At 35.6% G+C, this 55,202-nt stretch overlaps 6 protein-coding genes across 11 annotated transcripts; 2 read left to right on the top strand and 4 right to left on the bottom strand.

Annotated features, from left to right (window-relative positions):
* Positions 1 to 2,062: 2,062 nt before the first annotated feature.
* On the bottom strand, positions 2,063 to 4,880 carry LOC140769173 (amino acid permease 3-like). 2 transcript variants are annotated; one of them, XM_073109777.1, is made up of 7 exons: positions 4,746 to 4,880; positions 4,058 to 4,189; positions 3,720 to 3,953; positions 3,536 to 3,629; positions 3,206 to 3,420; positions 2,986 to 3,125; positions 2,063 to 2,865 (listed from the first exon to the last, which is right to left on the bottom strand). In XM_073109777.1, the coding sequence occupies exons 2-7, from the start codon at positions 4,185 to 4,187 to the stop codon at positions 2,209 to 2,211; spliced, it is 1,470 nt and encodes a 489-aa protein (XP_072965878.1). In that variant the 5' UTR covers positions 4,188 to 4,189; positions 4,746 to 4,880; the 3' UTR covers positions 2,063 to 2,208. The 2 variants fall into 2 exon arrangements, with proteins under 2 accessions (XP_072965878.1, XP_072965879.1); XM_073109778.1 differs by having other exon boundaries at positions 4,759 to 4,874.
* Positions 4,881 to 11,995: 7,115 nt separating this feature from the next.
* Positions 11,996 to 14,353, top strand: LOC140768441 (probable receptor-like protein kinase At1g11050). The gene has a single exon (XM_073108708.1). The coding sequence runs from the start codon at positions 12,191 to 12,193 to the stop codon at positions 14,093 to 14,095; it is 1,905 nt and encodes a 634-aa protein (XP_072964809.1). The 5' UTR covers positions 11,996 to 12,190; the 3' UTR covers positions 14,096 to 14,353.
* Positions 14,354 to 14,542: 189 nt separating this feature from the next.
* On the bottom strand, positions 14,543 to 16,516 carry LOC140768443 (MADS-box transcription factor 2). Its single transcript, XM_073108709.1, has 7 exons — positions 16,195 to 16,516; positions 16,013 to 16,079; positions 15,639 to 15,700; positions 15,452 to 15,551; positions 15,296 to 15,325; positions 15,162 to 15,206; positions 14,543 to 14,894 (listed from the first exon to the last, which is right to left on the bottom strand). The coding sequence occupies exons 1-7, from the start codon at positions 16,374 to 16,376 to the stop codon at positions 14,757 to 14,759; spliced, it is 624 nt and encodes a 207-aa protein (XP_072964810.1). The 5' UTR covers positions 16,377 to 16,516; the 3' UTR covers positions 14,543 to 14,756.
* Positions 16,517 to 18,343: 1,827 nt separating this feature from the next.
* LOC140768059 (uncharacterized) lies at positions 18,344 to 26,990 on the bottom strand. 2 transcript variants are annotated; one of them, XM_073108146.1, is made up of 5 exons: positions 26,833 to 26,989; positions 23,642 to 24,342; positions 23,288 to 23,519; positions 20,697 to 20,773; positions 18,344 to 18,699 (listed from the first exon to the last, which is right to left on the bottom strand). In XM_073108146.1, the coding sequence occupies exons 2-5, from the start codon at positions 24,239 to 24,241 to the stop codon at positions 18,586 to 18,588; spliced, it is 1,023 nt and encodes a 340-aa protein (XP_072964247.1). In that variant the 5' UTR covers positions 24,242 to 24,342; positions 26,833 to 26,989; the 3' UTR covers positions 18,344 to 18,585. The 2 variants fall into 2 exon arrangements, 1 of the variants encoding a protein (XP_072964247.1); XR_012105684.1 differs by having other exon boundaries at positions 18,654 to 18,699; positions 23,319 to 23,519; positions 26,833 to 26,990.
* A 5,221-nt stretch (positions 26,991 to 32,211) lies between these two features.
* LOC140768093 (ubinuclein-1) lies at positions 32,212 to 48,510 on the top strand. Of its 3 annotated transcripts, none has more exons than XM_073108193.1 (13): positions 32,212 to 32,763; positions 34,121 to 34,210; positions 34,357 to 34,449; positions 35,847 to 35,923; positions 40,315 to 40,930; positions 41,509 to 41,605; positions 41,729 to 41,835; positions 42,829 to 42,915; positions 43,054 to 43,179; positions 43,398 to 43,538; positions 43,874 to 43,921; positions 45,941 to 46,042; positions 47,722 to 48,510. In XM_073108193.1, exons 1-13 carry the CDS (start codon positions 32,449 to 32,451, stop codon positions 48,214 to 48,216), a joined length of 2,394 nt encoding a protein of 797 aa, XP_072964294.1. In that variant the 5' UTR covers positions 32,212 to 32,448; the 3' UTR covers positions 48,217 to 48,510. The 3 variants fall into 3 exon arrangements, with proteins under 3 accessions (XP_072964294.1, XP_072964291.1, XP_072964293.1); XM_073108190.1 differs by having other exon boundaries at positions 32,213 to 32,763; positions 41,506 to 41,605; XM_073108192.1 differs by having other exon boundaries at positions 32,214 to 32,763; positions 40,318 to 40,930; positions 41,506 to 41,605.
* Positions 48,511 to 50,963: 2,453 nt separating this feature from the next.
* LOC140768094 (farnesylcysteine lyase) lies at positions 50,964 to 53,873 on the bottom strand. Of its 2 annotated transcripts, XM_073108195.1 has the most exons (6): positions 53,238 to 53,873; positions 52,964 to 53,137; positions 52,125 to 52,484; positions 51,713 to 51,888; positions 51,329 to 51,623; positions 50,964 to 51,181 (listed from the first exon to the last, which is right to left on the bottom strand). In XM_073108195.1, exons 1-5 carry the CDS (start codon positions 53,829 to 53,831, stop codon positions 51,359 to 51,361), a joined length of 1,569 nt encoding a protein of 522 aa, XP_072964296.1. In that variant the 5' UTR covers positions 53,832 to 53,873; the 3' UTR covers positions 50,964 to 51,181; positions 51,329 to 51,358. The 2 variants fall into 2 exon arrangements, with proteins under 2 accessions (XP_072964296.1, XP_072964295.1); XM_073108194.1 differs by having other exon boundaries at positions 50,964 to 51,623.
* Positions 53,874 to 55,202: the final 1,329 nt, after the last annotated feature.

Below are 55,202 nucleotides of genomic sequence, written 5' to 3'. Positions count from 1 at the left end.
ATAAATAAATGAATTAAATTCGGTTTGGACTCAATCCAGTCGAAATGGAGAGCTAATAAATCTTTTTTTTTCTCCCACCTTTCCTCTTATATCTGACTTGGCAATTATTTAACAACCCCAAGTGGAATGTTTGAAGAGTTGGAATATAAACAGTAGCTCCAGTGTCAAATCACTAAGTATTAGGTGGAACGTCGACTAAGTAAATTAATTTCAAAAGCGCACACTAATGAAATATTCTAGTTGTAGTTTCTCTTTGCACGCGCGCAGTTGTGTGGTCTATCCACACGTGACTAATAAATATATGGGCCCAGACGGACCCAGACGGGAGACGGCCAGACCACAGCCGAAGTCCGAAGCCAATCATGCACAGGCATCAGTGACGACAAGCTCGTTGAAAACGGCCCAAAGTGCCGAACATTACACCTAGCCAGCACCTCATCCCCTCCCACAGTACCACCCAACAGTAACATGATAAAAGCATCTTGTACTCATTAGATAAGAAACGAACCAGCCCCAGGTTCCATTTTATCTTTGAGTATCTTCTTGACCCATTTTATATACATATATATATATATATAGATATAGAGAGAGAGAGAGAAAAAAAGAGAATATATAAACAATTCTTAGCCCCTGTCGACCACCAGTCGCTGCCAAAATCCCTTGTGTGAAAAGTTCTCCAAGAATTAACCCACCCCACCCCACCCCACCCCACCCTCTCCCATCCTCACAACCCCTCCTTTATGGCTTGAGATTTGTCTATCATTGAAAGCACCAGGAAGGGAGCAGAGTGATCGAAGCTGACATCCACTAGTTGGCTGGCTATCGGGGAGGTGTGATCTTGAAGCGAGTTTCCGACCTCTTTCGTTGGGGGCGAACAATCTTGAATTCAAAAAGGAGCCGCTCCTATTCCGTCAAAAGGTAAAGCTAGCAAAGATTGAATATTTTGAGATGCTGGTGTGCATTATATGCTTAGATTCTTTGGTGGAATTTAGTACTGGAGTAGTGACAAACAAGGATGTCATATGGTAGCAAATATATATCCGACATAAGTGCGGCGATTGAGAACGACTTTTGATTTCTTTATTGAATTAGTAATAAGGACGTTCCAATGTAAACGAAATAAGGAAAACAATTATTAAAAAAGCATACTCTATATAGGTTTTGACTTTATTATTCCCCCCTAAACTATTATTATTTTTCGAGCATATTTCCTTAACTTCCTTTTATTACTTTCCTACATCCCATATATAAGACTAAGAAAAATATTCACATATATTTTCTTGGTTACAAAAAAGAATTGGTTCAAATGTATATAAAATACTGTGGTACTTTGAAAAATCTAAGTGGAATTGTTTCTTATTTATTCACATTTTATTATATAAATATTTATCATTCAATATTATATTTTGCTTAAAATATTTGAAAAATATGCTACTATAAATGAGTTCAAATAACTACAAATATAAAAAATGATGTTAGAATTTTGAATTTGAATTTTTTTTTTTTTTTGAAGAAAAGTGATGAGTTGCCTTGAGTTAAAAATTGTTAGAATTAAAAAAAAAAAGTTAGAAGAAAAGAACCTACAATGTAGGAATATGTTAAACTTTTGCTTTTAGAAGGGAAAAAGGAGAGGACCAGCTTTTCTAGCTAATTGGAAGCTGGTCTAACTATTATTTTGACTAACTATTTTTTATTCTAGATTATAGTTGATTTAACTCTATAAACAAATTACAATAACACTCCCGAGACACTTTGTTACAATTAAAATGGAAGGGAAACAAGAGGACAGAGGAATTTTTGGTATTTTATAAGATGAACTTAGTTTTCAAACAGAATATTCTTATTTAGATACTATTTTATTAGATATTAGTTAGTTTAAGTTAACTCAAGAGAGTGTCATATCAGAAGTATAGAAAAAAAAGAAGGAAAAAGTTGGATTACAAATAGCTTAAAGCTGGAGTGTTAATCACAAAATACTAACTAAAAATGTTGTTATTGAAAATTTGCATCTGTTTGGATCTGGTGACAATGATTATGCCTTCTTTGATCACATTTCTTCCACTGGAACTTGAACTTGCACTTTTCTTTCATGCTTTAAAGTATTACAAACAACCAAAACATGCAGCAACAGTAACAGCAACAACAACTACAGAGGCAGTTATACTCCCAATTACAAGTTGTTTTTTTTTTTTTACTATAAATTATAGATCAGTAGCTAGTCTTGAACGGCTTGTAAATCTTGAGATCAGTCATCACTCCGGCGATGGACCCGGCGGCCGCCGCCACCGTGATAATGAGGCAAGCCAGGCTGAGCAGCTGCAGGCACACCCATCTTGTACTCCATTTTGGTATCTTCTTCTGAACTATGTACATCTCCACCGGAAAGTATACCGTAAGCGGCCAGAAACCGAGCGCGCCGAGGAAGCCGACTACGTCGTTGAAGAAGGGCAGGAGCATCGAGATCACCGTCGTGACGATGACGAACACTGTGCGCCACGTCAGCCGGAAGAGGTTGAGGTTGTAGGATTTGGTCGGCGAGAGGGGGAGCCTGATATCTTTTGTGATGAATTTGGACTTGGGCCAGGTTTGGATCGCCCACTTCTCGACGAACGCGAAGAGGGGCTGGCAGTAGACCTGGTAGGCGCCGACGAGGTGGACGACGATAGCGGCGTTGGCGATGTCGAGGAGCCAGTAGGGATTGTAGAAGCCGAAGCCGGTGAGGAGGTTGCCGGGGGCGGCGTCGCCGAACGCCGCGTAGCCCATGCAGCCGCAAAGCATGTAGAAGAGGGTGGTCACCGCCACGCTGACTAGCGTCGCCCGCTTCATCACCTTCGACTCCGACGGCGGCGGGGATTTTATTGTGTCCTAATAAAATCAACAATCCAATGCTACAGGTTTAGTATTCTCCTCTCCTTAGTAGTAGTAGTAGTAGCAGCAGCAGTAGTAGGCTCATTAATTGGGATGAGGAAGTGAATGTAAAAGTACCTGAATCTCTATCAGTATTAATGAGTAAGAGTAGGCGAAGGCGATGTCCCCGAAGGCTTGGAGGCTCCGCCATACCTTGTCGGCCGGGGTGACGACGCCGATGCTTATTCCGGTGAGACTTCCTTTGATACCTCCATTAGCTGAAAGCCAGAAGTTTAATATAGAGTTTCTTGGCATGGCAAACATTGTAGTGATGAGTTTTTAGTTGTTGTGGGCTCACCAATGACTTGGACTATGCCAAGACTAAGGCCAATGGTAGAGTAGGTGAAGGACATAACTGCTGCAAGGATTGAGAGCCACCAAATCTGATCAAAGTCTGGGATCTGAGAGAACAAGATCTCTGCAACGCCAAACATGATCATGTAAGGAGTGCTAGATACGAGACAGGGGTTGCTCTTGCCATTCTCATGGAAGCAATTAGACCTCTTGATTGCCCTGCACCAATACAATACAAAAAACAAAAGAATAACTTAATTCAATCTCACCAAACACCAATATTACTTTGCCAGCATAAAACACCATCTACAAATCTCTGCTGATTGATACTTACACCATGCTAATGGAAGCAGCAATGGTGTACCCAATGGCCACTCCAAAGATGTTAGCGTACTGGAGGAAGCCGCAGATCTTAACCTTGATGCCATCTGTTCGACGAAATGACAAGTGAGCAAATTGTTTGTAAAACGTGTGTACTTTGATCACTTTGGGTATACTAAGGGAGGAAAGCAACGGACCTAGGTTGGCCTGGACTGCGTCCATGTAGGTGTAGTTGCGTTTGCCGGTGGTCGGGTCGCCGGAGCGGTAGCAGTCGGCAAGAAGAGCCGAAGTATAGTACGTCACAAAGGAGAAGAGGAGCATGACCGTCGGGCCGGCGACCCATCCGAGCTGACCTATCGCCCACGCCAGTGACAGCACGCCAGAGCCGATTACCGCCGTTATGATATGCGCGCTTGCCGTCCACATAGTACCTAAAAGGGTATAAATACTCAACTCAATCGAGCTATCAACGTAGAAAAATGTTAAGAGAAACGAATGAAACCAGGAGATGACTAGCTGATGTTGGTTTCTTTACCTGATCTCTTGAGGCGGCCATCGTCGTCGTAGCACTTGGAGCCTACCTGTTGGTGTCCAAGCTCTATGGAGATATCCATGGCAGGAAACGCTGCATGTTGGTAGTACTTGGCATTCCCATTCTCCCCCATCTCTTCAGAGACACAAGGAAATCCAAGTGAGAACTTTGTTCTATATGTAACAACTCCAGAAAGTCTACTACACTCTACAAAGTATAGTAGCCTCTGCTGCTATTTAATGCAACTTTTGACAATTGTACCAAAATCCCACTAACTCTTAACACAATCCAAGAAAAATGGCACTCTAGAGCAGGAAGGTAGAGCACGGAAATATGCACGGCCTCACGCTAGACGAAGAAGGCTATATATAGATAACAAATTGTTCATCACACATTCACGCTAACGTGGACTAAGGGTCAGAGATAGTCAACTAAAGCTTTCTTTCTTTCTTTCTTTCTTTTTAATTTTTCTCTCTAGCTTTTCCTCTCCTCTTATTGAAGACCTCAACTCTTGGCGGCACGATCTCAAATGGTCAATGGTAAGAGCAAGTCCCTATCTCTCGGCCCACAAAGATCTCAGATTAGATTACAATTCAAGAACGCCCAACAGACTGGAATGCATTAACTCCATATGGGAAGTAAGTGATAAGATAAGACTTGAATAGTAGCACTGCTTATTCTCATCCCTTACCTTTGGAACTCACCTCTCTCCTCCTCCGCTTGTAATGCTAAAGAATTTGGAGTTGAAGCAGTGGGAGGGGGAGAAGGAGAGGGATGAAGTGTAAGCAGAGGGGGGAAGTATAAGCAATTACTGGGGGCTTAACTTGGTTGGATACTAAGTTAGGGGTGGGCTTTTATAGGTATCACCAACTTCTTTTCAGTAGAGAAACTTACAAATAACACCCTATATTTTTACTATATTATTAAACAAACTCTTTTTTTTTTAAAATTTACAAATAGAGCTTTCTATTTGATATTGATTGGTAGTTAACCTGATGATCGAATTAAACTATATCTATCTATCAACTAGTAAAATGTTTTATCTATCTATCAACTAGTAAAATGTGGCTTAATATTGAGAGATTTTATTTATAATCTGGCTATAAAATATAGGGTGTTATTCCCAAATTTCTATTTAAGATTTTAGGGATGTTTTTATCTATGTATTGATTTATATCTCGTCTTTGAGGATTTTGTAACCTAACGTCTTATTTTTTTTAATAATTCTTATTTATCATCTTAGATTAACCTAGACGGTACTAGAAAAAATATATTCAAATATAATATATAAAATAATTTATAAATATCTAAATTACCTCTATCTTCTTTATCCTTTTTTCTTGCCAAAGAAGAAGAAGAAGAAAATGAGGAGGAGGAGGAGAGCAATAGGTGGTGGCGGCAACGGTGGAGGAGATAGATAGAAAAGATAGTAGTGAGATATAGAAAATAAGAGGAAATAATAGGGGTATTTTAGTAACTTAATCAACTTTAGTTAGTTAAAATAATATCAAGGTGTTAAAAATGAGAATTATAAAAAAAATGAGTGGTGAGGTTACAAAATTCTCAATGACAAATGTAAATCATAAAATAGATAAAATATAGGAGGTGATTTATAAAAATCCAAAGATTTCAATGCGGAATAGAAGCCGCTTGTGTGCATCTGCAGCTCACGTGCGTGGCATTCCGACCACCCTTATTTGACGAAGGAATAGGTTCCTTCCGTACTGGGCCAGAATTTCGTTTACTGCTACTAGTGAAATTGTATATTGTTCCTTAATTCTTATTCCCCCTTCCAACTGTCACTGCCAAAAGAAAGTCATGGCATAACTATTAGTATTTATGCTCTCTTTTCTTAACATAATTTCTATATCTCTTTATTGCAATTAATTTTCTTTAAATTTTTTTTATTTAGTATACAACTTATAAAGCTTAAGAAGAGAATGTGCTGTGGATTTGTACAATTAATGCACCAAATTGTTATGCATTCTTCTTGTAATAAATGATTTGTGCCTTTTAGAACTTTAGCAGAAGAATCTGATATCATTTTCCTTGCACAACTCGTTCCTGGAAGAGATGTTGTAGTTGCCCAATTGAGTTCTCTACTTCAGATGCTTTTATAGATAAGGGTGCCAAAATGCTTCTTTAGTTAGTAGAATAGTGTCTCTCACTCAAGCAGAAGGAAACAAAAGGGAGTGATGAGAGCCTCCCAAATAGAACTTGCCCAAGTATTGGGTTCTATCTAATCCAGAAGCTTTAATCACCCAGTTTTGACATGAATTTTGTTTTTGTTGGCATAGTAATCTTATATGATAAGGATTAGATCTATCCTAATTTACTTAGGGTAATAGTTTTGTCACTTCTTATTATACCGGAGAAACTAAAATTTTAGCATCGATATTTAGGGAAATGCATCGAAAATATTTTATAATTTTTATTTGTTATCGTTCACATTCTAACATATAAATACTTATCATTCGACTTACATTTTACTTAGAAAGTTATTTGATATTAATTTTCTTAATGAATAACTACCCTAATAAGACCTACTACTATATTTTTAAAAAGATTTATGTAAAAGTATAAGAGGAATTAGATTTTAAATTAAAGGAGGGATATTTTATGTATTTATTTATTTTTTTCATTTGTAAATAAAATTAAAAAAATATATATTTTTTCGATGTGGTAAGTGAAAATTAACTCATGATATTTTTGAGGTAAATGAAGCTAAGCTTTTAATTAAAAGTAGAATAATAAATATCCATGTGGCAGAACGTGAGCGATGATAATAACTACTTTTAAGAAGAAGAAGAAGAAAAATAAAAGCTCTCCATAAGGGAAAGGGAAGTATCAATTCCTTTTCAAGCTTTCCTCATGGTATAATAGAAAATTAATCATTGCCTTAGACTTAGGTTTGTATTCTTCTTCCTTTCACTCCCCTACGACTAAGGAACTAAAGCAGTGGCAAGAACTCAAAGTGCTTAGAGACGAAGGAATACTTTGAATGTTTGGAGAGCTTTTAGTAGACAACTGTGAATTGTTTAACAGTGATTAGAGGGGGGATCTCACTAATTATGTCCCCTAATCGAATGTACACGTGGATTAACACGAAGCACCCAAAGTTGGTCATCTACTTTGTTCTCTCCTTTTAAATCATTAGACTAAGGTGAAGAAGAACAGTTTGGAGATCATCTGTCATCTCAGTAATAGTTAGCCTCTTTCTCCTGCTGGAGAAATATGACAACAAGGTACTACCAACTTGAATAAAATCCACTGCATTTGGACCACATTTTGTTACCATGATTTAGTAGTAGAAAGAGGCTTTCAGATCTCCTTCTTGGATTGGCTGAACATGGAATGAATAAACTAGGTCAGATAGATAATAGAAGAAAAGGCCCACTTGGTCCTAAGTGATGCTTATTATTTGGAACAGAAAGATATAGAGAAAGAGTAGGATATTGAGGGCTTGTGGTTGTGGGTGCTTTGTAGAGTTCTTTTAAATGCTACCATTGATTGGTGTGTCCTAGTGGTAGGTCATGGACAATGCTCATAAGAATATTTATTTTTTTTATAACACTTTGACTCATCAACTATTTAATATTGCTCGCACTCCTATCATTCCAAGCAAAATAATTTCTATATATCCATCCATAAATCAAAAGGTATAATTGAGAATTTAAGTAATTTCTTATTGCTTATCCCTATAATCTCTCCATGAACTGAAATAATATGATGTATAAAGTATGTCTCTTGTACCAACTTTTAAAAGAATATTAGACATTAAAAGTTTTAAAAAAGAAGAAGCTAAAAACCATAACCAGTTTGTTTGATTAGCTGTGTACAAGAGAAAAGAGAATGAATAAAGAGGCTACTTTACCCTTAGTGCTTTGGGTCATAGTAAAATATATTTCCTATCATATTTCTGGAGTATTATACAATCTCAACCATTAGATAGAAAGAGAGAAATTAGATCTTACTCTCTTTCTTTTCTCTAAATTAGCAGTCATGGGATATTTCTTTATAAATTAAAAAAAAAAACTAACTGATAGCTAACATAATGGGGAATTCAGAGATTTTCATAGTAAAACACTCTTTAAGTTGAGTTTACATAGTAAACAATCTTCCCTCTTTATTGCTACTTAATTTCTTTTAATCAACAATTGATCTGGTGGATTGGCCCAGGTTCATCCCAGAATCTTTTGATTTCATAATCATTTCCTCCCAAAAGACACTTTTCTGATCACTTAATTAACACGACCATAAATAAAAAGTGAGCATCCATCCAGGATTTCCAATTTAATTCATCTCTGAAGATGGCAGTTGCATAGTTTTTATCAACTTTGCAACTGTATTAATCCAAAATATTATCAATAAAGCCCACATCAATTACCCCAGCAGAAACCCAAAGCAGGTAGGATAACTCATCCATTAATTTTACCACCTCATAGAGTTAAACTATATTATTGCTCGCTCTTATCATCCTGCTTGGTTTCTTGAATGCATAAAAACAAACTAATATGCTCTTACAAAATAATATTTCTGAGATGCTTTCCTTCTTTATTCTTTATGTTTCCTCTCTTTCCTTTTTCAAACCCTCCCAGCTCTAACACCCCAAATTTTCAGCAATATTCAATAATTCTACAATTGAAATAAAAAACTAGAAAATAATTAAGACAAGTAAGAAGGTTATCTCTTGAACCAGAGGAGGATGGCTTTTTTTTTGGGGTACCTATAGAGCTACTATTGTTACAATCGGACCATATAGATTAAGTCAAGTCAAGTTAGTTATTTAGTTTTATCTTATTATTTTAAATTTTAAATAAATCGAATAATCTGCATATGAATCCAATTTGCTAGAGATTTTACTCCTATAAATAGGGGTGGACATGTGTTGATAATTATCATTAAAAGAAATTTGACTTTAGCCGGTTATTATTTTCGTTATTATCTTTTATCTAGCCGTTGGATCAATTTATCTTTCTAGGAGTAGATCCGTAGAAACATTCCAACCTTTCAAACCCTATCTCACGAATTTAACTCCATCTAAATTTTCATAATTTTTTTATATTCGAATCGATCCAAATGTAATTCTTAACAGCTATCTGATCAATGTTCAAATACTCTTTCTAGTGGGCTGAGCAGCAACCTTGTTATTTGTTCCCCCTTAGGATCAAGTGAATGGGCCTGAATATGTTTAGAAGAACATGGAAAACAAAGATTTGGTCCAAAGAACTTGACACCACCAAAGTTTTATTTATTTATTTTTTATGAATATGTAACAAAATAAAAATGAACCTTTTGATTCAAACTAGTGGGCACTCAACCAAATAACAATCCATACACTTAACATAATAAATATTTAAAGTTAAGGGAAATTTATTAAAATACCCTATACTGCATTTTACTTAAAATGCTTCGTAACATGAGAAATTAAAATACTTAAAATATTTATATGATAGTGTGTGAGCAATAATAAAAGCAAAATATAAAAGTGTTTTTGATAAATTTGCACGAAGACTATGCCACATAAGAGTATCCACAAAGAATTATGCTAATTAAATTCCAAATTAACTATGTAGGTTGTTTTACTATGCCACTTCATGAGACCATTTTCCTAGTTCTACTAATTCCAAATTAACTATTTACTCTTATGATCTATTCTTAAGAATGGTTTTGTTAATCAAGAAGTCATCAAATATTCATTGTTGTCCAAATAATATACCTTTAGGTATTACAAGCAATAGTATTAACTATCAAGATTGACCATTGTAATCCAATGGCTGACCCTAAAATCCTACAAGTTGTGAGTTTAAATTATGAAAATAATATTTGGTTAAATTTTTATAAGACTTCCTTGGAGTCTATTTCTTAAGATGATTGACATAATTATTCAACATGTATACTAACGAAAGGTAACATATCTACCAAGCTTTTTTTTAGAAGTACAACTATCAAAGTTCTTCATAAATAATGTTTAGATCATTACTTTCTATATTGCCAATAAGAAGGTTTAATAGTTATTAAGAATTTTGCATCCTTTTCCCTCTCTTCCCAATTGAATTAAATTAAGCATTAAATGCAGCTAAGAAGATGCCTGTAACCCCAATAAGGCTGTAAGTATGAAAAGAATCATTTGATATTTTATTGATCAACTTTATGACACTCTTCCAACCAAACCATTAAGAAGGAATAAATTAAAGGCAAGGAAAGCAAAACTTAGTCCAACTTGAATTAAAAAAAAGATTGTAGTCCTTGTTGCTTCATTAAGGACCTCAAACTCAATCCAGTTGACCTAGAAACCACCACCTGACACCTTCAGAAAGATGAGGAAATTTTATTAATTAAAGTATTTAAATAGTTAGGGCATGTTCTTAACCATCTAGGTAAAATTTAGAGTAAGAGTAATTTTAGAAAAAATTAGAGTTAATTATAAAATTACTCTAGTTGGATTGTCTAAAATCAAACCACCAATGAACTTCTATTTGTATCACTTCACCTTACCGTGGGTTAGACTAATGTAACAATTTAACGGCAAAAGTATATAGAAAAGAATATTAAAATATCAGCATTATTATTCTCCTTTCATTAAATTTAGTTATTATATTATATTCTTTAAATTAAAACAAAGCTATTTTTAATTTTTTTTATATCTTGTTCTATCTGAGATTACAAGTCAAACTTTTGTCATTATCTAACTATCACTGTTCACAATCTACCTCCCTTGAAACACAAGATTATGAAATAAAAAATTTCGATCATCTTAAAAATATGGGTTGAAGATTCATATTTACTCAACAATATGATCATTAATATCATATGAATCTAAAGTCTAAAAGAGTAGAGTGATACAAATAAAAGTTTAAAATATTATTTAATTTTAGACATAATCAAGGGGGGTAACCTAAAATCTACCATAAATTTTAATAAAGTTTATTGGAAAATAATATTTGATTGTTTGAAAATAATAGAATTAAAATATAATCCATCTGAATTACACCTTATTAATGTCCTTTTCTTGTTATAACATCCATAACAGGGACTCATTTCAACGTAAAGTCTAAATACACTTTATGGATGTGATACCACAGGAAATTTCCTTCTCCAAGGTGTGCATTATATTTTTCATTATGTTCCTTTTTCTATTTTACTTCTCGATATTAATAAGAATGTAACAAATTAAATAAGAATTAGCATTTACTGAAATCTATTGATATCCCATCACTGATAGTTCCAAACAATGGATATAGAAACTAACATTTTAAATCAATTTAATTCTAGAATTTTCACTATACCTCTGTTTCTTTATTGAAAAAATAATTAATTAAATGAGTGCTATCTTATGAAACGAACATGTGAATTATTTGGGCAATTTAGATGTATCAAATTGAATAATCCCAAGTTGCAATCTCAAGATGAGGCCCCCAATACTACTAATAAATGCTGTATAAACTAATCCCCCATTTCACTTTCCTTGATAACTTTCCACTTTGCAAACCTTCTAACCAACTTCCTATCAAATTTGTGGTACTTCTTATTCTATTCAATTTTTCTCTATTTGACCCATTCAAATATGTCACTATTACTTTTATGATTAAATACTAAAATGCTTACTATTCTAAGGTAATCGTACTGTCGAGTCATCAATCAAATCAAGTAAAATCATCAAATCATCAAATAATTTTTTTATAATATTATTTTGAGTTGGAATCGAATCTATTACCTCCTTAATTATAGAAAAGATAGATACCTACTCATTTTACTAAAGCTGATTAGTCCTCCTGACTATAAAGTTTTAATAACTCTCAATTAATTATATAGCTAATATTAAAAAAGATAAATTAATTACCTGATGGATAAGACGAGATGAGTTCTGCGGCTGCTATCTGATGGAAATTCTTCTTTTTTTTTTCTTCACCAAACAGGCAAATAGGAATAGGAATAGGAATAGGAATAGGAGTAGGATGACGTTGGTTAAGTTGGGGTGGGTGGTTTTTCTACTTGTTCTTCTTCTAAATCTCTCTCTCAAAATCCAACCACGCAACCTTGCCTGCAGCAGCCAGCCGCCCCAGCTGACCGCAAACCACAACACACCCTTCGTTTCTTCATCTTCTTCAATCCTCCCCTTCTTACTCCAAAACAATGGCGACTTCCCATGCAACTCTCTCTCTAGTGCTTCTCTTTCTCCTCCTACCTCTCACTTCCGCCGCCACTAACTCGACATGCCCCATGGACTTGAGCTACGTCTCCACTTTCCCTTGGGATCACTCCTCCTGCCTCCCCACTTCCGCCTCTTCTAACCTTACCGGCTGCTGCTCAACTCTCCTCTCCCTCTTCGGCATCGCCCTCGCCACCCGCCTCCGCACCACCTCCCTCTTCCGCCTCCCCGACAACGCCACATCCGTCTCCTGCCTCTCATCCTTCCAATCACGCCTCTCCTCCCCTCCCCTCTCCCTCTCAACCTCCCTCGTCTCCTCCTGCTTCCCTTACCCGAGTAACTTCGTCATCAGCCCGAAATACTGCGCCGGGATCCAGACCAAGAAGGACTGGATCGCCAAACTCGGCAACGATACCTCCCTCGACTCCGCCTGCAACGCCGAATTCTCCGACCTCACAAGATGCGGCACTTGCCTCACCGCCGGCTTCGACGTCTCCTCGCGGCTCACCGCCCTCGATGGCAACTCCTCCCACGCCACCCCTTGCTTCTACCTCACCGTCCTCTACGCCGCCGGCGTCATCAACCGATTCGGCCCCGAATACCCGCCCACCGCCGGTTGCATCCTAGGCCTTGCCCTCTCCACATCCTCGTCACCAACGCAATCCTCCTCGCATCATCCCTCCGCCGCCGTCGTCGCCTCGTCCGTCTCCGCCGCCGCTCTCTTCCTCTCCGCGGTCGCACTTCTTGCTTTATTCCTTCGGAGAAAGCAGAAGAGGAGGAAGAAAGACTCGCTGCAGCAGCAGCAGCAGAGCTCCTCCTCGCGGTCGCACCCACGGCCGAACACCGGGTCGATACTGTTCGACATCAAAGAGTTGGACAAGGCCACGGGCTATTTCTCGCAGCGGAACCTCATCGGCCGCGGTGGGTTCGGGGCGGTGTATAAGGGGGTGCTAGCCGACGGCAGCGTCGTCGCGGTCAAGAAGATGCTCGAGCTCGATTTGGACGGCGGCGACGAGGAGTTCAGGAACGAGGTGGAGATAATCAGTAGCCTCCGCCACCGGAATTTAGTGCCATTAAGGGGATGTTGCATCCCCGACGACGATGTGGAAGAAGGGAAGCAGAGGTTTCTTGTGTACGACTACATGCCTAATGGGAACTTAGAGCAGCATATATTTAGGTCGGAGAGGAATAGCAATAGGCCTCCATTGTCTTGGCCTCAGAGGAAAAACATCATACTGGATGTGGGCAAGGGATTGATGTACCTCCACTACGGCGTCAAGCCAGCGATCTACCACCGAGACATCAAAGCTACCAATATCTTGCTAGATGGGGAGATGCGGGCCAGAGTCGCCGACTTCGGGCTCGCGCGGGAGAGCAAGGAGGGGCAGTCGCACCTTACTACGCGGGTCGCCGGCACGCACGGCTACCTCGCTCCCGAGTACGCCCTCTACTGCCAGCTCACCGAGAAGAGCGACGTGTACAGCTTCGGCATTCTAGTGCTCGAGACCATGAGCGGGCGGAAGGCGCTGGACATGGCGGCGCCATCGAACATGGTGCTTATCACGGATTGGGCGTGGACGCTCATCAAGGCGGGGAGGGCGGCGGAGGTGCTCGATGAGGTGCTGATGGCCGGAGATGCGCAGAACCCCAAAGGGATCATGGAGAGGTTCGTGCTGGTCGGTATACTCTGCGCGCATGTGATGGTGGCATTGCGGCCGACCATCGCGGAGGCGGTGAGGATGCTGGAGGGGGACGTCGACCTGCCGGCGATACCTGACAGGCCGATGCCACTCGGCCATGGATTCGGGTTCGGCGATGGAGCGAACACCTTCAGCGCGTCGCCTAGGTTGAGTGGGCCATGCTTGGATACTGGAGATATGCTTAGGTGATGGATGGTTAGAACTCAGTGGCAGAGAGTAAGAATGTTTGTTTAAATCCCAACTTCATGATTTCATGGACCTGAACTCCTGAAGTGATGTGGAATCAAACAAAATATGAAGCAGGTCAGCACGTTGGCATATGCCGAAGAAGGTTGGGATAACCTCGATAAGTTTTTTTGTACTCAGTTTGATGCTAAAGAACCAGTGATTGATGTCATTATGCTACGACTATGCATAAAAATTTTAGGCAATTAATTTCGTCTCCAAGATGTCTACTGCATGAGCTTATCTTCTTTTATTCTGTGATTTGGGTTTGTTAAAACAGAAGATATATCTTTGGTTAATGGCATCAACTGTGGATGTTAAGAGTATCAAAAACTAACTCACAGAAGCAGGAATGCATATGTATTAGCTATAGAAGGGCATTCTTAAGGAATACAAAACAAAAGAATACAATGGTTCAACTTCCACTCTAGTCATATATTTTTGGAACCAGACATAACACTAGTGTCTCAGGTTAAGCCAGAGCACTATTCAGGAACACATAATGATGAGTTTCATCGCCTTGATTGAATTAAACAGTTGAACTAAAAGGAAACAACAACAAATTGCAACATATTATTAATACACAACCAGTTCAGTCTTCTGAGTGAACACCCATAAAATCACACTATTTGTTGTCCTGTAAGTGAGGCTGGACTAACTGCATCCGGAAGACCATTGGCATTTGGGAGGGAAACTCCCTGTCATTCTGATGAAAACCAAGCTCCAGCTCCCTCATATTCCTATCCATAGTCATCTGCTGGTGCTGCAAATTCACCAAAAGACAATGTAACTGGCCAAAAATAAATACGTAAGATCAAAGAGGCATATGAGGGAAGAACTCAATAAATAGCTCCAAGAGTAAAGGTTAGCAAAGAAACTAGAAGTGAAGTACTGAATTTATGATATGAATTTTGAATATAGCTGTCAATTTATAACTACACATATATCCCATCAAAGGTAGATAATCAAACCAAGTTCGTCTGTTTTCCTATAAAACATGAAACCTAGAGGTACATGTGGAGGGATTTACCAGTTTAAAAGTCAATTGCTTGTTCTCATCTTCGAGCAACTTTTCCTGCAAAGAATACATCAAGACAATATGGTAAAACTAAACACACACACACAAAAAAAACTAGAAAATTTGAGCTATTGAGGGAACCATACTTTCTTCTTAAGCATCTCCAGATACTCCAACTGCAACAAAGAAAGAAGTCGTTTAGAATGCATCCATATAGACAGAAAAAAGAAAAAGAAATAGATTCATTAATTAGACATGTACAATGAGGCAAGAGAAAAAAGTCAGGATAAATTAATTATTGCCTTCTTTTCTTGCACATTGGTCAACCCATTTTCCAGAGCTTTTTCGATGGTGATCAGTTCTATTGCCTCCAGTGACTTCACATCCTCACCCCTCAAGTGCCTAGCCATGAAGCCACAGTAAGTCCCAAACATAGAAATGAAATAAACTAGGGAGAGATGATTAAGGAGAGAGCAGTTCAGGACAAACCTCAGCTCAATCTGCATGCTATCATTCTCTTTCTTAATCCGATCAATCTCAGCACTCAAATTCTGAAAGGGTTTAACAAACTCATAAGCAAATAGACAAATCTCTCTCCTACCACTTACTTTTCCATCTAGCCATCAGAAAGTTGAAATTTTCGAACTTCTATACTTCCATTAATGAAAAGGATAAAAGAATCAACTTTTCCGACTAATACAGCTCCAGATTGCTACACAAAAAGAACCTATAAATGGTTTCCATGATTCCATCTATTCAACAAAGAGTTGCAAACTTTCGAAGTTCTAACATTTGTACCAGTGCAGAGAATCGATTTTTCCAGCCACAAAAGGACTATAATATAATTTTGAACTGAGATCTACCTCATGCTTGGCATCCCAGAGCTTCTTCCCGGAGTGCTGGTGGTACTTCTCCAACACCTGCGGCAACCTTAACACCAACAAAACCAATTCTTTCACCACTTCTAACCCAAACCCGCCCAAAAAACCCAACGAACAAAAAATTAATAAAAAAAAAGAGGGAAAAGGATTAAAGATGTTTGTACGTGCTACTGCTGTACTCGGACATCTTGCCGGAGCTGGAGAAGATGACGACGGACACGTCGGCGGCGCAGAGGACGCTGATCTCGCGCGCTTTCTTGATTATCCCATTGCGCCGCTTGTTGAAGGTGACGCTGCGGTTGCTGCAGTTCTCGATCCGCTTGATCTCGATCTTGCCGCGACCCATCTCTTTCTCTTTAGTACAAGCGAGGAGGAGAGCAAGAAGATGTCTGTGGAGGAAGAGACGAGAGCAGAGGAATAAAGCCACAAAGGAGAGGAGGAGAGGAAGTGAAGGGGAGGGGTTTCCATTGTTGGATGGGAAAGGAGGCAGCTTTCGGAGTAGTTCCGGATAGGGGGTATAGAAATGGTGATTTTGCGTACAATTTCGGGGTTTTGAAAATAAAAAAGAAAAAAAAAAAAAAAAAAAAAGGAGGGAAGGGGTTTAGTTTTTTCTAGGATGTGGGAAACGTCCTACGGAGGAAACGCGGGAAAATTTCCAAACGATTCACCTCCATAATTTCTATTGAGAAACGGCATGACGGGGGAAACGGATTCCCCCATCACGACCCCTCTCATCTCCTCACACATATCATTCGTCAAGTCACATTAAACTTCGAGGACTTTCTGGTACTGTGGACCAAGATAAAGAGTACTCCAAATAGTTCCATTATTAGATCTCTCCACAGTGGAGTAGGCCGAGGGGAACGGCCTTTGTCCGGTTGCCTATTTTGGAGAGGAGCCAGACTATTATTAGATCACTTTTCGGAACTCGGTGTCAATTATAAGAGAGTAAGGATGGAAAAAGATCGTACCTTGTCTATCGGATATTGATGTGTAACGATGATACTCTCGAGCCGGGCCATTGTTAATGCTTCTGCGGAGTTTTTGACCAAACTAGCCCTCTTTCAAAGCTTCTTTTACCGGAATGGACTACCCTCAAATTTAGTTATCAAAAGGGGTTTAATTCACTCATCAGTGTTATTTTCTTGGGCAATTTAGTATTTTTGTTATTTTATGTATGTAAATCTAAAAAAAAAAATATTATTTGACAATAAAAGTGCTGATCAGTTTAACGATTTTATTATAACTATAGTAAATTAAATCACATTTGATAAATAGGTATGAAGATAATCTATTTTATTAAAATATTTTTAAAATAAGTTTATTTTAGTTAAAAACTCTAATTCTGTATTAGTTCGGAGACGACTACTAAGTACAAAGGTTTTTTTGATAATGAGAGAATTTTTTTTTAAAATTTTGGATTAAATATTTTTTGTTCTCGTATATTTTGGGCTTAAATTATTCTTACTCTTTTAAACCTTTATTTTGTATCACTGTGTATGTATGTCTGTACTCTTTGACTAAGTTAAGATGGTTAAAATCTTTATCCAAAACTAACGTGATATATATATTAAAAATTGCTAGCTGTTTAGATAAAAAGCACTTATTTAATAGAAATAGAGTTAGGGTTAGGATAAAGTAATTTTAGTCCAAAGTGCAATGGGATAAAAATTTATTTCACCCTTTAGGTTTTCTCTTTCTATCTTCAATTTTGGAGAGAAAAATAAATTCCCTTTCTCTTCTGTATTTGATGCTGTTTTGAAATTTTTTATATACTTGGTTGATCAGTAATTTTTATATACTTCTGTATTTAACTTTTAAAATATATTAAACAGGTAAAAATAATTAGCCATACTCTTAAATAGTCAAAACTCAAAGTACAGGCATGCCACATGACTTTAATATTTTAAAAAGAAAATCTAACGCCAGACTGACGAAAGGGTTAATTTGTTGAATTAGAAGAACAATTCTTCGAGAGGGTTGAGTGATATTAATCTATAATTTAAGGAGTGGGGTTGTAATTTACCCCTTCTCTTATTTGTTAATTGAAGAACAGAGCAAACAGAGGTATTTCAGTTTTATTTCTCTTTTGTGCTCAGATCAACAACACAAGGAGAGAATTTTCTTTTCTCTTATCTTCCCATCATTTGTAATTGGTACCTGGATGAGTGCCATGATTGATCCTACCATTTTCGCAACCACTGTCATGTTTGTAGATTGTAACACTGTTAAGACACAAATTGCATTTTCGATATGGTAACACAAAAAGGATGGCTTCAAGATGATAGATTCCATATGACCATATCACAAGGCTGAAATAATTGACTCAGTTACATAATTAGAAAGCTATCTTCATCATTTCAACACATAATTTTGCACCAACAGGATAGAACAAATGACTGTGCAGCAATAGACACAGATATTTGTTTTTGTTAGCAAAGATATTGAACCAAGGCTTGAAGATATTTATTGATTAAGTACATCATGGGGACCGAGAGCAACTGCTAACAATTACCGGAGGAAAGAGAGCTTCCTAGATAAAGATTAATTCAGTTTTAACCCCTTGCCATCTTAAGCGGAACCACGATCTCGCATTCGTCAGCTGCAATAGGGTCGCAGCTTAAAGGTTTTGATAGCCATGGCATAAATGCTCCTTCATGGCACAGGTTCTGCAATCATTGCACATTAGTCAATTATAGCAACATACTTGTGCAAAAAATAATGAAGTCCAGGAAAAACGTTCAGAAGAAAAATTGTCACTGAAATTGCTCATCTCAAAAAGAGAGCTACTTGGAAGTCTGAAAGATCAAATAAGCATCACGGATGGAAAATAACACACCGAGATGTCTAGAGAAGTATACAAACATTAGTCGAAAAGTTTCTGTCTATTCAGTTCCTGATTAGTTGCAATCATAGACATTCTTGAAGGTTTAAAGGCTAAATACTTTCAAATTTTGAGCGTACAGAACAATGGTATCATTTATAATTTCGGATGGGGAATGCATATTCCTTGCAATTTTCACTTCTGAATGGTTGCAACCTTATTAAGGTAAGTTCTCTACAAGTGAGTTATTTCATTTGTCTTGAAATGGAAACAATGCTACTAATGCTTCAAGGTTAAATTGAGTACTATATATTTTGAGGGCTTTCCTTCAGGGATTTGAATAATAATCCTCAATGTGTTCAGTTACAAAAAAAAAACACATTGAGGACTAAAAATTGCATATAGATCTATACAGCTTTTTCAAAAAAGGATGCACTTGCATTATCCAAAGTGCAGAAGTCACGTACTATGCCCTCTTAAACTTTGAAAGTTACATATATATACTACGTTCCTGTGATTAGATTGAAGGAACTGCACAAATGTAACTTTCACTTTGCAAAGTGTATACAAGCAATTATACATTTAAGGGAAAACAAAAATAAAATTCTTCGATTAAATCTTACAATTCTGTGGTGCTTTTCTCTACCTTATCCAACCAAACAAGTCACTCAGGTATAATTTCTGCGAAAAAGAATGACTACAGCAGATAATTTTGTATGCCAGAAATAATTTTCATTGCTGAATTTAAAATCCTGCCTACAGTTCTTCTACCTAGATTCATCCGTATGTTGCACGGTGAGCACGATGAACGATGCCAATATTTTGTTTTTCCACTCCCTGATCTAGCATCACAACTAATCATCTTGACGTACATTTACTTCCTGTCACGATGACAGTTTTTGACTTTTGAGTAGTTCCTTGTTTGTTCTTTTGTTTTATATTACACTACATTCTTCACAACCAATAGTACATTTTGATTGTATAAGATTGGTCTTAGTATATGCAATCCTAACTAAACTGTATTGACAATGCTGTAGGCACCCCCAACAAAGTAATGCCCAGCTCTGCCTCCGTTTATAGTTATGCTACAAGTTCATGATTTGCTTTCCTGTCTTCGTAATATACTCTGGAAATATGGCATATGCATAATAGGTGTAAGTGTATTAGCCTAGATAATTTTACCATGTCATAGAATGAGAATTGATGTGATGGTTGGAAAGTCACAAGGTAGTGTTAGACCAAAGATGCCCTATGGCTTATAGTACTTCTGTGTGTTGGTTGTAAGATCATAAAGCAAAGAAATAGATATCTTAAGCCAACAAAATTTCACCCCTCCCTCAGACTCTTATTAGGCTGTTTAACAAGCACACCTCTATGTTCAGTGATGCTATTTCTTGAAAACTTTAACATGGAACTTCCTGAACAGCTGCTTCTGTTTGAACTTTTAAGTAATAAATTGCAAGACCTCCCTCCCATACAAGATCCTGACAATTGGACTATACAATAACTCTTGGCTTACTAAGCAGTCACCAGAAGAAGATGAGTACTACCAACTTAATGGATCAACTACGGGAAAGCCATAAAAGAAGTTCATAGTTATGACCATTGACTTCCTCAAAGAATTTCTATGCAGTATATGCTATATACGTAAATACCGAACTATATAAAACTCTCATATATTAGGCCATTCCACATAAAGGTAGAGAAAAGCAACATGAGATGTAGAAATCATTCTTAGACATCACAATTATTTAGTCATTTGATTCACAAATAATATTAACACTCTATTTTAAAAAGGAATTAAAATAAATTAACATCAGAAAGAAGACAGAAAATAATTACCTTCAGCCAGAAGAAGAATTTGCGTAAGAGGCTCAATCTCCCATAACAGTCGGAAGAGTTTATCTGCCTTGCAAGATCTACAAATTAAGATTAATCACTTTTACTACCAGAAGAAGACAAGGCTGGCTACAAGGTACAAGACACTACTAACCAAGGTAAATAAATTCAAACCTCGTGGTAAAGCAAACATGTAGAATTGAGACTATTTTAGCTTATGCTTATGAAGACTTTAAGAATTTAACAATTAGGTAAATCTGTTCCTATAGAAGAGATTAAAGAGTTGACCAGTATACCTTCTTTTCTTAACAAATAATTATCCAAAATTATGAAGCTCTTTCACCACTTCTTGTCCAGATGTTGTATCAATCCTATCCATATAAACCAAGGATAGCAATTTCAGCCAATCTCAAGTTGGGCCAGCAAAGAATCTGACATGATCCAATAGAGTCAGAACACAAAGTAGATTCAGATTCCACCACTTCTCAATCTCTTTCATTGTCGCAATCTTCTTTTCATTCACTAAATAATTGCAATTCACTTTTATAAAAGATATCTCCTCCCAAGCATATAATCAGCCTAGTACTTTTGAGTAAGGCACTCTCCAAGATATGAAAGCTAATAAGCTAGTATACACGTATTTGCTCGATTGCTTTAGCAAGCTCCCAAGCATCTAATCAGCCTAGTACCTCCAAGTTCCCACTTGTCATGTCCAAAATTATGGAACTCATCTGAAAAGTGGATGAGTATAGTTATTTATATCACAACGACTATAAACAGTTCCTCGTTCCCATTAACAATACATCCCCTCTTTCTATTAGTGAATGAACGAGCCAGCAACAACTAGTGATCCCACAAGATCCTCAGACGATTCTGCATTTTGATAATCTTGCATGAGTGTTTGTCTCTCTTTTTTATTACCTTTCTCTTTTATCTCTCCTTCCTTTCCACCTTTTAACTCCCTTCTTTCTCCCTCTTACTGCTACAAAACAACAAAGAGAGAGAGAGAGAGAGAGAGATCTTCATCTCACTTTTGCAGCTGTAGCTTATGAGCATATAAATTTACCAAATCAAGCTCAAAATTTATCATAGTTTTGATTTAGTGAATTTTTTTTTAATTTTTAAACTTCATATATCAGTAATTTTATTTTCTTATTTTTCTACACTTTTTTCTTAAATTTCTTAAAAAATCAGCACTTTTAAAATAATTTTTAGATTTTTTATGTAATTTAAAAATACCGAATACTGTTTGAGATAAGTGGCCAATACAGCCTATATGCCCGATAGGTATTGTTTTTCGGGTGGCCAATCCCGATCTCAATCTCAATCTCAATCCTAATATTCAAAACCTTGATACAGACTAAGCATTCTAATAAATTTAGAGTTAATCATGGATATTCTTGAAAGTTTTGTAATAGCAAATTCCTTGCAGGATAGGACATTCATGAAATCCTGATAATACTTCTTTACTTTTGCTAACTCCGAGGAAATAATAGATCAGCAAGGTAAGGATATGCCGAGTTGTGGGCCTTTCTTTTTAAACTCGGGCTTATTTTAGACTTGCAACTCAAAAAAAAGCATCGGAAATCATAGTTCATTGCTCTCTTTGGTTCAACTCTTGTTTGCAAATAGCCACATATGTTGTCAGTTTATTGCAAACAATCTCTTCAAGATGAGCTACATACGTATGGACTCCTCCCTTTTCCAGTCTGCTAAAAAAACCACTTGTTATTAGCTGTTGTTGACTTGTTTCCATTCGTTTGGTTAATTAACCTACCCTAGTTAATTCCTAGTTAACCTAAACAAAGGAAAAAAAAATATAATAATCAATAAAAAGAATTGTAAAGTATTAGAAGAGAATTTCAGACTAGGGCATATCGCAGCAAATATTACCTCTAAGCTAACAAAACCTACATCTTTCGCAACCATATCTAAATTCTGAAAGAGGATGTAATTTGCAAATAAGTCAACTAACAGTTGTTCCTATAACAAGTGGCATTTGCACAAGAAACAGTTAAACAATGATCCATTTTTATGTATTACTCTATAAGAGCTAGGCCAACTAATTTAGTGGCCTTAGTTCGATCCACATTGGGATCACATTAATGACCAAAAAATCAAATTTGATTTATTCACATTTTGTTTTATTAACTTCTTAGAACTTGCTAAATTTTGCTCTTAAATAATACACTTTCCTTTCATTGTCAAATACCAAACAGTAACTTTGATGTAAGAGAATTCCTATAATATATAAACCTTTCGAATAGGCAGGGAAAGAAGCATCTATGTTGTTCACATAATTTGATCATGCATTCAGGTAATGAAACAAGAAGAAAATGGCCAGGTAAGATATTTGTGTAGCTTAATACACAAAAAGAAATAGTTAATCATATTAAATTCCTGCCTTAGCAGTTCTGTCGTATAATGTCATACTCTTTATGTTGAGGAAGTTAGGCTGCACGCTAGCAGGAAAATGGTCATAGTCTGAGATAAACAAAGTTTAGAGCTCATGGAAGCTTTGCCACACCCTCAAAGAGCACTCCATGAAACAGAGATAAACAACTGACTGAAAAGAAATCTATCAGATAGTTTACCTGGGTAGCGATCAAGATATGATAGCCCCACCTCTTTTGTCATATAGCTTTTGGACCCACTACGCAAGTGTATATCTTTGTTTAAAGGTTTCCGATCAGTTGCCTCCTCCATAAGCGCTTCATATTCATTCTGATCATATGGCTCACTTAGAATGGCCATAAGTTTGTTCTCAAACTCAGCTGAGCCACAATAACTAAGAGGTAGCATGGTCTCATGAACATCTTCACATGCCTGGCCCATATTTGTAAAACATTATGGAAGTCAATCTTCCCAGAAAATCTTAAGAACAGATAAGCAAATGAGTAGCACATCAATATAAAAGTGTCAAGTTAATGGAATCCTAATAGACTTACTATTAAATCAGATGACTGGCTATAAGGCACGAGTCCTTGTTCATCAGGGTATATAACATTTTCAGTTGCCAAATTTTCTGAAGTATTTGCCTCTTTTTGTTCTTCATATATTACAGAGATACCAGATTCATATTCCAGAATCATTGAACCATTTTTTAGCTTTAAGAGACTTAAAAATGCCAGGTAAGATTCTTCAACCAGTGAACATCTCATCTTAAGCTGTTTGCTGAGAACTGAGCATCTCTCGCCAGACAGTTTGTTAGGGACAGAAGGAAAATAAACATTTTCATGTGAACTTGGATATGATCTTTCACCTGCCAGACTATCAGCTAGGCAATAGCTAGCTCTGTCGAACAAAATGTTACCTGATTTCACCAAAGTTTCCGAGTTGTTCTCTCTGGAAGATAGATCCTCTCCTTCATATTTCACAAAAACAGGCCTGCCATTATCCCCATTCATCATTTCAAGAATATATGACTTCCCATCTTCCCTTAAATGTTCCAAGAAGACTTTATAGACAGGATCTATAGATGAATTATCATATACATTTCGATTATCCAAGAATTTCTTATAGTCATTGTCTTCCAACTTGGCCACCATTTTGCCCCAGCCAAATTTCTCACAAGAGGCCAGGACTGCTAGCAGATAGGTCTGGAAACAATTCAACAAAGAAGCACTTTGTTTGCCATTACAGTCCCATCCTGAGAACAGAGCAAACTAATTAACCATGACAGCTGATAGGAACAAAACATTTTCCCTGAACTTTCAAATACACAGTAGGAGCAACTAGAACAACATAGCTATCTTGCTGTCTCCGCTAAAAATCTTTCATCAACTGTATATAAAACACATTTTTTGGTTCATTTCTCATGTTCAGGTATATGCATCTACTGTTGTTTAGTAAGCTGTATAGATCAGGAGAAAGATATTGAGACCTGAACACGACAAATAAAGCCTGCTTTAAAATTAAAGGAATTTACTCCTCTAGAAATAACTGAAAACACAAAAAAGACAAGATATCTTCAATGCTTAAGTAGTAACATGAAAGACTTATGGAATCCAAAGCTCCATGTGGATGATAAGATTAATCATATACTATATATACATATAAGAACCCAAAGGAAGAGACATATCTTTAACCAAAACATGCATTAGGGAAGCAACATCAAAACATAAGATATCCAGAAGTTCCACATATCTGATAAGCTTCAGAGAATTTCAAGCAAACACAATCTAGGAAAAGATCGGAGTGCAAACAAATGCAAACAAGAGAAAAATGTAGTTCGTGGTCCCAAACTAACACCTTGCCTATGGCACTTTCAATTATTAGATGATCAAACACTAGAAAAAAAAAATTTCCACCCGAGTTGATTAGTTCCTCATTATACCATGACTTTTAATAAAAAATATCTAATATCTGCACACAAAAAAATAATAATTTAACAGTAGTATCTTCAATCTGGAGGATAAAGTTTCTAAAAGTTAAGAGGTCATGGTTGAGGTGGGACCACATACATTCGTATGTTCCACATAATCAATTAAATATCCTAAATCCCAATATTTCAGTTAAATATTTTCTTTCTATGCTATGAATTCATATAAAAAGGAAACATTAATATAGGAGAATAGTCTCTCTAAATCAAGAAAATCAATCTTTTCAGTATATTTTTGTGATGGATTCTAAATGAAATAATTTTTAGGGAAATTTATAAAACAACACACTACTTTTGCCATTTATTATCATTTACACCTTGCTATATGGAACTTCATAGTCCAGCCCAACCTTCTGCATTTCCATCAGGAAACCTTCACATTAGTCAGTCTGATTCAGAGTTACCACATGCATTTTTTAAGGTAACTGCATGTGTCAAAGTTGCTACAGTTAGATTAAATTCAACTCAGGGTGTTTGTATCCAATAAAGCCAAAAGACCAGGATATATAGGTCCAAAGGTATTGTCCAAATGATAATAAACATAAAGTGTAGGATGTTGTTTAAGATTTCCCTTTCTCCATATTGTCTTGTGCATCTGACTAAGAATTTAGAGTCAGATTCTAGACTAGAGAATTGAAATATTGAAACACAGAGAGGGCCGATGCTTATGCTTGATGTAAACTGATTGGAGTGTACAAAGAAAAAAAAAACAAATAGAACATAGCAGTTCTGATTTCAGAGAGAGAGAGGTCTTAGTCAATTCTTTAAGTGCAGAAACTTTTATTAGCATTAACTACTGGCTGCATCCATTACACATTTTACTTCCACAAAGTCAGTAGGTACAAGCTAAATTTCAAGTAATCTTTCTACTGATTTTAGAACCGCCCCTATCCTGAAATGTAGCACATATACCCACATATTCAACAGCATTTCTGCATGCCTTTTCATAGAACTATGATATACTTACACTGGTTCATGTACCCCTACTCATTTATGAACCTATGCTACTCTAAAATGTGGTCCATGTGCCCACATACTAAGCAGCATTTCTTCATGAGGTTCTTTTGCACACCATGTAGGAGCAAACTCCTTATCTGTATGAGTCCTCTTAGATATCACATAGGACCAAAATTTGCTGGACCACAAAGCACTTATTTAGGCCTTCGTCTCACCAAACTTTCACCTACAAATCTACAAGTAGCATACTTCAGTGATAACTCCTTTCCATGGATAGAAATGTCCAAGTTCCATATTGCTTTATAGTTTTTGATATCGTTCTTAATTTCTACTAATTTTATTTACATGTATAAACTAAAAGGATCTTTAAGTAGAGAATGCTTACGTGACTCAGCTATATAGTGTATGCACTATATCATCTCTCAATCACCCGCATACTTTAACATATCAGACATCCAAATATTTTAAAGCTTCCTTTCATTTTTCTCTAACCCTTTCAAGAATCTTCTCCTACCCAAACTTTTTAAAAATACCCAAATTCCCAAAAACCCAATATTTGTCCGATAAATTGGACCATGATTTGTTCCCTTCTATAAGACAGCCGTATACACATTTACTTGCAAGAACTAAAAAGGCGTTCACCTAAAAAAGATCAAACAGAATCTAGGCAAGAGGGCACCCACGCAGGAATGCCGCAGGAAATAAAAGCTTAATTGTCTCAATTTCGGAACTTTGGAGCAAAAAGAAAAATGTTTGGACCCAAAAATGTACGAAGTGTGAATCGAAGACCCATTCTTCTACCTCAAAGACGGAATCGCCAATGCCTTCTTTGGCTCGGAGCTCGCCTTCGACGATGTTTATAGAAACGAGTTCAGAGAGAGAGAGAGAAAGTGAGTGTCCGGAGACTGGTGGCTTAACAGGGTTTTAACGTTTTGCGAAGAAGTCCGCACCGTGTTGGAGAAAAGAATGTTTCAGGGTTTTTGCTTCTCCTAGTCGTCGCTCAATTATTTCACAATATACCAAAGCTGCCGACTTCCATATAGCCTTGTGCATTCATTTCCAATAATAGTTCTCTTTTATGTAAAATTTACAACACTGTAGTGAGGGCAATTCTAGTTATTTCTTTCTTCTCCTAGGAGTGGTTTTTGACTCAACTAAATAATCTGATAACTGAAGGCTTTAATTTAGCTGGGGGTCATAAATTGGTTGACCCACCTAATTTGATTATTGATAAACAAGATAACCATATGACACCAACATTTATCTTTAACATATCGAAATCATATTTATTATCTCAACTCATTTATCATCTATATAATCTATTTATAATAAATATAAATTTGTTAATATTCTGAATGACTTATATATTGAATAATTTGTGTTATCCGATAACTTGTTTATGACCTATACAACTTATTTAATGAATGGTTTTGTTCGTGCTTAGAAATTTAACTCATTAGAAACATATTGTATTCGTGTTTGCATTAACTTAACCCGACCTAACATGAACCCGCCTAACCCAACCCGATTGTTATCCCCATAATTTCTCCTATCTCTTTTTCTTCTCTTCTTTTCCCCTACATTTGAGAAAAGAAATGAAAATATATCACTTTAAGAACATTTCATTTTTTTTTTCCAAGGAAAACAACAACATAATTGACTTCTCAATTTTAGAATTTATGAGTTAGATTAACAATTTCATCAGTAAGTGAGTCCACCACCCAAGATGCTTGATTGGTTCTATTTATAACATTAAGAAGCAAAAGGGCATCTGATTCAATCTATTTGAGATGGTTTGTTTTATAGGTATAAAACAGTTTCATGCATTGTCACGGCTTCAACACTCAATTGTCGAGTTGAAGATGCCATATCTCACCCCTACTAGAAAAGGAGCGTGATTATCAGACTACTAAATCCACTCCCATGCTCCACTAATCATAGTTCAATTTAAAAAAAAAAAGTCGTTTATGTTCACCTTAAAACAGTTCCCAACAGACTAAATAGTTTGAAGAGTTGGATTTCATGCGCTCAACAAATATTAGGGCTATTAAAAAAGTATGTTGACTCGTAAGGTTTGTCAGCTAGACGCATTTATAGCTCAGCTACAACTCTAAATGAGTTGAGCCGAGCTGAGCCAAATTATGCTCAACTTGATTAGGACTTGATATCATAGCTTCATTATATATATAAAAAAATAATTTAATAACTTCAGTTATTATATATATATATATATATATATATATATATATATATATATATATATATATATATATATATATATATATATCCATCTCTAAAAACCCTAAACCAAGCTCGTCCATTCTGAAGTTGCCCTCTTTCTTCTCTATCTTCATCTCCATCTCACGTTTAATCGCTACCATCACCAACACCACCATTAGCTCCCAGATGCGAGATCTCATCACTATGCTTAAGCTCATCCCTTTCTCCTTCCTCCTCTCCCTCCTTCTCCTCTCCCCCTTCTCCGCCGAGATCAAAATCCTAACCATCTCCTCTGACTCCCACAACCTCACCCTCTTTGAGAAGTTCAACTTTACTCCTATTATCTCCATATCCCTCTTCTCCATCTCCATCACGTCCTCTATCTCTATCGACCCCTCCCACCTCGACTTCTTCCTCTTTTTCAATGTGTCCCTCCTCTAAGCTATCTACACCTCTAAGCAGTAGTAGAGTGCACTTGGATGCATCCTTGAACTAATCTCTGCCATTCTCCTATCTTCCAAAATTCGAAAGCACTAAACTCACCTTGCCCAATCTCCATCTTCCAAAATCCATATCTTCGACGGTCGATCTCCATCTATAATTATTTGTTCTAAAATTACCTTTCGTTATTACTCTGCAGTCTGCCCATGTAACGATGTCAAGCTACCGAGTCAAGCTCGAGCTAAGAAAAAAAAAATTATCTAGTCGAGCAAAGCTAGGCTAGCTTGCTCAAGTTTGGCTCAATTACACCCATAATGAAGATGTTCTCAATATGGTCGTTAGTTAGGGTGAGTGATCAAGTCTTTTTTTCAAGCTCTTCCCCCTCGCATTAAAACAAATATATTTTTATAGTTAAGGATCTACAATTGATACTAGTTAACAAAGCATGCAACCAAGATCTCAATTTATTAGAGAGATTCTCCCTCATTAAACTAGAGTCCATATCTCTAGTTGTCCCAAACATTGAGATTCAATGATAAACAAGTCCTTATGAGATTTCACAAAGTGGAGGCAACCTTCAACGAAAGATTTAAGAGTACTTCAATAGAAAAATATATTGAGAATATCTATTAATTAGAAAGGGTAGAGATGTTAAAAGTTAAAATATAGGTTGGATATAAAAAAAATATCACCAACTATAATATTTCCTATAAATAAAAGCAATTACATTATTTCAAAAGAAGTATAAAAATACATCAAGTCGCTTGATAGATACTAAAATATTGAAAGTCCTACTTCCTAGATTGGCTAGCCAGTCGGCACACGGGTATGTCTTTCTAAAATAGTGAGAACTAAAATAAACATGTAAGAGAAGACGAATATTACAATCAAACACCATTTTATCTCATACTCTTATTTCAGTACTAAGTCCTCTTTTTCCAACCAAACACCTAATGATAGATTAGGATAAACAATTCTTTTATCCCATAATAAGTTCTTATATTATCTCAATGTCAATTTTTTCTTATCCGCAACAAAATAAACTCGGTAATTTTAAGACTAAGGTCATTTCTTTTTTGAGATATGCAATCTAACGATTAGATTTAGATGACAATTATAATGAAAAAGAAATCTTTGCAGAGTTTCTATTAAAAAATTTTCAAATATATAATTGCCACTATTAAAATCATTAAGAACTTTCAAAAATATTATTTCTCTAGTTAAATCTAACTACTCAAGAATAAAATTGAACTTAATCACTTTGCCATTGTATAAATTGATTAGGATGCTTTCAAAATTATATATCACTACCCAATATTATAGTACAAGAAAAATATGTTTATACAAAACAAAACTATTGATCAATATTTACAATATAGGGAAAGAAGATATTTTAGTTATTTAATCAACGGACCTTTGGATTGAGTAATCAAATTTAAATAATTGTTCTTACTACTAATCAAAATAATAGATTTGCAATTGAAGGCATTCTTTCATAAATTAATGCTAAGAGACTTACAATCTGCTATAAATTTCTACCCATATTTTAGATTTGTATCTTCCTCTCATATTTGAGTTTTATTATTTATGAATTCAAAAATAGATATAACATTTTGGAGATAATTAAGTCATTTCTCTGTTTAAATGTGGCATTTCTTATCACCTCGGGGATGACAATCCTATCATATTCTAAAGAGTTATCAACTATTTTAAATCTATCAATTTTTTTTTTATCACAAGTCTAATTCACTTTGAAATTTAAGATCACTAATCAAATAGTGACTTTCATGTATAAGTTCTTTTCTTACTTTTAAGTATAAGTTACTTTTTGGTTTAAATATTTATGGAAAATTGAATGCCGCTAAGTGAACTGCTAAGTGTTAGGGGGAGAAAATTTTCATATAAGTTGCTAAATTAGACAACGATTTATATGTTAAAAGTCATTGTCTGGTTCAACTATTTATATGAAAAGTTTTCTGCTAAAACTTAACAATTTACTTAGAGATTTGTAAGATAATTGAAGAGATTGATGAGTAATCTATAAGTTTCTTATTAACTGCTAGAAGTTTTAGTGATTAGTTTTGATCTGAATTTGGATCTATCATTTCTTGTCCAGTTTAAGATTTTTCTACGTAAATTTTTTTATATTTACGATTGTCTTTTTAATGCTTTATTTTCATATATTATTATCGATAATATATTGATAGATTCTATCTCATAGCATGTTAATTACGTTTTTTTCAATTAGTATCATAACATACCTAAGGACTCACATAATTTTTTTTTCATTATATCACTACTAAAACATACGTTATATTAAGTTGGACATATAAAAGTATTACAAAATATACATCCCAATGATATCATAGGCGCAAAGGGTCAAACATCTAGTAAATGTTTTGTGAGCATTGCAAACCTATACATGCATAGCTCTACATAAACACCAAAGGAAGCCCTAACGAGGCGTAGATAAAAATAACCATTTATAGCAAACTATCGAAAAGAAAGTTGAACAAACTAAAATAAGTGGCGAGCATAGAGATAAACTGAGAAAGTAAAGCAACAATAAATCTTGATCTATAGTATTGAAATAATAAAGATACAACATATTGAGACTTTATTTGCTTTGAGAATATAGTTCAATCTAGAATAGCCATTCCTATTTCTTACTCCCAAAATGCCATCTTTATCTTAGGAATAGCTATTCCTATATTTACTTGATGTAACGATTACTTTTGATATAACATAAAATAAATATAAAGTACAAATAAGATTTTTTTTGACCAAAATGCCCTTAATTTGGCAGGAATTTAATTTAAAGTCTTCTTTATTGTAGGTATGCATTGTTTTATTATAAGTATGTAATGCTACTTGTAAGTATACAATAAAATATGGATGTGATAGAAAAGAAGAGATAGGTGGGAATATTAAGTGGGAAAATTGGGTGAGAAAATTCTAATTATATATTTTTTTATTTATGGAATGAGATAAATAGGTAGTACAAGAGAGAAATTTTACAATGAGCCGCATCAAGATTAAGATAGATAAACTTTTTATTAGCCTCAAATCCCAACCAAAAATCCCTAATAAGACTACGAAGCTCCAAAGTAAGCTTCTTAGGAAAAATAATCGAGGACATGAGGTAGATAGGTATTGAATTTAATACAATTTGATCAGCATTAGCTTATCAGCATGTAAGGTGTTTGACTTTCCATCTTTCTAGCTTCTGCTTGAACTCGTTGACTACAGAATGGAAGTCCTCCACCTTGAATCTTAGGACAATTAGTGGGTTATCTAGGTGTTTGTCGTTCTACTTAGAACGAAGGGAGAGAGAACACATTTGCTTGGCCTTTCTACTTAGAACGAAAGCTAAGTTATAGATTAGATAAATATGCTAGGTTTCCATGATATATATGTTATATATATATATATATATATATTATTTTAGCATAGAAAATCTAATAAATATGGATTACTTATTTATAAGACCCAACTATTAGTGGTTTAATATTTGAAGAATATTCAATAATTATCATTGCGTGAAAAATCTGATGTACTGCAGTTAAGGCTCCGGCATCTGCGCAATCCCGCGCAACCTTCTTCTCTGTTGCACGAGTTGAGACTTCCCCTAATCCTTCTGTTCCCCTCGACCCTTCCCTCCGATCCCCAAAAACCTAGCCCTCCTCCTCCCCAAACATCTCTCCTTTCTCGATCTCGGATGCCCTAGTTCCCCAATTCGCAATTCCCCCAGCAACAATGGAAGAGGATATCAGCAAGGCACCTTCCGCCGCCGCTAGGGTTTCGCCGGCCGTCTCCCAATCAACTTCCCGTCCTCCTCCTCCGCCGTCTTCTTCTTCCAATCCTCCGATGGACGAGCATCCCGCGGCGGCGCCGCCGGTTCCGGCGGCCGGCAGCCGGAGGCAGCGGTTTAGTGTGGAGCTGAGGGCAGGGGAGACAACGATCGTGTCATGGAAGAAGCTCCTCAAGGAATCCAGCCATGGGGGTGGGTCGCCCTCTCAACCCAGGGGAGCTGAGGCAGACATCGGGCCTGCAGTTGGTCCATCGGGTTCGGTAGGGTTCCATCACCTTTTCTCGATACTAGTTTTGTATCTTTTTTGCGTTTTTGTTAGATTGGTGATTGAATGTAATGGAGGTTTTTAGGGATTGCTTCTTTTCTGGATTTGCTTTTATGTTCAATTGTGTTTCTTGTAATGATTTAGATTTATTCCTTTAGTTGCATGATCTTATTTGTTTCTCAACTTTGGTTCATGGCCCAGGAAGAATTATGTTATACAATTGTTGATTTTTTTTTGGGTAGCATTCACTTGCGCGGAACAGAACTGGAATGTGTCTTTTTCTAGTGAAAGAGGGGGATGTAATAGTTGGTAACATGATTTACATGAGGAATGTGGATCCGTGTTAATGTAGAATGCAGAGGAGTTTGGGTCATAGTTTGGTCCATCTGGTTCAACAGGGTTACATCACCTTGATATTCTATTGTTCCGATGTTTCTTAGTTTCTGTCGAATGCACATAGTAACTTTGACTAGGTTATCTTTTGACTCTACAGGTGGCTTCTTTCATATTTGCCCATATTAAAAAATTAGTGGCAGTTTAGTGCTTTCCATAACCGGGTTGGATGAGGTTGAGTTGCTGCTTTAGCTGTCAGTGTGATGTCATCTAGCTTTGGTTTGTGATTATGGATTAAATTGTCGTCTTGGTACTTCCTGAGAAGAATTAGGTCAGATAAAGAGATTTAAACTTCATTTGGTCGGATTTGTGGTTTAATTGGAACTATTTCCTCTAGCATGTATTCTATGTAAGAGGATATGGTAACTACGTCGGATTTTGCTTGTGGGAAAAAATGCGAAGTTTAAGAAGCATGGATGGAATTTTAGTGCCCTAATGATAGTGAAAGATGGAAAGTTAACTATAAGTAAAACATGGGGTTCACGAGGAATGTTGAACCATTCTAGGTCATAAATCCTACTATCTGCTTAGTAGAAGAAGATTACCTGAAATGTGGTCCAGACCCCCTTAGTAATAACAAGTCTTTGTTAAGATGATAAATCTGGATAACTTTTACAGGGGATTAAAGTGCTGACGGGATCAAGGATTACCCTGAATTTCAAATTCATAAAGTTGAACCTTAAAACAAGCATGCTATAAAGTTTTACAAACTTGGGATACCTGAACTTATGTGCAATTATTGAATTGCCTTTTTTCTTTGACTTCTGATCTACTAACATAGTAACACCTTTTCAGTTTGTTTTTATTATTTTCCAAATACATGGTTAACATCTTTGTTGGCATAATGATGTTTTATTGAGCTTGAATAATAATATGTTGTATTTGGAATACTAGAAATTCTTTCATGATTTATCTACTTAAAACAACATTCCATGGCTATCTTGTTTCTGACTTAACAGGTTAAACCTGAGGAAGATGACTTAAATGAAGAAGTACCACCTTCAAATCGGTTTAGTGCAGTTATTGAAAAGATCGAACGCCTTTACATGGTAGGAAATGCATCACTCGACTATCTTTCTATTGCACTTAAAATAGACAAAAATGATGAACTGAAGCACTAGAGTTCCCTTTTATGTCAATCTAGTTGAAATGTAATGAATGGATTTGAGCTATTTTAACTCTATGTTGAATTTAGGGCAAACAAAGTAGTGATGAGGAAGAACTTGATGATGTCCCTGATGATGATCAATATGATACCGAGGATTCTTTCATCGATGATGCTGAATTGGTTGGTTTTAAATCTTCTCGTTCATCTTGAGTTTTCTATTCTGCGTCATTCTTCAAATATAGAATCTCATTGGTCAGTGGTAAAAGTCTGAAATACTAAAGTAAATTGACTTCCAGTGTTAGTCACTCAAATTTTTTGTCAGAGTAATCCTTTTAGTAAGTGATTTGCATGTGTGTTTTCACTTAAAGTTTACCATCTCTAGTTATTACGATGGAGCATAAAATTAGGCCTAGCACGCTCCTCTTGATTTTGGATGATATGCGATCTTTTGTAGTTCTAGGACAGTCTTACATGCAATTTGCCTACTGGTTAGTTTACTATTACATATTCTCAGTAAATTATAGCTCAAGTTTCTTGTATATACTTTGAAAATTTGGTTGCCTAATAAACTGAGTTCCTATAAGTTATTATTTATGTGAGCATTTTATTGTTCAGTAGGTTCACGAAGTATATGTTGCATTGTATTAACCAAATCATGCTGGATGGATGGAGTAGGCAATAAGTAGCTTAAATCCATTATTTGTAATGCCAAGCCACTTTTGCAGTGTATCCATTTCTTTTTTTTTTGGTCTAGCAATTTTTACCATACATTTTATATCTTGAGAGGTAGAAATTGACCCAGCTATGGTAAGCAACATTAAGACAAAATATTATTACAGTTCCACCCTGTTAATAGTGATTAGCTTTAGCTGATCCTGCATGCCATCAATTTTTATCAATATCAGATTTCCTTGAATGGAGATTATATTCAAATACTTTATTGAACTTTGATGGAGATATTTCCACTTCTGAAGTGGGTTGGATCACCTAGAGCTTATAGATGGAGTTTCTGGCCTATGATGCACATTGGGAAAACATTGAAGACATTATTAACATGCATCATACACTATCTGTTTTGCTTTTTGAGTTCAATATTTCAACATCTTTGTTATTTTCTTCCTGGTTTCATCACACAATTTTGAATCATCTCCTGTACACGATATTTATATAAAAAGGGAGGTATTATTGTCACAAACTGCTGTAGCATAACCTTTATCTCTGTACTTTTTATAGTTTAAGAAATTAAAAGTTTATTTTCCTCAGAGTAGTTTAACTTTTACGTTTTGTTTCAATAGCTGGTGCTATTTTATTATGTCTGTAAATGTTAGATGCTATTTTATTGTTTAACAGTCAGACAATTAGTATCATGGAACTTCTATATTTTTGTACTATGAACTTCTATATTTTTTGTACTATCTATTGACATAAATGTGACGAATCGGCTAACATAAAAGTTCTGACTAGACAATACTGTTATCAAATTAGATAGGTGAGTCCACCTTTTTTCAACTGTTGACGTGTTTTCTTGTTAAATAATTGTCATTTCTTTATGGTCACTGTACATTTCTTATTTGCAGGATGAATATTTTCAAGTCGACAAATTGGCAACTAAGCACAATGGTTATTTTGTCAATAAAGGGAAGTTGGAACAGATGTAAGGCTCCTCTGAATTGTTAGAGTTGCTCTTATGCTGGCATAATTGCATTATTTCTTTTTTCTGAAATTATTAGTGATCTTTAGAGTAACCTTGTTTGGAAGAACTTTTTTATCCGTATCAATTGAAAAGTCTTTGAACTAGGTTGGTTGCCGTTTAAGTGGCAATATTTGCTTAATCCTTTGCACTAGGTTATATAGTTCAACTTTGTTATTCTCTATTTAGATGGTTTTTTTGTTACAAACTATATTTGGATCGATCCGAACGTAAGAAAATTATAAAAATTTAGGTGGTGGTAGCCTCGTAAGTTAGGGTCCTAATAGCTTTAGTTTTACGTAAATTGAAGATCAAGATGAAAAAATATAAATAAAATAGTAGAGGAAGATCAAAATGAGACAGATTGATAAATATCCGACATTCCGACGGTCATCAGAAGATAGCAGATGGCCAAGGATGATGGTGAGCGACCGTATAGTAGGGTGGTTGCTGAAGGAAGGTTAGCTAAGGTTTGTAAATTTTGGAGGTTCTACGACTATTCACTTCTACAACGATAAAAACGATCTAACAACTACGATAAAACGTTTATTGTTATAATAAAAAAATAACTAAACTTAATTAATTCTTAATGCTTGGATGCTTAGATGGTTAATCTAAGAAATCGAGCCCCTCTATCTATAAAGATCGGGTACATTAAATTCCGACTAGCCTTGATGGCTTATATGATTCGAACTGGGACTTATCTTATAGATTTATATGACTTAATTAGACTTTCTTTAGAAACTTATATAATTTAATTAGACTTGTTTTTTGAGGCTTACACGACTTAACTAGATTCTAAGAGTTTACATAATCATGAATTAATTAAAAGATAAATATGCTTAATCTATTGAGCCCAATGTCTATGATTTGATTCGATTAGACTTGAATCACATCATTTTTCCCAATTGCCATGGTTTATTGCTTGCCTTCCCAGTGTTTGCATCACTGATTGATTTTACTTGCTACATATGCTCAATGCTGCTTACTACCTAAGAAAATTCAAGTTGACCATACCTGACACTAGGAAAGAGGAGCCTAGGTTCAGTACTAAAATGTGAAGAATGAGATTATATATGAAAGTCAATATTTTGTGAGGCTAGTTTAGCATTATAATTTAGGAGATAAGGTGGTGAGGTCTCTTTGGAACCTAGTAAACCTAGATAACAAGACCTTAAAGTAGAAATCAATACCTTACCTAATATTATTGCTTTGTTACGGGTGAAAATGGGTTGGATTAATTCTGACCTAACCCAATTTCGTATCCGGTTACCGGATACTGATGCTTTGCTACCTATTTTCGATACGGATCCGGATATGGATAGAGATTTACATAATGTTCCGATCCAGATTCGGATATCTGTTTATCCGCTTATATATAAATAACTTACCCAACTTTACCTAATAGAGCAACCTCCATCTCTCTGATACTCTTCACTGGCGCTGCATTACTTCTCTAGTAATGCATAGAAATGTTAGGACAATATTTTTACTTTGAAGTTCCAATTTGTGCTACAATTTTGTTATGATGAAAATAGTGAATCTATTTGTAATGTATTCTTGTCTTGGATGAAGATTGATAGAATGTATATTTTAAGATGTTGATGTTTATTGAACTTGTGCTTGGCTTGTTTGAAGATTGAAGAACATTACTTTGGGTTGTTTGAACATTTTCATATGGTGTGGGTAGTCTGTGGAGGCTAGTCCAGTTATAGTTTAGCCTTCTGTTATGCTGTTGTGACTGTTTGAAGCATGTTGTTCTGGTTCCTTTGGTGAGGGCTAGATGTTTTTTAAGTTCCAATGAAATAGGGTGTTAGGCTTTTCTTCTTGAAAAGAAAGAAGCTGCTTGCTTCTTTCCTGTATATTTTGGACTACAAAACCTTGACAGTTGAAATTTGCATGCACATCTTTCTTTAATTGATCCATGCAATCATGTGATTTTGTTGGACACTGTTCAAACTGTAAATGTAACATCCGATCTCTTGAGCGTTGTACCATTTTTTTGAAAGATCTAGTTCATTTTCATATCTGGTTAAAATCTGATATGTATCCATTTTCGTTTAAGAATATATCCGTATTCAATTTATATCCATATCCTTTTAGGTAGGATACAATTTTTAGTTTTGCTATCCATTTAATATCGTATCCAAAGCAAAAATATGGATTGGTTGTGGGTTGAGCACTATCTAATTCATATTTGATCTGTTTTCTCCTCTATGCTTTTTAGTTAAAAACAAAAGCAATGGATCGAGGTTTCAGTTGACCCCTAGAGAAAATAAATTTTAGGCTGAAATAGAATGATTTTAGCCTATTGTGGACCAAAATAAATGTCAAAATTAGAAATATTGATATTTTCAGCCTTAACTAATGCATTTTGTCTTTAGTTTTCATTAGGTTTTGGCTGTTACTGTTCTGTCTCAGGTGAAACTTCAAACTGCAAACAAAAGTCACCCACTCATCTGAAGGCCCTTTAAACTTATCTCACTCACACCATAGAAGCATCAATATATTTGATAGTCGATTTTAACTGCACTTGTTGCAAGCAACAAAAGCCTCATTCACTATCAAATATCAATAGTCATATTCCAGACAGATGTTTCTGTTTGTGAGATCAGGTGTCATATTATATTCACATTGTCTAAAATGTAATACCAAATTTACGCTTCTTAAACACGTTAAAGAGTAGCTGACAATGACAACCTAGAAGTATCTATTAACTTCAAACCTTTTTAACTTCTAGATCTTGGACTTTTAGCATGAAGTTGGACAAAAATTACACCATGTGGAACCTATGAAATTGTCTCATGAAGTTTAGAGAATGATTAAAAATCTGTAAATTGAAGCAACTATCCGTGGCACATGCCCAGTAGAGGGCAATATTAACTTCAGTAAGTATCCTTTAGTACTGTAGGAAATCTTGTTTTGAAGATATTGCATTGTTAGAGTGATAAAAAAATGTATTTTCTTTTTCTATCTTTAGCTTTTGGAGAAGCTAGTTATATTGTTAACAACAGTACAGCACAAGAGGAATTTGAAAGTTGAAACCCTTCTTGCCTACTAGGCTTCATTGAGAGTTTGAGCTCATTTATGGACATAGATGGGATATTTGTGAGACAACTATAATATTTTTTCCTTTTCGGAAAAATTGAGGTATGTGATGAGCTTAAGAACATAGAATGTCTTAGCAACTGTTCAGCCATGATTGTTGATTAAACTTGAATCTTAATTTTTGGAACCATGAATATTTACTTGTGCTCAAGAAATTGCTATTACTTGCTTCACAACAGAACTTTTACTGCATTGCATACTATGCTACTAAAATTGCATTAATTAATCATGAATGGGGGTGGCCATCGGCCAGACCGGGTTCGGGCCAAAAATACTAGTCCTAGGCCTGGCCCATGCCAAACCCAAAAGCCCTTCAGGCTAGGTTGGATTCAGGCTGGGTTTTATTTTGGAGATATGGACTTCGCCATCAGGCTTAAGAGAGTATTCTGCCCGGGCCGAATTTGGCCGTGGATGGAGGAGAACTTTATAGGGGAGAAGAGAATGCAAAAAGTAAAAATACAAGTAAAAAAATGGAGGGAAAAGATGTAGAAGGTAAATGAGAAAATAATTTAAATACTTGACTTAGGAGGGAAAGCAGACTACCTGACATATGGCATAAAGCTACTTTACCTATGTGTTATGAGCTAACCTAGGCCTCCATGTTAATAATTGGGCTGCAGATTGGGTTTCGAGCTAGGCTTTAAGTTTGAGTTTTGGGTCAAGCTCATTATGGCCCGAAAATTTCGGGCAGGCTTTGGCGAGTTTCAGGCTATTGGGCTAGATGAGCAGTCGTAGTCATGAACAATGATTCATCTCTCCATCTGATATCATTTTTGTCCAATACTTAGGAAATGAATTTGTAGTTGGTTTCTGATGTGGCTCATTGGTCTCATTTTTGTAAACAGTATGAAGTATTTTATAATTTTTCTTACTTACATTTCCCCACTTTTCAATTATGGATAATCCAATGAAATCCTTTCCGTTACCACATATTTTACAGGGTAAAGAGTGGTTTTTATTGACTTGCTCCTGCAATCATGTAGTTTTGTTTACTATATTTCTTGAATTGTTTTGAGAAATATTTTACAATATTATTAGGTAGAGGTCTTAGAAAATTTCATTCTTACCTCAACCATTAATCTTGTTTATCAAAATCTTTTTGAATTTTGTTTTAACTAAACTAGGGTGAAATGAGTTACAAAATTCACTTGGCATTTCAACTGATTTATCCTAATTTTATACAATGGCGATATTAGATATCATTAAGTTATGAAAAAAAAATCATTCTTATACTTGATGCTTTTTAGCAGTGAACCTAGCTCATCACCTAATGTGGCACCAAAGAAAAGGAGAAGAAAAGAGACAACAAAATCTCATCGTGAAAAGGACTTGGGCCATGCTGCTGCCGAACAGTTAAATGTGGGCGATATGCGAGTGAAGGCTGCTCCAAGGAGTGGATCATTTATGGGGAAGAAATTGTCTAGAAAAATTCAGGCACCCCATGGTGCACATTATTACGAAGAGAGCAAACATGTGAAAAATAAAGCAAATGCCCATACTGGAGCCTATGAAAAGAAGTCTGCTGATTTTCCCCTTAATACTGAAAATCCAATATATGCAAAAGTATCAAATAAGGATGCGGCATCACTGCCTTCCGAGCCAAAGGATTTTGATAAACACAAAGCAGGAGCTGCCCATTCTAGAGATATAGCTTATACATCAAGAACAAGTGAATCATATGATTATACATATTCAGTATCTCGGGACAAAAGTGCATCTTCTCAACTTGATTTTCAGTCAAAGAAGTTGCTGAATAGTGAAAATGTTGATGTTCCAACTAAAATACGACGGAAGGAAAAATATGGAGCTGGTGAATATGCTGACACGAGTATTTCTGGAAGTATTTATCCTATGCAAGCAGTGGTAAGTATCCACTGTGTATTCTACAGCAGCTTTCTGTTTTCTTTGATTAAGGTATTTGTGGTGTGAACTTCCTTTGTGAAATGTGAAACACTTCAGAAATATTCCAAGCTATCTTCCTATGGAATATTTGTTAGCTATGACAGCACATCATAAGTAAAAAATGAGTCTTCCTGTTGTAAGCTTATATGGGTTTATCTTGGCTATTGGGTGTCAAAGCTCTGATGCATACTGCCATACTGCACTTCTGCTTCATTTACATCATTCTCGATGAAGCATTCTTGCATGATCCATGTACAGAAACTTGCAAATTGTCATCCAGGCCAGTTCACAGTGAAATGGTGAATTTCTGTGGTTGGAGTTTAACCCATACCTGTACATGTTTACCCTGGCGCACTCCCCTAGAGAATAATGAATGCAGAAGTACCTATTGAGTCGGTGATTGTATAAGCAATTGTTTGCATGTCTATGTAGTTCTTGATTTGTGCTTAAACTGAATAACTAAAAGCCCTAATTGGATAAACTTTCATTTTTTTTTATGACTATCTTATCTGTTGTTCTTTGGATTTCTTTTGCAGCAGTCAACGTTGGCAGGGGTTAGAGAAGGTGCATCTATTAGACCTAAGGGCACAACACTTGAGCGTGCCATCCGCGATCTCGAAAAGATAGTTGCAGAGTGTAATTTCTCATCCATTTACAATTCTGTTATTATGATTAAGAGTTGCCTTATGGAGTGCTAGAGGAACCGAGTACAGATTTTTATTTTTATATTTTTTTATAAACTTCAAATTCGCCTTACAGTTAGGCCACCAAGTCTTGATGCCCAGGAAGTGGATCCTGCCTGTCAAGTTAAAAGGAGATTGCCTCAGGAAGTAAAGCAAAAGCTCGCTAAAGTTGCAAGATTATCGGTATTCTTCTGCTCAACCTCATTTCTAGTCCCAGTGACTCATAGATGTGTCTATCTATGTTTCTACCTTTTTCAATTTTCAAACTAGTGAAACTCAAAAGTTCTTATCCTTGTGTTTTTTTTCTTAAATCTATATAACAGTATTTAGTGTTTAGGTTTAAATTAAGCCTTTTATTTTCAGTAGATTATGCAAAACGTGGTCCTTCGCTAGTTTCTGGCCTGGTGTTGGACTAGACTAGGACACACCAAACCCGTTCTCTCTGGTAAGTAAAACCAATTTTCAATTGGCAGGAGAATTGCAACCTCTGTTAGTTAACAGGTTTACAAGTATTTGACACTCATCTGTCAGATTGACAGAATGGAATTGGCTAGAAGCGTAAAATTGGATTTCAGACATTAAACATGGATGAGTAGTTTAGTGAGAGATCAGGGAATATGGAAATATTGGGCAAGATAATCAAATATATTTAAATAGGATTGTGTCAATCAAATAATTCAGTTTTTCTTAATAAATTAAATCTGTAAATGTGATACATTTATAATTTTTTGCGTAATGCCTACTTCTCCAATGCAATTTTTTGGTAGAAGGGGCCCGGCACATAATCTCTGACCCTTAGTAGTGGCGTAATATTGGACTATTAGATGCTAAACCACTTTTTGCCAAGGGAATTCTTATCGAGTTTCCTTTACTTTGTTTGCAGTCTGATCATAAGCCAAACTGCATCAAACTCTGTTTACTGTAGTGATACAATGTTCACTCTTTTTTTTTTTTTGTTGACACCAATTTAGTCCAACAGCGATCTCAACACCTAAGTCATGATAGTTTTAATTCACCGTATCAACTAGCAGCATTCTTTGCACAATATTTTATCCCATGAGCTTAAAAGTCTAAGAACATTGGGACAAAGTTTTCCGCCTGTATCAAGAATTTTTTCCTGCCAGACTTTCTAGATATCCTTGTTGGTCCATAATAATAAAAGTTTGATTGACGCAGGCAAGTCAAGGGAAAATTTCAGAAGATGAATTAATTGACCGCCTCATGGGTATTCTTGGTCATCTAGTGCAGCGCAAGACGTTGAAGGTAATTCTCGAGTAACAATACCTTTATCTGGTATGTTACTTAAATTTACTTTGACTTATTGCACTGCAGTAGGATATTTAGCAGTTTTTATTGTCATTCTGAAATTGTGATAGACTAATCCGATAAAGTTTGTCACAGAGAAACATGAAAGAAATGGTTGAATTAGGTCTTTCAGCAAAACAACAGAAAGCTGGCAGATTCCAACAAATAAAAGGAGAGATCAATGAAATGATCAGATCACGCATTTCCTACATAAAATCCAAGGTACCTTATTATGATAGATCCTTGTTGGAACTTTGTTAATGACTTGTTATATTGATGCACTTTAACAAGTTTCCTATTAACTCTAGAACACGTTACTGTTGGACTTTGTTTAATAAATGCATGCATCTTGAAAGCTGAAATTGAAATTTTGTTCAGAAGGTTTTTCATTATTCCTCTTCATTATGCATTTCTCACTATTTATTTATTTGTTTTATCAGGCTACTGAGCAACAGGATGGTTCAGCTGAAAGTTTTCAGGAAGTTGCCAGTAATGATGAAAGAAGATCTTTAAAGGGAAAGTATAGTATGGATTCTGCATTGGAAGACAAGATCTGTGATCTCTATGATTTGTATGTTGAGGTACAGTATAACATCAAAGATAGCACACGCTCTTTTGTTATAGATGACCATGATAGTTCACTATCATCATCATTAATTTTGTGGAAATAGGGAGAGAAATGAGTTCATGACCAATAGTATGTTTGAGATGGCATTGTTTTAGTAGAAGATTGGTTGTAGACCTTGTGGTAGTTATTTCCAAGCTTTTGTCATGTTCAAGATTACTTATACTTGCTTGTCTATCTGAAGCTTTCCTTTGTTAAGATGTGCGATCATTTTTTATTTCTTAGCCTATTAAATTTGTTGCACTGTATCTATAAATTATCTCATCAGTGTCAATCTGTATTGTATCTCAGGGAATGGATGAAGACAAGGGCCCTCAAAGTAGGAAGCTATATGTTGAGGTAGTTTCTCCTTTTTTTCATATCTCTATCATCAAAGGGGCATCACATTCTTTGATGCATATTTATGATGGAGTTGTTAGTTGTTACGCTATATAAAGTTGATTCAATTACCATACTTTAGAAAGTAAAACTTTGGAAGCAAAACAGCATTATTTTTTCCTGGACGTCTTTCTATTTTTTCTGTCCCACTTTTTATGTTTTAAACATGTGATGGATTCCACACATTTTTTGGATTTTGGACGAGCTGGAATTTATGGATGGATGATGACTTGGATTAAGATGTTCCATGGAGATTGTAAGACTTGTGTCGTGAAGTTTAGAGATTGTTCCTCTTCTGATCTGAATTTTCTTTTGATTCTAGTCTAATTAGGATTATATTAGGGATCCGGTGTGTGATTAGCAGTTTCGATTTAGAATCAAATGATTTGGTCTGGTTTTGGATTTATTCTCATCAAAAGAACATAAATTTGGGTTGTTTAAAAGGTGTCATTTCACTTTTCGGCCCCACCATCCCCCATCCAGAACTGGCTGCATCACAATTGGATTTCCGCAAATCTGCCCCTTTTGATATCTCTGTGCCCAAACCATGATTCCCTGCACGAGTTTCAATACCTCTGTCAATCATCCCGCACCAACTATTTCAATACCTCTGTCAATCATCCCGCACCAACTATTTGTTCTTTCTTTCCTTCAGAATTGGATCCAAACAATAGAGAAACCTCCTATATAGGCCACATTAAAATGGTCATTTTTCATAACCATCATTGGCGATATTGCTATCCTGTACCTTTCTTTTGCTATCAAACATTGCTGCTGATCTAAGGCAGGGTATTAGACGAGAATCTTACTGATTTCATGTGGGAATTTTTTGTTTAAGGTTGTTTTCAGATCACACCAAATGTTATATATGGTGAATTTTCCTTGCGAATTCTTTGGCTCGGACTTGAATTATTGCTTCAGTTTTCTAACCTCTGCTAATTATTAGTCTCTTGTTCTCAGCTTTGTTTAGCATTCTAGTTGCTTCTAGTGTAAAGACTTGAGACTAGGCACACCATTTAAAATATCATACTTTAGCAGTTAAATATTTTGATAAGTTGCCTATTATAATAGGCTATTCACTTAATAGTCAAATTAGTGATCCTTTGTTTTGACTTTGACAATGCATTACTGAGTTGGTTTTCTATAGTTGAAGAATGAAAAAGTGTGTAGGTAAGATGAGGGGTTGGGGAAGAGAGATGAAGAATTGAGGATCTCAATGATTTGCAATGTAGTACTAATTCAGCAAACAATATTCATGTCATACTTTTAATATTTGTAGTTCTAGTTTACATTGGCGCCCATGGAGGAAAATTCCTAGCTTTGACCCTGGTTTTAAGTCAAAGGAAGGTAGAAAAATGGACCTGCGAAGTTGAAAATTGAAGCTATCATTTGCATATAGAACACTCAAAATGCCGTTGAACCAGAAGATCTTTTGTGATATCTTCCTTCTGCACATCAAGTAAAACAATATATTAGATGGCTTTTAAAGTTATTACAAAGCTTTTGCAACTACCTATATTTTAGAACTATTAAAACCTATGAAATCTTGGTCTTTATATAGGAATAGGAACAGCTAGCTGAGGATAGCTTCTCCGCACTATGATTCATAGAGAGTAGCACAACATCTATACACGGATTAGTTTAGTGGATTTTCACTTTTGTATTCATCGCAACATATTTAGAGTTTTAGCTGACAAGCTATTTTGTGTTTTACTCATTTGTTTGTTATCTGGTGCATAAATATGAGACTACAATCTGTTTTCCAACTTGTTGATAGTTGATAGAGATTGTGATGGAAATAACTGTATCTTCTGTTTGTATGGTGTAACATTGATTTTGTACCATTAACTGATGATGGGCTCTAGTATAATCTATATTTTATCAATTATCATATATACATATGTGTATAAATCTGTGCACAAGTATACTTTATCATTGCAGCATCTGATCCTGATGAAATTTACTCATTTCTGCTCCCAGCTGGCAGAGTTATGGCCACATGGCTATATGGATAATGTTGGAATCAAGGATGCTATTTACAGATCGAAGGAGCGTAGAAGGGCATTATACAGGCGTCATAAGGTCCTCTTATTCTCATCCAATCTAACATTATCAGTGCATCCATTTATAAAAGAACTCAGACAGAAGTGTATGCCATATATCATTCATATATATATATGGACATTGTAAATAGAATCTAAAACCAGTGGATAAGATCTACAAGTTCCAAGAATTTTTTGTCACAACTCTCTTTGATGTATATTGCCTATGCCATGTACTCATTTTCATGCTGTTAGCTTCAGTACTATGTAAAACAGCAAAGACAATAAGATTTTTAAGTATGCATAATAAGCCTTATAGATCATATTCAATGCCTATACTTTTATTTTTTGATCTCTATGATTCGTTTTGAAAGTGTCTCTATCTGTTATGATGCAACATCACTATAGCATAGCCACAATGTATATGCACATGTAATACCTATCACTGTTTTGAGATAAATCTTTTTTTTTGTTGAGATAAACCTTTTTTATTTTGATATATTTACATATAATGTATGTTTTCTCCCACATGTATACTAGTGATGGATAAAGAATTTTACTTAGATTTATATCGTCTATTATGTTTTAAAGGTTCTCTAAACGTATTTTTCTTTTAGCTTTTCAGATTATTCTGAATTCATGTCATTGTTGAAATATTGAGACTGAGTGCTCGTGAATTCCTTAATGCATTCCTATGTCTTAATTTGAATGAGAGGAAAAATTGGTTGTTTCTGTACTTGAAAGCATGTTTTCTTGATTTTTATTAATGTTAGGCTTAGCTTCTATACTATTAGGGATTATGTGATAATTCATTGCGACTATCTTTGTTGGAAACGACAATATTCAGACAGAATTGGACTGCTGAACAATTAAAGGGTTGGTCTTAAATGACCTAAAGGCTAATAAGTGAAAACAATTCTGCTAGAGGTCAGTTCACATAAAGTGTTTCAGTATCCCATCAATACTTGATACAGGAGTGTTTCTTAAGTAAGCTTCTTGTACAGGAACAACAGTGAGACTGTTGGATTCAGAAGATAATTATTCATGAGAATATGATTTACTTTGGTGGACTGTATCCTTTTTATGCTTGATGGGCAAATATGTTGATGATTGCTACTGATTCTTTCTCTATATGATATAAAGAATATCTTGAAAACTGTCTGATATGGTTAAACCAGCTTGTTGAATCTTGATTTAGTGTATCTTGTCTACTGTCCTGATGTACTTAAATACTTTTTTTATTGAAACTTGAAACCTGTGAACTATAATAAAACAATACTAATTTTAGGCAGTTATTCAGATTGTTTTCAATATTATGCTTAACAAATGTAGGCAATAATTTATGTCCTGCTTCAGGTATGCCGAAACTCATACTGAAATAGAAGCATACCTTTCTGAGCTAGTTGCACTCTTATATGTTTATTTAAGAGTATCTATTGGATCATTCACATTTGTGCATTTATGTTGATATATGAGAACATTAAGCATTGTCTAAACGTCAAAAGGAACATAACTTTATGTTTGGGATCTTTTCCGTGGCTTCCTAGATGATCTATACAAGAGTCTGTTGGCATACATTTATGTTTTCCACTTTTTGTTCTGAGTGAGTCACTTTTTTTTTGCATACAGTATCTTTTAGGAGACTTAGTATGATTCAGTTGCTACATCAATTTGTTTACAGAAGCTACTGTTAATGTGCCGTCCTTAATATTTGTGTAGGTTCGTGACGCTGAGAGGATTAAGAGGAAAAGGCTGGCTTCGGCAGTCAAGGTAGAAGATAGCAATCAGGCTGCTCAAGTACGAGCTGCACACGAGAGACCAGTAATTGATTACAGTGGTCAGGTGATTGTTTCTCCAGACAAACTTATAACTAATCAGCCACTTGCTTCAATAGGCAAAGTGGTTGATCCCTCTCCCCCCTTGAATGACTCTGCACAATATCAAGGGTCCAAAAACATCGACAAGGTTAAAGCAGGTAACTCTATCACAGCTCCTGATGAGGGGAACAGAAATGCTGTTGATGTGAAGAAAAAGATGAAGAGGAAATCGGAATCAGACTTGGGAGAAATACAAGTTCATCCGGCTAAAATTCCTTCTCAGCATACTATGGAAAGGCAGAAGTCTCACAAGCATACTGATGAGACAAATGCAAGTAGCGAACCTAAAAGTAGCATTCAGGTATCTGGGCTACCAAGTTCTGACAAATCAAGCTGATTTGGGGTGGCAGTATAGCATTTAAGTAATGTTAATTATGGTTCTTGTTGTTCTACTTTCTGAATCATTATCTTAAAATGAAATAATAGATTTCAGATGCCCTCCCCAATCAATTCTTTTGTGAGCAACCATTTGATGTAACCACAGTACCCGATCCAATATTGAGTGCTAGAGGAAGATAATACATCTCTGCACTATCCGTTGAATTTTGTTTGGGTATGTTGCTGATTATCATATGTAGCCATGTTCTGTACATCCATCTGTTTCAATCAAGCAGTTGAGTAATGCTAAAGATGGTCAACCTTGTGGAGTAAAGCTGTTCAATTTGTTTTCGTTTTTGGAGGCATGCAACCATTCAAGGTATTTAGATATAGCACGGTAGGGCCGTTATTTTTTTTATTTTTTTGGTCTGAGATTAAAAGCCCCCATTTACTTATGGAATAAGAGTAGAATATGTATACCAATTCTAATTTTTAATACTACAAGAAGAGAGTTAATACTGGTATACTTTATTTTAATAAAGTAATAATATATTTGATGTGGTTGATATTAAAATATTGACGACAAATAAAATTTTATTGAGAATTAGTGATGCTTTAGTACTTTGGGTATAGGTTAAAGTAGTAAAAGTAAATATTATTTTTCAAAATACTTTTTTTTAAAAAGTATGGACTTAGAATACTCTATATACTCGTGAAGAAATAACTATGCACTATATAAGAATATAGGGTTACAAGTATATATTATGGAGAAATAATTTCACATTCTATATAAAATAACTATGCATTAGAAAATATAAATAAGCACTACAGGATAATATGGGATTATAAGTTTGTACTCTATATAAAATAATCATGCATTAATAGAAATAAAAAGGCATTGTAAGATTATGCGGAGTTATAAGCCAGTATTCTATGTAAATAATAATGCACTAGAGGATATAAAGAGTCAGTAATGTGAGATTATAAGCTCATATCCTATATAAAATAACTACACACTAAAAAATATAAAAAGACATTATAGGGTAATGCGAGGTTATAAACCAGTATTCTTTATAAAATAACTATGTATTAGAGAATATAAATATGCACAGTGCAGTAATGTGGGGTTATAAGTCTTTACTTTATGTAAAATAAATATGTATTAAAAGATATAAATAGACACTGCGGGGTAATGTAAGATTATAAACCCTCATTGTATGTAAAATAATAGTATGCTAGAGGATATAAAGAGGCACTATAGGATTATAAATTCACACTCTATATAACATATTCATGCACTAAAAAAAATAAAAAAGATACTGCGGGGTAATGCAAAGTTATAAGTCTGTATTTTATGTAAAATAATTATGTACTAGAAGAAATCAAGAAGCAATACAGATTAAAACGGAGTTATAAGCCTATACTGTAGGGTAATTCGGAGTTATAATCCTACACTGCAAAACACATATGTGGGCTTAATGCTTTTATTTTTATTTTTGTAGAATTAACTAGTAAAAAAAGAATCTCAAATATAGGTGAGATGAGTAATGACTAATATTTGAAAGAAGAGATCGTGGAGAGAGAGAGAGAGTCATAATATTAAGGTAATGTATAATTAAATATTATCTTTTCTAATGGTAAATAGTAATTATGGGTTATTGTTTAATTATTATTTTTAAGTTGTATGAAATAAGATAAAGAAAGAATGACGAAATTACTATAAAGATAAATAACTATTTAGTTACTATATAGAATAAGAATACTTATTTTACAATAAGCATATTCCTAAACAGGTAAGTTGATAGAAAAACTATATTCGACTATATTCGGTGTCTGCTGTACTGCAGTTAGGCAAAAATAATTTTAGCAGATCTATGAAAAATTTTATGGCTTGTTTGTTAATTTAATTTCAAGTGTTTTAAAAATCACACCTTACAATTTACTTATTTTATAATTCACACATTGTCTTCGACGATTTTGTAATCTGACATTTCCTCTTTTTTTATAATTATCGTTTAACACCCTGACATTACTTTTGACTAATATCAAATTACTAAAATACTCTCACCATTATTTTTCTTCATTTCTCTACCTCTTCTCTAAAAAATGTATGAGTAATTTAAATATTTATAAATTATTTTATATATTATAATGAAATTTTTTTTTACTAGTACCGTTTAAATTAACAAAGGGTATTAAATGAGAATTATAGTAAAAAAATAGAGTTTAGATTACAAAAACCTCAAAAGCAAAGAGTGAATAATAAAATAGATAAAATATAGAGTGTAATTTGTAAAATTTCTTTTAATTTCTTATTGGGATCTCATATGACAGACTGCAATGGCTTTACATTATTTACCCAACCTGCACTAATACATGCTATATGTTAATTAAATCACACACTTGGGGTATTTGGCCAGATTAGAGTACTTCTGATCAATATCCATTTTGATTATTGTGTTTGCTTTGATTCACCATCTAAATGAACTATTTTGGAATAGGTGTATGGCAGCTGAGCATCCACAAAGTTCCTTACATCCGAAGCATAGTCCAGACCTTGATGTTTTAGATGTTCTTTACCACCCAATTTGGTGGCAGACTATACAACAAATAATGTGAAGGAGTCAGCCTGTAAGGCAAAATTATTTTCCTAATAAAATGTCAAATTCCATTGCTCACCAAATGGCCTTGATCATTTTAGAACAAGTCATTTTGCTACTGTAAATAGATGGAATAATGAGAAAATGACATGCTTAAAACGACATCTGAACACCAAGCACATCGTTTTAGATTATAATGAAGGTTTACGATATATAAACAGCAGTTATATTTCTATTTTGAAATGGATATATAATTACACTGTCTTCTTTCATGATACTTACCATGCCATACCAGCCTGAGTTGCTTAAAATGACCAAGGAAGCTGCTTTACCGTGCCAAGAACAGTTGAAAGAGACAGAGAGGAGAAATTTGCAACTCATCACCTAATTCATGAAGCAGAGTTCGGCATGATATGGTTTATAATTAGTTAACTACAACCAACTCATTCATTGTACGAGGATCTACAGATTGATCAACGCATAGAGAGAAGAAAAGATTTATTTTGTACAAATAAATAAACAACCACATACCATAGCTGAAACTTATTACTTCTCAACCTCTCATAATTCTGTCCGCAGAGCTTCTTTATAAGGAGTAGGCATCCTTATATCTGAGGAATTTGATGATGCCACAGAAAATCTTGAAATTATAAGCCTGGCAACATTTTCTGCTGCAACGGCACTGGTCTCTACAGTACTTGCTCCACTCTCGAAGGAATTTATGTAGTATAAATGCTTCCCATCCAACAAGATTTGCGCAAAGAGTTCGGGGACTTGATAATGAGGATAAGCGGGCCAATTTATTCGTATAGTTTCTTTCCTTGTGCTGTTCATGATGCCAGTATAAGTACCAACTTTTGTGAATAAAGATGTCTTAATTCCTATTCAACTTAAGTTCATGAGTTGGGGACTCACCTGAAGATCAGATCTAATAGACTGTCATCTAATCTTGCACGAGAGAATACCTTGTAAGTCGCATCACTTTCACTGTATCTCTTCAAAACAGAGATGGAAGAGAATGGGATATCAGAAAGCTCAAGTGTACCCACAAGGTCTGGAATTTCTGATGCAGATTTCAGGCCAAAATACATCTGTGGAACAAACAATTTTCATCAACCAATATTTCTTGCATTAGATACTACAACAGGCTGTTTTTCTAACAAAAGAATAATACAGGAAAAGGGGAAAAAAATAAGGAAAAAAAAGGAGGGAAAGCTTCATCATCAATTTAATTACCATCTAAATTATAAAAAGATGAAATTATGGTTGAAAAGATCGAATAAAATGTGTTGCCAACTTCAATGATTTTGCTGGAGAGAACACTTACAGGGTCTAAAATGCCCCTGATGAATGTTGTGTATGTATGCTGTAGTTTCCTAGGTGGAACTGAAATTGGAGGGTCAAAGGTAATATTCAACTCATCCAGTGGTGTAGCAACGACTGTAACTTCACAATTGTACTGATTCCCATTTGTAGATTTGAGCACATAATAATCACCCACATCAGTGATCGAGTCTATTCCTTCATTGAGATGCAATGTGGCATTTGTATTGTCAAGGAGCCCTGCAGCAAGCTGCCAGTTTCCCCCATCAACTGCCCACAGTCCCGAGTCGGAACCAGCTAAGGAAACAGCCCCAGCCAGTCCGCTGATGCTCACACTCTGACCATAATTGATTCTTGTTATCACCTGTGAAGATGAGAATATCAAAATGGAAACAGAACGAATTCGCAATGACATGTAATGTGACTTATAATGTTCAAACAATTAAGAAGTATTTGGAAGTTGTAATAACAATTTTGAAAGCACAGAGAACAATAAACTATCAGTGTACATCTTACAGTAGATAAATATTACTACTAACCACCATTCTCTTTTATTTACTGATGCAAACTATGAACCTCAACTATGTCTGTGACTATGACTCATGGTTCCAATTGATTCCGTCCAAAGTTCATTTATGTTAATAGCGTAATCTAATCAGTTCTCTCCTACAGATGCAATTAATGAATTACAAAAGAAGTATAAAATACGGAGTAAAGAAAAACATAATTGTACAAACATACTCAAGAACAGCGAAACTAAACAAGTTAAGATCCAGAAAGTCTAGACTGCCTCTTTGGAAAAGAAAAACAAGGATATTTGATCAAGTAGCAAACTTTTCTTACAGTCACAAGCTCCGATATTGTCTGGGAATTCAATCCAGCATCGGCCAATTCCTCCTCGAGAGTCCGCTGTGTGAGCTCATACAATCCTGACCATTTCAGCATCTCCTCCACCGTCTCAAAAACAGGCCGTGAATCGAATCCACTATAATAAAGCATGAACTTTTCCAACATTTTCTGCACAACCAAAAGAAGAAGGAAAGTTACAGATCAATTCATCAAATATACCACAATCTTCGTGAACCAATAAAAATTTGATTTTGGCAAAGGATGAGACCTCGACGAATCTATTCATACGGAGAAGCGATAGCCCATATCTTCGGAAAAGGAGGAAAGAATTGAGCAACTCGTAGACCTTACGTTTGAACACCGAGCTCGAAGAGGGTGGTGGGAGAGTCTTGAAAACGAAGTGGGAGCCATCCCATATACCAAACCAAGAGGAGGAGGAAGAGGAGGAGTTGGATTTCGAAGTAGGTTTTAGCTCGTCGGAGGAGGAGGTCTTGCGATTGAGGCCGAGGAGCTTCGCGAAGCGAAGGGCGTGGAGATTCTTCGGGTGGATGATAGAGGCGCCGGCTTCAAAGACGTCGCCAGATACGGTTATAGTGGCCATGCGGCCGCCGACTTTAGCGCGGCGCTCGAATACGCGGATGTCGTCGATGCAAGAGGAGGAGGAAGAAGTGCAGGTGTACTGTTTGAGGAAATGCGCCACAGAAGCGCCGCCTATGCCGCCACCAATAACGCATGCTTTAGTGGTGGTAGTGGAAGTGGAGATGGAGTAAGAGATGGTGGTGGAGGAGATGGTGAGGGGGGTAAGTAGGAGGAGGAGGAGGAGGAGGAAGGGAAGAAGGGGAAGCGAGGAGGAAGTCGCCATGGATCTCGACTATCGAACTTGACTACAGAGTCATCTGATGAGTTTATATGGAGTGTTTGACTTTTCTACAGCTAATAGTTTTTAACGGTTCTAATTCATTTCAAAATTAAATAGGTAAATAAAATAGGCATCTAGGTGAGTTGTTAAACCGCTAGAGTCTCAACAACCTCTACAACGATAAAAATAAATATATAAGTCATTTTTTATTTTAAAAATTAATGTGACAATTTAAAAGTCACTAATTAAATTCTTCTCTTACGTACTCAGTGATCAAATAACTTGGTGGATTTTCTTCTCTTACGTACTCAATGATCAAATAACTTGGTGGATTTTCTATCAGTAGATCTTCTTCTATTTGTCATCTCATATATGCGTTACTAAAATTCCTACCGAGATTTGTAGGATTATTAATACCATCTTTGAGGACTATGCTTGTGTTACTATTCTAAATATTAGTAGAGCTAAATTTACTTTTTACACCCCCTACTTGGATGAATCCTATTTGTGTGAGAGATAGTAGGAACATCCTAAGTATAACCATGGCTCTTTCCCATTTTGGTACGTGGGGTTGGATATTTCTGCTTCTAAACTTTAAATTAAGTATTGTTCAAAGATAATTGATAGTGTCGAAGCCAAACTTTGTGGTTGGATGATGAATTTCCTATACTTTTTTTATGGAAAGCTTGCAGATTGATCATTGTGTTAACACTAATGATTGATTATAAGTTGATAGACAAAGATGGGAGATGGGGCGATAACCCTAGCCACAAGTCCCAAACATGTTTAAACACAGACAGAAGAATAATAAAACAAAATATTAAGTGAATAACAAACAAATAAGCTCTCAAGCATAAACTGAAAATGAAGGAGAAATAATGACAATCTTAGAGGTAAGCCTCTCACTTAGCGTTTAACGGAAGAACCATAGAAGAAGTACGACAAGAGATTTGTCAAGCCTAAAAATAATAAAATCTAGCTAAAGCGAAATGCAGGAATCAAGAGGTTAGAATATCTATTAAAACTGCATGAAAGCCCAACACACAAATCTATAATTGAATACCAAAGAACAAGCAAAGAAATAAAACACAAAGAAAATAAAAATATAAAGAAGAAATAGGTGGTGAGCGAACGAAGGAGCCCTCAAAACACTCGAATCGTCGCATACCCCGCCACCACCTTTTCAGATTCACCCTTATTTGTGTAAACCCAACACCACTTATATCATTGCTGCTATTGCACTAAAGGTAGGTTCACTAGCTGCCCAAGATAAGTAGAGGCTAGCTGAAGACGAAGATGGAAGGAAGTGGCAGCAAGCAAAGAGAGACGACAATGGTGGAGATGGAAAAGAAGTTGAGGGCGGATGCACAGATG

This window comes from Typha angustifolia, chromosome 10 (genome assembly GCF_048772165.1).
Source record: "Typha angustifolia cultivar Huaian chromosome 10, ASM4877216v1, whole genome shotgun sequence".
In the NCBI taxonomy this organism is placed as follows: Eukaryota; Viridiplantae; Streptophyta; class Magnoliopsida; order Poales; family Typhaceae; genus Typha; species Typha angustifolia.
This window is presented reverse-complemented; position numbering and strand designations above follow the sequence as displayed.

Bases quoted from the DNA above. Each gene is read 5' to 3' on its own strand.
- LOC140768059 (XM_073108146.1), bottom strand. From the start codon at position 24,241: ATGGTGGCCAAGTTGGAAGACAATGACTATAAGAAATTCTTGGATAAT. The intron at 20,774-23,287 runs GTAAACTATCTG...CTTAATTTGTAG, and splicing joins ATATCTTGATCGCTACCCAG to ATCTTGCAAGGCAGATAAAC. The intron at 18,700-20,696 runs GTAATTATTTTC...CAATGATTGCAG, and splicing joins AATTCTTCTTCTGGCTGAAG to AACCTGTGCCATGAAGGAGC.
- LOC140768093 (XM_073108190.1), top strand. From the start codon at position 32,449: ATGGAAGAGGATATCAGCAAGGCACCTTCCGCCGCCGCTAGGGTTTCG. The intron at 34,450-35,846 runs GTTGGTTTTAAA...TCTTATTTGCAG, and splicing joins TCATCGATGATGCTGAATTG to GATGAATATTTTCAAGTCGA. The intron at 35,924-40,314 runs GTAAGGCTCCTC...GATGCTTTTTAG, and splicing joins AAAGGGAAGTTGGAACAGAT to CAGTGAACCTAGCTCATCAC.
- LOC140768443 (XM_073108709.1), bottom strand. From the start codon at position 16,376: ATGGGTCGCGGCAAGATCGAGATCAAGCGGATCGAGAACTGCAGCAAC. The intron at 15,552-15,638 runs GTTTGTCCTGAA...CTTCATGGCTAG, and splicing joins AGCATGCAGATTGAGCTGAG to GCACTTGAGGGGTGAGGATG. The intron at 15,207-15,295 runs GTATGGTTCCCT...TATTCTTTGCAG, and splicing joins TGGAGATGCTTAAGAAGAAA to GAAAAGTTGCTCGAAGATGA.
- LOC140768441 (XM_073108708.1), top strand. From the start codon at position 12,191: ATGGCGACTTCCCATGCAACTCTCTCTCTAGTGCTTCTCTTTCTCCTC.
- LOC140768094 (XM_073108194.1), bottom strand. From the start codon at position 53,831: ATGGCGACTTCCTCCTCGCTTCCCCTTCTTCCCTTCCTCCTCCTCCTC. The intron at 53,138-53,237 runs GTCTCATCCTTT...TTGGTTGTGCAG, and splicing joins GTATGAATAGATTCGTCGAG to AAAATGTTGGAAAAGTTCAT. The intron at 51,624-51,712 runs GTGAGTCCCCAA...CATCATGAACAG, and splicing joins CTATTAGATCTGATCTTCAG to CACAAGGAAAGAAACTATAC.
- LOC140769173 (XM_073109777.1), bottom strand. From the start codon at position 4,187: ATGGGGGAGAATGGGAATGCCAAGTACTACCAACATGCAGCGTTTCCT. The intron at 3,630-3,719 runs GTCCGTTGCTTT...TTCGTCGAACAG, and splicing joins CGCAGTCCAGGCCAACCTAG to ATGGCATCAAGGTTAAGATC. The intron at 3,421-3,535 runs GTAAGTATCAAT...GTATTGGTGCAG, and splicing joins GCTGCTTCCATTAGCATGGT to GGCAATCAAGAGGTCTAATT.